Raw genomic sequence first — 72,089 nt, 5'->3', positions numbered from 1 at the left:
GCAAGATGTCTCCATTCTGACCAAGGGGCAGCAAGCTCCTCCCAGTCATGAAACAGAGTATCCCTGAAAGATAGCAACTGCGCATGCTTCCCACTGCCCAGTGCTCACAGTACATGTTTCAAATAATGAGGGGGGGAAATCTCCTAGAAAAAGCATAACAGGAAAGTTCCAAAAGGATTATAAACAGTTTACAGAGAGATATTCACAGGAAACTTGGGCAACAAGTTGGCAAATAGAGTATAACTTGGGATAAACTGTAGAAAGCTGCATCACAAAGGGACTGGGGGAAAATGAGCAGGAAACAGAAAGCGAGCACACAGTTACAACAGGGAATCAGGAAAGGGAATGGAATACTGTCCCTTATTTCAAAGAGTTTGCAATATAAGAGTTTGGAGTATATACCTTAGGGCAACTAAACAAATGACAAGTGAGACCACATCTGGAGTAACGTGAACAGATTTGGTCACTTTAGTTAACAAAATAGAGTAGTTTATTGGAGGCATTTCAGAGAAGATCCATTGGGATGATCCCTGTTTTGAAGGGATTATCCTGTAAGCAAAGGCTGAATAAGTTGGGAATCTACTCACTGGACTTTGGAAGAATGAGAGGTGATCTCTTTGAAACATACAGGATTCTGTCGAGGTTTGACAGGGTAAATATGGAGAGGATGTGTCCCATTACGGTGAGTCTTGAACCAGATTCTGGATCAGTCGCGGAATCAAGGGTTCTGTTTCAGATTTCTCAAGTTAAAGGCAACACCGACACAGGTTAGGGTTTCAGTAGCAATGGAGCTGGAGTGAGAAGGAGATAAGCAACATTTTAGAGATTGGAATTCCTGGTGTTTGTGATTGTGTAGATATCTGATCAGAAGGTCACCTTGGGGTCAGATATGACAGCAATATTGTGAAGAGTGTAGTTCTGCCTCAGACACTTCCCAGTGAGAGGGAGGGACACAGCAGTAAGGGAAATGAATTTGGAATAGCAACTGAAGGCAATGGGTTTAACAATGACAGTGTATCATTGGAGTGAATTGCAGCTAATCGAAGCGTGGTAAGCAGTTTGATAACTGAGTAATAGTGGAGTAATGGAGACGGATGAAGGGGAGGGAGAGCTGGGCATTGTCAGTGTACATGTGAAACCTAACACAGTGCTTTTGGGCGATGTTACCTCCTGGCAGTATGTAGGTGAGAAACAGGACTGGCCAAGGATAGATCCTGGAGGGACACCAAATACAAGGAATTCAGAAAGGAAAGGGAGAGTGGAGACGGAGCAGGATTTTCCAATAATGGTGAGGTCAAATATTAGGTTTTAGCCGAATGGGAGAGAAGGACATAACCAGAAAAGACAGACAGCCAGATCATGGAACAATATCTGTGAATTGCAAGGTGGAGGGAGGGGGGGCGGTGACAAGCAGGAGGATGAGACAGATTTGGAATGTCCATGATTTAGCTACACTAGGGTAAATGGTCAAGATGACCTCTAATAAGGCTTGACAAGGGACTCGAGGAAATGCAAGTTTAGGACTAAAATGAGGAGCACCCTTGTGAGGCAGTTTGGCTCGGTGGGCTAGTGGAGAGGGAGGAAAGAAGCAGGGGCAGCTGATCGGATTATCTCAATGTTATTGACAGAGAAACTCCATGTGCTCCTCACTCTTGTTGTTGGAGGGGAGCATGGAGGAGACAGGATAATGGACAGTGTTTTTATTTCTAAAACAATAAACAAAACCTGTGATAGTGATTCTAAAAATAAGTGAACAAACCTGTCGTATTTATCATTTATCAAGAATATTAAAATATACAACTGAAGTTCATGTTTGAATCCCAAATCGGTAGAGGGTGGCTCTGAAGTCAAGAAAAAAAATAACTGGAATGAAGAATCTACTGTTTGCCATGGAACCATTGGGGATGTTTTTCTGCCATTGACAATGTCCTTGAGGGAAAGAAACCCGACAGTGGCCCATCAAGTCACTCATTGTATTAATCACTGCACAGACTCAACAAAGGAATGAAACTGAATGGACCACATTACATCTACCAATGCACTGGAAAATACAACCACACAATCAGCCCTCTTGACCCTGCAACTTCTGTCTCACTGTGGGCCAACAGCAGCAGCAGAACTGTACTCCAGCTCAATCTGAAATCTCATGGCCTGATATCCCCCACTTAACCATTAACATAAAGCCAGGGGAATCAACCCTGGTTCAATGGTGAATGTAGGAGGGCATGCCAGGAGCAGTACAAGGCATACCTAAAAATGAGGTGCCAACCTGGTGCAGCTACCAAACCTGCATGGCAAACAGCACAAGCAACACCAAATAGAACTAAGTGATCCCATAGCCAATAGATTAGATGTGAGTTCTGCAGTTCTGCCACACCTAGTCAAGAAAAGTGATGGACAATTAAACAACTCACTGGAGGAAGCATCACAGATATCCCCACCCTTACCGATGGAGGGGTCTCACACATTCATGCAACAGATAAGAGGACAGCATTAGCAGCGATTTTCAGCCAGCAGTGCCAAGTGGATGAGCGTTCTCCATTGGTCCCTGACATCACAGATATGAATCGACTTGGTTGAAAACTCATTTCCAATCAGATCAAGAAATGGATAAGCAGTGTAAAGGTATGGGCCCTGCCAATATTCTGGCAATTGAACCTGCTGCCCAACAAGACAGGTACTGTTCCAGCACTGGCACCTACTGACTTTGTGGAACATTGCTCAGGGATGTTCCAACACAACAACACAGGGCAGATCCAACTCAGCCAATTCCCCTCCATTTAGTCCACACTCACTCAGCAGTGAGGTGATGGAAGGTGTCATCAACAGTGCTGTCACGCAGCTGCTCAGCAATAACCTGTTCTTCGATGCCCAGTTTGGGTTCTGCCAGGGCCACTCAGTTCCTGAGCTTGTTACAGACTTGATTGACAAACTGACAAACAGCTGAATGAGGTGAGGATGACAGGCCAGACTCCCTCCAAGACCACTATTTCGACTTCAGTGATATCACCTGACCTCACCACAGTCTCAGCTCATTTGCTGAAACTCTCATTCATTCCTTTTGTTAACTCTAGATTTCATTGTCTAAACCCACTCCTGGCCAGCATCCCACATTCACCCTCCCGATAATCTCAAGAATATTGAAAACTCTACTGCCGAACTGCTCACTTGTACCAAAACTTGCTGATCAATCAAAAGACTCCCATTTGTAAGCAACAATAAGTTACTTTCGCACCTTTGAATTAATTCCTGGCTGTAATCATTCCTATCTCCCTGCACCACACACCCTTTCATATCTCAATAACTCATTTTAGTTCAGACTCTCAATGATGTGTTTATTTTTGAGTTCTCCTGTGTGAATGTTTCTATAGACTCCAAGGGAATATGGTCTAGAATCCCCACTCTAAGCCTCTAAGATCTACTTTCTTCCTTTAAGGCATTCTTGAAAAACTGCTTATTTGGCAATGGTTTTGGTCACTGGATACAATATTCTCCATCTGTAGCCTTATGTCAAAACTTCTCAATAATATTTTTGTGAAATTAAAACCATGATGATTTGTACAGATATCTTCTACTCTTCAATATCGCTGAGTGAATAATCTGTAATGTCTCTTACCCAACCACGTTGTGGGAGCACCTTCACCATACAAACTGCAGCAGTACAAGGAAGTCAAACATCACCCTCTCCACAGGCAACAAGACTTTGGCATTGATCGCTGGTTTCTGTGGAAGGAGAAATACACAGTTGATGTTTCAGGGAGTGCAAAATGAATTACAGGGAATGAAAATGGTGCAGTATTTTACTGTCAGAAATTGAAGGAAAATGCACTCGCTTATTGGAAAAAAGAATTCTTGACTGTCAAAGATATTATGGAAAAAATAACCTGATAATGGAACATCATACGGTCAGGAGCCAGGCAGCAGTGGACAATTCATTTACATTCCTGAAGAAGGGCTTATGCCCAAAACGTCGATTCTCCTGTTCCTCGGATGCTGCCTGGCCTGCTGTGTTTTTCCAGCTCTACATTTTTCAATTAATTTACAAAACAGCTGTGAAAGTAATAGTAAAATACTATAAAGAGCAAAAATATACCCATGAGAGACTGAGGAAGCTAGATACTGAACAAGTGGACATCAGAGAACCCAGAGGTGAACCAGAGCAGAGTTCACTTTTATGATCCCACAGTCCAACCTATGCCAACCAGATATCCTAACCTAATCTACCTATATTAAATCCTTTTTGCCACTCCTCAGCCCATTGGCCCATCTGATCAATATCCCACTGTACTCTGAGATAACCTTCTTCATTGTCCACAATACCTCCAATTTTGGTGTCACCTGCAAACTTACTAACTATACGGCCTCTATTCACATCTAAATCATTTCAATGAATGACGAAACAAATCCAGAATAAAACTCCATTTCTCTGGGTTTGAATGTGCTCTGTGTAAATCCTGCCCTATGACTCTTTTTACCAGGGAAGGCTGTACATACATCCCTCTGAACTTTGCCCCCTACAAAGCTGGCGGCCGCGCACGTGTCCAGTGAATCATTGCCCCGAATAAAGATGGCGGCGCTCACTCGGGCCGATTACTCAACGAGGCATATTCCCGTTTGCTGCAAAAACGGAACTGTAAGTTTCAAATTTGTATTTTCCGATGTGCAGCAAATGATTGTAAAACCTCTCAGCCCATACCAACACTATTTCCCTCCCTCTTCCTGCTGTTTATTTCTTTCCTTACCGACAGATCTCCGCACACACACATTCCGAACATACGCGCCCACCGCGAAGATGACCACGTGGTATAGTCTCGTCCGCCCTCATTCACTGATTGGTCGGAGGACCAACTGCCCCGACAGGTCCTCCAGCTCCGCCCCTGCCTTTCCATTGGTCCGCCGCTGACATCAATCACATCTTCGGTCCAACCTGTCTATGATAACCAGCTATCCTAACCTAATCTTTCTAAATTAAATCCTATCTGCCTGTCCTCAGCCCACTGGCCCATCTGATCAATATCCCATTGTATTCTGAGATAACCTTCTTCATTGTCCACAATACCAACTGTTGGCTGGAGCATGCGCACTGCTTCGTGGCTTTTGTTGCTGTTTCTCAATTACAAGAGTGAGGGACAAAGTTAAAATCCCACAACCACCTGATGAAGGACCAGCAAAATAGTGCTTCCAAATAAACCTGTTGGACTATAACCTGGTGTTCTGTGAATTTTAATTTTATCCATCCTAATTCAACACCAGCACCTCCAAGTCACGAGTGAGGGAGGAATGCATAACATAAGAACAAGAGATCGAGGAAAAGGAGAAGGCCGTCCTGCCCTTCGAGCCTGCTCTACCACTCGATAAGATCATGGCTGATCATTTTATGGATGCAGAACCATTTACCCACGTTCTCACCGTATTCGTTAATTAGTTATTTCTTTTTTTTTAAAAAAACTAACTTAGTTTTAAAAACGTTCATTGAACTCGCATCAACTACTTCTCTGGGCAATGCACTCCATCAAGGTCAAGACGTTCCTTCTCAAATCACTCCTAAATTTGCTGCGTCTAACCTTGTGTTGATGCCCTCTTGTCCTGGCTTCATCTGCCAGTGGAAACATCCTCTCTACTTCTATTTTATTCATTCCATTCATTATTTTATATATTTCCCATTCTTCTGAATTCCAATGAATATAATCCCAATCTACTCAGTCTCTGTTCAGCCAAACCCCTCACCTCCGGAATCAACATAGTTAATCTCCTCTGCACCCCCTCTAGTGCCAGTACATCCTTGAGCACATAAGGAGGTAAAAACTGCATGCAGTACTCCAGGTGTGGCCTCACCAGCACCCACTATAGTGAGAACATAACCTTTGCTTTTAAACACAATCCGTTCAGCAATGAAGGACAAAATTCCATTCGCCTTCTGAATTGATTGTTGTACCTAGTGACCAACCCTCCTGCAGAAGGATATTCAGGTGCCTCTGCATAGCAAATAATGTAACTTTTTTAAAAATTCAAGTAATAATCTTTTTATTAATGTTACTCCAACCAAAGAGTATGACTTTACATTTATGAACATAATATTCCACTTGCCAGCCCATTGCCCACTCACTCTCTGTATCTCTGTTCCTCTGCAAAGTTTCCCAGTCCTCCGCACACTTTGTTCTGTTACTCATCTTAGTGTCATATGCAAACTTTGACACCCTACATGTGGTCCCCAACTCCAAATCATCTGTATCAATTCTAAATAATTGCAGTCCCAACACTGATCCTAGAGGCACACTACTAGTTACTGATTGCCAGCCAGAATAAGGCTTATTTATCCCCACTCTTTGCTTCCTGTGAGTCAACCAATCTTCTATCCATGCTAATACTGTATCCCATGCACCCTTATGTAATGCAACAGCCACTTGCGTGGCACCTTGTTGAAGGCCTTTAGGAAATCAAGGTACACCGCATCCATGGGTCCCTGTTGTCCACCTTGCTTGAAATGTCTTCTTAGAATTCCAAACGATATGTCAAGCATGACCTGCCCTTCATGAATCGATGCTCTGTCTGCCCAATGGGACAATTTCTATCGAGATTCCCTGCTATTTCTTCTCTGATAATAGACCCACGCATCTTTCCAACTACAGAGAATAAACTAACTGGTGTAGAATTCCCTCTTTTGTCCACCGCCTTTTCTTACAGTCCTTCCTTTGCACTGAAATATGCCTTTGCTGAGCACTTCCTAAAATGTCTTTTAAAATATTTCACTGCTCATCAACTGTCCCACCATGAAATCTTTGTTTTCAGTCTACTTTATCCAGGTTCTCCCTCATTCTATTTTAGTTCCCCGTGTTCAAGCACAGGACCAAGATATTAAATTTTATCTTCACACTTTCCATATGTACTCTAATTTCAACCATACAGTGATCACTTCTTGCAAGAGGATCCCTAACTCTGAGGTCATTAATTATTCCTGTATCATTGTACAGGGGCCAGATCTTGGACAGCTTGCACCTTGTCAGTTCCATTTCATACTGTTCAAAAAATCTATCATGGATACACTTAATGAACTCCTCACGGCTACCCTGACTGAGCTGGTTTGACCAATCTACATGTCGATTAAAATCACCCATGATAATAACCGTACCATTTTTACAGGCATTAGTTATTTCTTTGTTTATTGCCCATCCCAATGTGATGTTATTATTTGGTGTCCTGCACACTACACCTATCAGTGACTTTCTTCTTAGAATTTTGAAAGCATCATTCCTGTTTCTCCTAATGTACAGCAATAACAACAACTACTTGCTTTGTATGGAATCTTTCACAATGGCAAATCTCCTAAGGTGCTTCCTGGATGATCAAAAATTGATTAAGGAGAAGGATTTTAAAATACATCTTAACGGAGAAGAGAGAAGGTTAGGGAGGGTATTCCACAGACTTCTGCCCTTGACAGCTCCAATTGTGGAGTGATGCAGGTGGGGTGGGGTGAGTTGAAAAGGGAACGTGCAAAGGGGAAATGGAGGAGCGTAGGCAGTGCATAAGGTCTTAAGGATAGAGGAGGTTCCAGACTGAGTCTGTCTGTCATAGACAGTATGGCTGCCTCATGGAATTTGAAGCACCGCAATGGGCCCATGCATGTCATGTTAGTCAGGGATAGTATAACGGTGGCTGAGAGAACATTTGATGAGGACTTGTCTACTGAAGTAGTGTGGGCTGAGGTTAGAAACAAGAGAGGGGAGGTCACACTGCTTGGATTTTTTATAGGCCACCACAGAGTTCCAGGGAGGGGGAAGAGATGATTAACAAAATTACTCTGGGTAGGAGTGAAAGTAATATGGTGGTCATTATGGGGGACTTTAACTTCCCCAACATTGACTTGAAATGCTATAATTCTAGTACGTTGGATGGATCAGTTTTTGTCCAATGTGTACAGGAGGGTTTCCTGACATAGTATGTCAAAGGGCCGACAAGAGGGGAGGCCACATTGGATCTGGCGCTTGGTCATGAACCGTACTAGGTGTTTGATTTAGTTGTAGGTGAGCACTTTGGAGAGAGTGATCATAATTCAGTTATGTTTAGTTTGGTGATGAAAATGGATAGGTACATGTCACAGGTGAAGACTTATCAATGGGGCAGTGGCAATTATAATCCGATTCAGCAAGAATTAGGATGCATAGGATGGGGTACCGAAATGCAGGGGATTCAGACAATGGAAATGTGGAGCTGGTTTAAGGAACAGATATTGCGTGTCCTTGATAGGTATGTCCCTGTCAGGCAGGGAGGAAGTGATAAGGTAAGGGAACCGTGATTTACCACAGAATTTGCATCTCTTGTTAAGAAGAAGTAGGAGCCTTATGTTTTGATGAGGCAAATGGTACAGATGAGGTGATGGAGACTTACAGATCAGCTAGGAATGATTTAAAGAGAGTTAAGAAGAGCAAAGAGAGGACACAAGCAGTCTTTAGCGAATAGAATAAAGGAGAACCCTAAAGCTTTCTATAGGTATGTGAGGAATAAAGGATAGGGTAGGAATCGGGCCAATCAAAGACAGAAGTGGGAAGTGGAGTGTGGACACTGTGGAAATCGGAGAGGTGCTAAACGAATATTTCTCATTGGTTTTCACTCAGGAAAATTAGAATATTGTAGATAATAATGAGGGAGAAGATGTTAGACTAGAAAGGATCGAGGTTAGTTACGAACAGGTGTTATCAATTCTAGAAGGATTGAAAGTAGACAAGTCCCCTGGGCTAGATGGGATTTATCCGTAGATTGTCTGGGAAGTTAGGGAGAAGATAGCAAAGACTTTGGTTTTGATATTGAGCTGTCATTGCCTACAAGTTCAGTACCAGAGGACTGGATGATTGCAAATGTTATGCCCTTGATCAAGAAGGGCAGTAGAGATGACCCAGGTAATTATATACCGGTGACCCTTACTTCTATTGTAGGAAAGGTTTTGGAAAGGATTATAAGAGACACTATTTGTAATCATCTGGCAAACAACAATATGATTTCAGATCGTCAATATGGTTTCGTCAAGGGCAGTTCGTGTCTCACAAATCTCATTGAGTTTTTTGAGATGGTGACCAAGCATATAGATGAGGGTAGGGCAGTTGACGTGGTATACATGGACTTCAGTAAAGCCTTTGATAAGTTTCCACATGGGAGGCTCTAAGATAAAATGCAGCGACATGGAATTGAGTGTGATTTAGCAGTTTGGATTAGAAACTGGCTTTCTGAAAGAAGGCAGCGAGTGGTGGATGATGGAAAATAATCAGCCTCCAGTGCAGTTATTCGTGGTGTGCCACAAGGATCTGTTTTGGGATCACTGCTGTTTGTCATTTTTATAAAAGTCTTAGACGCAGGCAGAGATGGATGGATTAGTAAATTTGCAGACAACACGAAAGTCAGTGGAGTAGTGGACAGTGTGGAAGAATGTTACAGGTTGCAGGGGGACTTGGATAAACTGCAGAATTGGGCTGAATGGTGGCAAATGGAGTTCAATGCAGCTAAATGTAAGGTGATGCACTTTCTGAAAATAACAGGAAGGCAGAGTACTGGGTCAATGGAAAGATTCTTGGTAAAGTGTAGATGTGCAGAAGGATGTTGGAGGCCATGTACATAGATGCCTGAAAGTTGCCACCCAGCTGTACAGTACTGTTAAGGCGGCATACAGTGTGTTAGGTTTCAATCGTAGATGGAATGAGTTCTGGAGCCGCAATATCATGCTGCAACTATCCAAAACACTGGTGAGGCCATATCTGGAATATTGTGTGCAGTTCTGGTACCTATGTTTCTGGAAGGATGTGGAAGCATGGGAAAAGGCCCCGAGGATATTTACCAGGATGTTGTGTGGTCTGGAGGGAAGGTCTTATGAGGAAAGGTTGAGAGACTTGAACGTGTTCTCATTGGCAAGAAGGCTAAGAGAGGATTTGATAGAGACATACAAGATGATCAGTGGCTTAGATAGGGTAGACAGTGAAAGTCTTTTTCCTAGAATTGTGACATTAGTGTGTATGAGGGGGCATATCTACAAATTGAGAGGTGATAGATTTAAGACAGATGTCAGAGGCAGGTTCTTTACTCAGAGTGGTTAGGGCATGGAATCCACTACCTACTAATGTAGTTAACTCAGCCACATTAATGAGATTTAAACAATCCTTTAGATAAGCACATGGGTGATTTCAAGATAGTGTAGGGGGACGAGCTGAGAATAGTTCACAGGTTGGCACAACATCAAGGATCGAAGGGCCTGTTCTGCGCTGTATTGTTCTCTGACTATTGTGCTACAAGAGATTTTTACTGTCTTAAACAGAGTGATGGATCTTGTATTGTGGGCTTACGAAGTGTCACTGATCTCTACCAAACATGTACGAGGTAGAGAATGCTGCCTGACCTGCTGCGCTTTTCCAGCAACACATTTTTCAGCTCTGATCTCCAGCATCTGCAGTCCTTACTTTCTCCATATACGAGGTAGAGTCAGGGCAATAATAAGAGGCTGCAACAGGAGGGGGACAGGTAGCTCCATACAAAACCCGACTCCTTCTCAACTGTTTTCACCACAAAAACCGAGCGCCTTCCAGAAAAGTACCTCTATATCCTACAACTTTGCCCCACTATCGTGGTATCTGGCTGTGCACTAAGAGGAGTGCAACAGTCTGGACTGGGACCCTGAAACGCTTGGTAAAGAGTCAAATCATCTGAGCATTGAAAGCCCCATCACATTGCATGCATTTTCTCTTGTTTTCACTCTGTTCCTGACTTCCTTTGGTTTTCCGAATGAACCTGCTAAAAGTTGTTATTACACACATCTGCACAAGCTGTGAATTGAACCCAGGCCTCTCGTCCAAGATTCGGGATATTTTCACCGCGTCACAAAACATCGACTCGAACTTCCTTTGTCCCTTGCCTGCTAAGTCACGCCTGAATCAACTCTGCAATTGGGAGGAAGGGGCGGAACAGGAGGACCGAGTAGCGGCCGGTCCTCTAACCAGAGTGAGTGAGGAGAGGGGCCAAAGCATTCTCGGGAGTGAACGCTTCAAGATTGGTCAGACAGCAAACTATTTTGCAGGATTGATCATTCTCACGACATAGTGGAGCATTAAACGTCTCTCGTAAATCAATGTGAGATTTTAAAAAATACTGTAGTTGAAATGTAAATCTGATAACGTACATATTTCCAATCGATTTACACTACTCGAGAAACAAACTTATTTTCAAACTCCCAGTACGATTGGTAATTTACATACCTGGCCGGTATTGTTAATTTGGACCAGACAATTTGCATGTTATACATCTCCATGATTATAACTCGACAAAGCAATTATTAATGACTAATATTTTACCCATCAGTCTGTGCAGATATGAATATTCTCTATAAACTCACTATTAACCTGAGAACGCAAGCGCAGTTTGGTTTCAATGTAGAGCATGCGCAGTGTCACAATGGTAAGGGCACAGACAGAGAGACATGGAGCTGCTTTCTCCGGCAGCGGCTGCGATCGGCTTCAGAGAGCGGCGCTCAGAGCCGGTGTGTGGGAGCCCTCGCTGGGAGAAAGGAGCGGAGAGAATTCACAAGTGCCGGATAAAGGTTAAAAATAACTCGGAAAAGACCCTCAAGGCCCGGGTAAGTTGGTGGCGGTCTCTGATCAGGGAAGCGGCCCAGGGTCACGGCCGCCATTTGTTTGAGGGAAGTGGGAGCGCGGGCCTCAGGGCCGCCATCTTGAGAAGGTCAAGGTGCAGGAGGGCGGGGCTCTGGGGGTCGGTAGAACAATCAGAGGAAAGGGCAGACCCATTGTTATTGATTAATTCCACGAACACAGCTTCACTGGGCGATCCTGCAGGAATATCCTCTCTCAGTCCTGCTGGGATGTTTCACCCAATCAGAACCAGCAGCTCTCCTCCTCTCTCAGCTCCCCTTCTGTCCTTCCTGCAGCATCTGTCCCCTGGAACATTGAGCTGCCTGTCCTGTCCCTCCCTCAGCTGTTGTTTCTGTCATCCCTGTGATATCCCAGTCCCATCTTCGATGACTTCACTAAAGACATGAATGCACCTGATGGATTTTTCTTAACATCAGCAATTGTTTAATATTCACTTACAGGTTTTTAATTGCATCGTTTTTGAAGCATTTACTTCACATTCAATCATTTGCAATGGTGGGATATGAACCTATGTCCAGAGAACACTTGCTGAGTTTCTGCATAAATTGTCACACGATAATGCCACTCGGTATCACTTCGCCTGCTTACAGGTTGTATATCGCAGTGCAACATGAATCAAAACCCTTTCTTCCCGCACAATTATTTGATCCTGAACTTTGATGTTATCAGCCAGTATTTCTCCATGTGTGATCCCTCACTGTATGCGTCTAATTGCTGCCTCTGTCAGTGTCTCTCACTCCAGCTACTCCAGATCCTGAGCCAACAGAATTCTCCGCTCCAGAGAGATGAGGCAGCACAGGCGAGGAATGGTGACTGGAATTTTCCAGATCTCTGTGGGCTCACTGCCATTCTACATGTGTAACCCTCACAGCATCAGTCTAATTTCCCATTCTGCTTATTTATGTGTCTACTATAGGTACCCGGGGAGTTCCTGACTCAATAGGCTTGCCAACTGCTGGTTGGGAAGATGATCGGTCAGTCAGAGAGACGAAGGTCAGGGAGGTTGGGAGCCTTTAATAAATCCTGCTGCCAGGTAAGATCACTCAAATGCACAGAGCAGAGAGCAATGAGAGGGCTCCAAACATCAGCTAACAAGACATGACATAGACATAGTGCTGGAGGGGGAGCACAGTACAGGCACACCCCAGGCTCAATCACCACGCCTACTTTAAGTTTTGTTGCACTGAGACAGCATCGGGAGTTCCCAGTTTTCAATCCAGATGTGTGCTGTCTTGGTGAGCACTAGGACAACAGAAGGGAATGCAGGCCTCACATGAGAAAGTGGTAATGCTGCCTGGGATCTTTCTGTTCCCTATTCCCTCTCCAACATTGTATCTATGGGTCATCTTGTGGACCAGTGTCTTCAATCATTCTAACTCCTATAACAGTTCCTATCTCTGTCTTCTCCTCCCTCTCACCAATTATTTCATATATTTGAAACCTCCAGTCCAGATGACCATCCGTATCGCTGTAACTTGCTTCAGTCTCTACAACATGCCTTGTCTCGATAGTCTCCTCCTCCAATAACTGGAGACATTGGGTCTGTTTCTGTGCGGCATGACTCTTCGGCCGAGGTTTCCTAAACGGAATGAGTTGCATTTGCCTGTGTTTGGCCCATACCCCTTCCAATCTTCTCCTCTCCATGTACCTGCCCAAGTATCTTTTCCATGTTGTAATTGTACTTGTTTTTACCATTTCCTCTGGCTGTCCATTCTGTCTATGCACCATCCTCTGTGGAAAATGTTGTCCCTCAGCTCCCTCTTTAAATCCTTGCTCTCTCACCTCACGTTTATGCCTCTAGCTTTGGACTCACCTACCCTTGGCTTTTCACCTTACTGAGGCTCTACATGCTTTCATAAACCTTTATAAGGCCACCCCGTGGCCTCCTTTGCCCAGGAAAAATATTGACGACAATGTTACAAATATCTCCAACTCATGTACTCAGTGCTGTGACCAATGAAGACAAGTGTGCCAAATGCTGCTTTCCCCACCCTGTCCCCCTGTGATTCCATTCCTAAAACAGTGTAACTGCACCCCTTGGTCTCTCTCTGCTCGACAACACTGTCCAGGTCCCGAACATTACCTGTGTTAGTCCTCCCTGGTTTGTCTTAACTAAATCCAACACATGAATTAAATTTCATCTTTCGTTCCTTGTCCCACTGGCCCAGTTGATTACCATCCCCTTCGATAACTATATTCCCTGCCCACTCTTCCACTAATTTTGATATCCGCAAACATACAAACAGTGACTCCTATACTAATACCCAGATCCTCTATATAAATGATGCACATCAGTGGCCCCAGCACCAATCCTGCTGGTCACTGCTGGTCTAAGGCCTCCAGCATACTGCTGGTCTAAGGCCTCCAGTCTGAACATCAACCCTCTACCTCCTCCTATCAAACTCATTGTGTCTCCAGTTGGGTCGCTCTCCCTGAATGCATGTGACCGAATCTTACTAACCCATGAAGCCTGCTCAACCCTGTCAAAGGCCTTGCTGAACCCAGAAACAATGTCTGTTGCTCTGCTTCCATCTATTTTCTTGGTCACATCTTCAACAAACTCAGGCAAGTTTGTGAGACATGTTTTCCTGCGCACAAAGCCACTCTAACTGTCTGTAATCAGTCCTGTCTTTCCAAATGCATGTAACTCCTATGTCTCAGAATGATCTCCAACACCTTACCCATTCTTGATTTCTGTCTCCTCAGTCTGCAGTTCCTTGGCTTCCCCTTGCTGTCTTTCTTAAATAAGGGCACAAAATTATTTTCATAGTCAGACAGTCATACAGCACAGAAACTGACTGTTCGGTTGATACCGACCATAATCTTAAACTAACCTCGTCCCTCCTGCCTCTTCCTGGATCACATCCCTTCAAACCTTTCCTATTCCTGTACTAATATTTCAAGCTTTGTAATTGTACACACAGTCACCCTTTCCTTGGGAATTTCATTCCACACACAAAACACACTCTAACAGTTTGCTCCTTATGTTTTCTGATTTTAATCTCTCCCTTCTAACCTTAAGAAATGTAGCCCCTTGTTCTAAAATGACCTGCTGTTGGGAAAAGACAAGTCACGTTAACTCTATCTATACCCCTCATTATTTTATAGACTTCTATACGCTCACCTCTCAATCTCCAGGCTCAAGTGAAAAATGTCCCAGACTATACAACCTTCCTTTATAACTGAAACCTTCTATACCCATCACAATCCTGGTAAATGTGATCTGAACCCTCTCCAGCTTAATATCCTTCCTATAACTGGGCAGAGTATTCCAGAACAGGCCTTACCAATGTCCTGTACAATCTACACACGACTTCCCAAACTCCTAAACTCGAATGACTGAGCAATGAAGGCAAGTCCCATTTATAACCATCCTGTCTCTCCTTGTAGAAAACTTCAAAGAACTACGTACCTGAACCCCAAGGCGTACAACACTACTGAAGACCCTACCATTAATTGTGAAAGCTCGACCCTTGTTTGTTGTAACCTAAATGCATTACCTCACATTTACCCGAATTGAACTCTGTCTGCAGTTTTTCAGTCATTCACGCATTTCATCAAGATCCCTTTATAATCTCAGAAAACCTCCATCACTGCCCAGAATGCCACAAATATCACTGCTCAGGCCCCTACAATTTCTTCCCCAGCTTCCCACAATGTTCTGAGATACACTTGATCAGGTCTTGGGGATTTATCTACCTCTATGTTTTAAAACTTCCAACACCGCCTCTTCTCTAATGTGGACTCATTTCAAGACATGGAGTCATCGAGATGTATAGCATGGAAACTGACCCTTTGGTCCAACTCCTCCATGATGTTTTTCATCCCATTTGCCAGAACGTTGCCAATAACCCTCTAAAATCCTGCTATTTATATACATATCCAGATGCCTGCTAAATATATTTCTGTCAGCCTCCACCATTTCTTCTAGCAGTTATATCATATATATACACCAACCTCTGTAGGAAACAGCTGTCCCTTTGGTCCCTTCTAAATCTTTTCCTCTCACCTTAAAGCTATGCCTTGTAGGTTTGGACTCGCCCCCCACCCCCCACGACCGGAGAAAAGTCTTTATCTATTGACCCTTTTCCATGCTTATCATGATTTTAAGAAACCTTTATAAGATAACTCCTCAGCGACCCATGTTAAAGTATAAATAATCCCAGTCTCTTCAGCTTTTCTCTGTAGCGCAAACCCTCCAACCCTGGCAACATCCTTATTCATTTCTTCTGAACCTTTTCAAGTTCCACAACATCCTTCCGATGGCATTGAGGCCAGAATTGCACACAATATTCCAGTAGTGGTCAGGCCAAACAATGAGCGCCCCAGACCTTATCCACGGTAAGTTCCAAAGTGAAATATTTGTTTAGGATCTTGTAGTTTCACACACCGTTGGATTTGTTGATCATTAAGAATACTGGTTTTGTCCCTAGCTCTTCTTTTGCTCTTAATACACTTTGGATTCTCCTTACCTTTATGTGCCAAAGTTATTTCATGTCCTCTTTCTGCATTCCTGATTTCCATCCAAAGAGTATTCCTACAGCCCCTATGCTCCTCAGGGATTCCCTTGATCCAGCTGTCTATATCTGACATGTGCCCCCTTTTCCTTGAGCAGAGTCTCAGTCGACAGCCAGTGATTCTGAAAGCTGTCAGCATTGAGCTGCACACAAACAGGAACATGCTGGTGCTGAACGGTCCTTTTATCTCACATTTAAAATATTTCCAATTGTCAGAATTCCCTTTACCTGCAAATAGACTCTCTAATCAACTTTTTAAAAAGTTCATGTCTAATACTATCAAGATTTGTCTTTCCACATTTTATAACTTTAACTTTTGGATCAGGCCTGTCTTTCAGCAAAGCTATTTTCAAACTAATAGAATTGTGGTCACTTTGCCCAAGTGCTCCCTCACTAACACCTCAGTCCTATTCCCTACCTTGTTTCCCAAGGGGAGGTCAGGTTTCGCTACTTTCTCCAGTTGGGCCATTTACATATTGACTGAGACCTTGTCAAAGGCCTGACCGAACGCCAGGATAAGCACATCATCTGCACTGCTCTCATAAATATTTTTAGATAACTTTTCAAAAAAACTCAATTGAATTCATCAGACAGGATTCTCCTTTACAAAATCTGTCCTGAATCTATACCTTCATTTTCAATGTTGATACATCTTGTCCCTCAGAATTGTTCCCAATTTTTACCCAATATCCCTGTGGCCAGCAAAGTATTAAAGAGATCCAAAAGGGTCCCAGCAATCTCCTCCCTTACCTCCCACTGCAGCCTGCAATACATTTCAGTGGGCACTGGGGATGTCTCCCCCTTTATGCCTGTGAAAGCATTTAATACCTCCTTATTGATCTTAACATGTTCTCGAGTCTCACCATCCCGACTGAAATCCCCGGGTACAGTGTCTTTCTCCTGTGTGAATACAGATGGGAATCATACATTGAAGACCTCAGCTACTTCCTCTGGCTCCATGCGCAGATCGTCCCTTTGGTTTCCAACAGGCCGCACTCTTTAGCTGGGCATCTTCTTACTCTGACTCTCGTCATAAAATATCTTGTAGCTTTTCCAAACTAGTGTCTGCTAAGGAGGTTTCATGGCCATTGAGTGCCCCTCATTTTTAAGGACCCCCTTGCACTCTCTATAGTTGTTGAAGGGCTTCACCTGGTTTGATTGCACTGTATTTTCTTTACCAAACTCACAATATCACTTGGTCAGTATTCGCTGAACTTGGTGCCTTTGTCATTCACTGTTCATGGTACACGCTGGCCCTGAATTCTCACTGTATCACTTGAAAATACTCCCGCTTTCCAATTGTAGGCTCGACTCCTCTGAGTCTATATTTTTCAAATCCTGTCTAATGCTAGTAATAATGACCAGTGATAGTGATAATGAAATGATAAGTAGCCTTCCCCAAATTTGGACACACAACTTCTGCATGATCCTTAGCTCTTTCCATCATGACTTCAAAACGTACAGAATTATGGTCATTATCCCCAAACACTACCTTATCCTTATCTCTGTCAAAATGTTCAGTACCTACAGCCTCTTTAATATCCTCCAGCCGTTACCAAAAGCTTGTACCTTCCTCAAGCCTTTCCATCGTATGATATCACTGCAAACTTCTCCAGTCCCCACAGCACTCCTCCATCCTATCCTACAGCACCTCACTCCCATGAACCTTCTACCATCCCTATAAACCTCCTTATTTGTATAAATCCCTCCAGCTCCCATAGCCATTCCTGCCCATCCTCCCTTTGAAGCCACATGACCGTTCCCCAGATCTGTAACCTTGGCCAATCTCTGCAATCTTATCTATCTCTGTGACCTCCTCCCATCACTACTAGCCTTCTTAACTCTGTAACATCCTGCAGTCACTAAAATCCTCCGTGAATGTGTACCATCCTATTGAGGACTGTCACCTTTTCCAGTCCCAACAGCTCTCTCTACCAGTAACCTTGGCCAGTCTGAAGAGTCCTTACTAATTCTTCAACCCTCTGTATTGATAACTTCATCCAGTTTCGATAACTGAGAAGAGAGGAATGAGAAGGCTCCAAACCTCTGTTAACAAGACATGACGTCGATACAGATCTGGAGGGGGAATACAGTACAGGCCCACCCCACGCACAATCCCCATCCCAACTTTAAGTTCTGTTGTACTAAAACTTGCTACACTCCAACACAGCACCTATGGCATGTCTTGTGGACTGGTGTCTTCAATAATTTTTAACTCCAATAACAGTTCGTATCCCTGTAACCTCCTCCTATCCCAATAGTCACTCCACGTATTTGAAACTTACTGCATTCCGATTACTATCCCTATCACTGTAACTTGCTTCAGTGTCTACAACATGCCTTATCTCGGTTGTCTCCAGTTATTGGAGGAGGAGACTGAGTCATGCAGCACGAAAATAGTTCCTTCGATCCAACTCGTCCATGTTAACCAGAGTCCCTGACCGAGTCGTGTTTCCCTGCATTTGACCCAAATCCCTTCAAACCTTCTCCTCTCCATGTTTCTGCCCAAATGGTTTTTACGTGTTGTTATTGTACTTTTCTCTACCACCTGCACCATCCTCTGTGTGAAAAATGTTCTCCTCCAATCCCTTTTAAGTCTTTCCCCTGTCACCTGATATTTATTCCGTCTAGAACATAGAACATGGCGGCACAGTACAGGCCCTTCAGGTTGCGCCAACCTGTGAAACCAATGTGAAGCCCAAGTAGCCAACACTATTCCATTCTTGTCCATGTGACTATCCAATGACCGTTCAAATGCCCTTAAGGTTAGCAGATCTACTCCTGTTGCAGGCAGTTTGTTCCATGCCCCTACTACTCTGAGTAAAGAAACTATCTCTGACATCTGTCATATATCTTTCACCCCTCAATTTAAAGTTATCCCATCTCATGCTCTGTATTGCCATCTGAGGGAAAGGCTCTCACTGTCCAATCCATTTCACTTTCTGATTATCTTAATATCTCAATTAATTCATCTCAAAAGTCTTCACTCAAACAAAAACAGCTTCAAGTTCCTCTTATCACATTCCCTCCATACCAGGTAACATCCTAGTAAATCTCCACTGAACCCTTTCCAAATCTTACACATCGTTCCTCTAATGGGGTGACCTATCTGCTCTGTCATTTCCTGGCCTATCCCTGCTGCCCTTCTTGAACAAAGGAACCACATTTGCTATCCTCCAGTCATTCGGCATTTCATCCGTGGTCAGCAATGTATTAAATATATCCACCAGGGCCCCAGCAATCTCCTCCCTTACCTCCCAAAGCAGATTGGGATACATTTCATTCAGAGGGAAGGGAGACCTGGAGCCTTCAAGAAATCCTGCAGCGAGATAGGACCACTCACAGTGAACAGAGCAGAGAGCATTTCAGCGATCGATCTTTGGTATGGAGGCCATGACATAGGTACAGAGTTGAAGGGTGAACACAGAGTGTGATGGTCCCAGGCTCAATCCCCACTCTCTTGTTTACTTTCTTCTCTGCTGTATTGAGTCTTCCAATGTCTATATAGGAAGTTGACAGTTATCAATCCAGGCCTGTGCTGTCTTAGTGAGGATCAGTACAAAAGTGGGGAAAGCAGGCCTCCCCCAAGGAGATGGTTTTGAATCCTGGGATCTTTCTATTCCATACTTCCCCCGATCACATTGACTTTTGTCATGGGATGAAGTCATACATTAAGGAAACATACCTTTCGGTCCAACTTATCTGTGCCAGGGCCATGAATGTTTGTAATTCCCAGAAAAGTTCTTATTTCTGGAACCTTAACCCTGCCCACAATCCCACTATTAATTTGATCCCTACTCCAATACTGATGATTCTTCATATTTGTAAATTGCTCTAGTCTTGATAACATGCCGAATCTCAATAATCTCATCCTGCACTCAGTACAATAATCGCTATTTCTGTAGTTTTTCACAATAACTACAGTCCACCCTGTCACTGTAAAATCCTTTTCAGACCCTTTTCCAGTCACAACAACACTCCACATCTCTGTTTTATCCTCCGAGCACCTCTAACGCTCTCACTTTGTGTGGCCAGTACTCTGTGTGAATAACCCTTGGCATGTGGATGGACAATATGGTATGTGAATAATCCTGTCGCCAGAGGATGGTCAATATTGCGTTGGAATAATCCTGTGGCCACATGCTGGTCAATAAAGTGTGTGCATAATCGTGTGGGTCAGAATGTTGAATATTGTGTGTGAATACCCCTTTGGCTTGAGATTGGTCAATACAGTTTGTGAATGATCCTTTGGCCTGTGAATGGTCAATACTGTGTGTGAATAACCCTTGGCCTGAGGATGGTCCAAACTTTGTGTAATTAATCCTGTTGCCTGAGATTATTCAGTACTATGTGTGAATAATCCTGTGCACTGTGAATACTCAACACAGTGTGAGAAATCCTGTGGCCTGAGGGCAGTCAATACTGTGTGTAAATAACCCTATGGCCTGTGAATTGTAAATACTGTGTGTGAATAACCATTGGCCTAAGGATGGTTAATACTGTGTGTGAATAATCCTTTGGACTGTAAATGGTCAATGCACAGTATGAATAATCCTGCAGCCCGAGGATGGTCAATACTGTGTGTGACTAACTCTTTGCCGAACGATGGGTAATACTGTGTGTGAATAATCCTGTGGCCTGTGAATGGTCAATGCAGTGTGATAATAATCCTGTAGCCTGTGAATGGTCAATACTATGTGTGAGTAATCCTGTGGCCTGTGCATGGTTAATATTGTTTGTAAATAAGCCTTTGGTCTGAGGATGAACAATACTGTGTGTGAATAAGACAGTGGCCTGTGAATGGTCAACACTGTGTGTGAATAATCCTGTGGCCTGAGGATGATCAATACTGTGTAGGAATAACCCTTTGGCCTGTGAATGGTTAATACCGTGTGTGAGTAATCCTGTGGCCTGTGTACTGTCAATATTGTGTAAAAATAATCCTGTGGCCTGAGGATGATCAATAATGTGTGTGAAAGATCCTTTGGCCTGAGGATGGACAATACTGTGTAGGAATAATCCTGTGTTCTGTGGATACTGTGTACTGTGTACTGTGTGTGAATATTATTCTGGCCTGAGGTTGTTTAATACTGTGTGTGATTAATCTTGAGGCCTGAGGCCGGTCAATAATGTGTGCGTATACTCCTGTGGCCTGAGAATGTTCAATACTGTGTGTGTATAATCCTGTGGTCTGAGGTTTGTCAATACTGTGTGTAAACAATCCTGTGGATTGAGGATGGTCAATACTGTGTGTGAACAATCCTGTGACCTGTAAATGGTCAATACAGCGTGTTCATTAATGCTGTAGCCTATACTGTGTATAGCCTAGCCTATGCTGGTCAATACTGTGTGGGAATAATCCTGTTGGTTGAGAATGTTGAATACTGTGTGTGAATACTCCTGTAGCCTGAGGTTGGTCAGTACAGTGAATGAATGATCCTGTGGTATGAGGATGGTCAATTCTGTGTGTGAATAATCCTCTGCAGTGTGAATGGTAATACAGTGTGTAAAAAAAAATACTCTTGGCCTGAGGATAGTCAATACTATGTGTGAACAATCCTGTGGCCTGAGGATGGTCAGAACTGTATGTAATTAACCCTGTTACCTGAGGTTGTTCAATACTGGGTGTGAATAATCCTGTGCCCCATGAATGGTCAATGGTGTGTGTGCATATTGCTGTGGACGGTGAATGGTCAGTACTCTGTGTGAATAATCCTATGGTTTTAGGATGGTATATACTGTGTATGAGCAATCCTGTGTATGGAGGATGATTGATACTGTGTGGGAATAATCCTTTGGACTGTGCATGGTCAATGCATTGTGTGAATAATCCTGTGCGCTGTGAATGTTCAGTACCGTGTGTATGCTCAATACCATGTGTGAGTAATCCTGTGGACTGAGGCCAGTCAATACTGTGTGTCACTAATCCTGTGGCCTGTGAATCGTAAATACTGTAAATAAGTCTTTGCATAAGGATAGGCAATACTGTGTGTGAATAATAATGTGGACTGTGGATTGTCAATGCTGTGTGATAATCATCCTGTGAACCGTGGATGGTCAATATTGTGTGTTAATAATCCAGTGGCCTGAGGGTAGTCAATGCTGTGTGCGAATAATCATGTGGATTGAGAATGGCCAATACTGTGTTGGAATAACCTTTTGGCCTAATAGTCACTACTGTGTGAGAATAATCCAGTGGATTGAAGATTGTGAATACTGTATGAGTAATCCTGTGACCTGTGTACTGCCAACACTGTGTAAATAGTTCTGTGGCCAGAGGATGATCAATACTGTGTTGAATAATCCTCCGGCCTGATGCTGGTCAATACTGTGCGGGAATAATCCAGTGGCCTGAGGATGGTGAATACAGTGTGTGAAAAATATTGTTGCCTGAGAATGGTCAATAAAGTGTGCGAATAATCCTGTGTCCTAAGGTTGGACAATACTGTGTGGGAACAATCCTGTGGCCGGAAGATGGTCTTCACTGTGTGTGAATAATCCTATGGCCTGATGATGGTCAATACTGTGTGTGAACAATCCCGTGGCTTGAGGATAGTCAATACTGTGTGGGAATAATCATGTGCCCTGTGAATGGTCAAGACAGTGTGTTCGTTAATCCTGTGTCCATATGCTGGTCAATACTCTGTGTGAATAATCCTGCTGGCTGAGAATATTGAATATTTTGTGTATGTACTCCTGTGGCCTGAGGTTTGTCAATACAGTGTGTGAATGATACTGTGGCCTGATCATGATCCATACTGTGTGTGGTAATCCTCTGGCCTGTGAATGGTCAATACTGTGTGTGACTAATCCTTGGCATGAGCGTGATCAATACTATGTGTGAACAATCATGTGGCTGTGAATGGTCAATACTGTGTCAGAATAATCTTGTGGCTTGAGGATGTTCAATACTGTGTGGGAATAGTCCTGTGACCTGTTAATTGGTAAAGAGAATATGTTCATCAATCCTGTGGCCTCAGGTTGGTCAATACAGTGTGTGAATGATCTAATGTCCTTAGGATGGTCGATACTGTGTGTGAATAATCCTGTGGTCTGTGAATGGTCAATACTGTGTGTGAATAACCCTTGACCTGAGGAAGATCAATACTGTGTGTGAGTAATCCTGTGGACGGAGGATGGTCAATACTGTGTGGGAATAATCCTGTGGCCTGATGATGTTCAATACTTTGTGAATAACCCTTGGCCTGAGGATGGATAAAACTGCGTGGTAATAAGCCTGTGACCTGTAAATGATCAAGACAGTGTGTGCATTAATCCTGTGTCCGTAGGCTGGTCTATACTTTGTGAATAATCCTGGGCTGAGAATATTGAATAATGTGTGTGAATACTCCTGTGGCCTGAGGTTGGTCAATACTGTGTGTGAATAATACTCTGGCATGTGAATGGTCATTACTGTATGTGACTATACCTTGGCCTGAGTATGATCAATACTATGTGTGAATGATCCTGTGGCCTGAGCATGGTCAATAGAGTGTCAGAATAATCCTGTGGCTTGAGGATGTTCAATACTGTGTGTGAAAAGTCCTGTTGCAAGAGGATGGTCAAAACAGGGTGGGAATATTCCAGTGGCCTGAGAATGGAAAATACTGTGTGGGAATAATCCTGTGCTCCGTGGATGTTTAATACTGTATGTGAATAATCCTATGGCCTGAGAATGGTCAGGACTGCGTGGGAATAATCCTCTGACCTGTAAATGGTCATGACAGTGTGTTCATTCATCCTGTGGCCATAAGCTAGTCAATGCTGTGTGTGAATAATCCTGTTGGCTGAGAATGTTGAATATTGTGTGTGAATAATTCTGTGGCCTGTGGTTGGGCAATACAGTGTGCGAATGATCCTGTGGCCTAAGGATTATCAATACTGTGTGTGAACACTCCTCTGGCCTGAGGATCGTCAATACTGTGTGGGAGTAATCCTGTGGGCTGAGGTTGGTCAATACTATGTGTGAATAATTCTGGGGCCTGAGTGTGGCCATACTCTTTTTGTGAAAAATCCTGTGGACAGAGGACGGTCAATATTGTGTGTGAATAATCCTTTGGACAGTGAATGGTCAATACCATGTGTGCATAATGCTCTGGCCTCTGAATCATCAGTACTGTGCGTGAGTAATCCTGTCGACTGACCATCCTCAGTACTGTGTTTGAATAATCCTGAGGCCTCAGGATGTAGAATACTGTGTGTTAATAATCCTCTAGCCTGTGAATGGTCAATGCTGTGTATGAATAATGCTGTGGACTGTAAATGGTCAATACCGTGTGTGAAGAATCCTATGGTTTTAGGATGATCCATACTGCGTGTTTATTAATCCTGTGGATTGAGGATGGTCTATACAGTGTGTGAATACTCCTGTGCACTGTGAATGCTGAATACTGTGTGTGATTAACCATTTGCCTAATGATTGTCAATACTGTGTGTGAATGATAATGTGGCCTGTGGATGGTCAATACTGTGTGTTAATAATCCAGTGGCCTGTGGATGGTCAATTCTGTGTGGGAGTAATCCTGTGGCCTGAAGATAATCAATGATGTGTATGAAAACTCGTGTGGTCTGAGGATGGTCAATACTGTGTTGAAAAATGCTGTTAACTGTGAACGGTCAATACTGTGTCAGAGTAATCCTGTGGACGGAGGATTGTCAATACTGTGTGTGAATAACACTTGGCCAAAGAATGGTCAATACTGTGTGTGAATAATCCTTTGAACTGTGAATGGCAAATACACTGTATGAATAATCCTGTGGCCTGAGCTTGGTAAATACACTGTGTGAATAATCCTGTGGCCTGTGAATTGTCAAGACTTTGTCTGAATAGTCCTTTGGCGAAGGATGGACAATACTGTGTGTGAATAATAATATGGCCAGTGGATGTTCAATGCTGTGTGATCATAAACCTGTGGGCTGTGGATGGTCAATACTATGTGTTAATAATCTCTGGCCTGTGCATGGTCAATAGTGATTGCAAATAATACTGTGGCCTGTGGATGGACTATATTATGTGTGAATAATCCTGTGGTTTGAGAATGGTCAATACTGGGTGTGAATAATTCTATGATCTGTCCATCATCAATACTGTGTGTGAATAATCTTTGCTGAGAATGGTCAATACTGTGTGTGAATAATTCTGTGGCCTGAGGATGGTCAATGCTGAGTGTGAATAATCCTGTGGCCTGAGAATGGTAAATACTGTGTGGGAATAATCCTGTGACCTGCAAATGGTCAAGACATTTTGTTCATTAATCCTGTGTCTGTATGCGAGTCAATACTATGTGGGAATAATCCTGTCCGCTGAGAATGTTGAATATTGTGTGTGAGTACTTGTGTGGCCTGAGGATGTTCAATACTGTGTAGGAATAATCCTGTGACTTGAGGGTTGTCAATACTGTGTGGGAATAATCCATGGCCTGAGGATGGTCAATACTGTGTGGGAATAATCCTGTGACCTGTAAATGGTCAAGACAGTATGTTCATTAATCCTGTGGCCGTAGGCTGGTCAATACTGTGTGGGAATAATCCTGTTGGCTGAGAATATTGAATATTGTGTGTGTATATTCCTGTGGCCTGAGGTTGGTCAATACAGTGTGTGAATGATCTTATGGCCTTAGGGTGGTCAATACTGTGTGAATAATCCTCTGGCCTGTGAATGGTCAATACTGTGTGTGAATAACTCTTGATCTGAGGATGATCAATACTGTGTGTGAGTAATCCTGTGGACGGAGGATGGTCAATACTATGTGTGAATAATAATGTGGCCTGAGGGCAGTCAGTGCTGTGTGTGAATAATGCTACGGGCTGTGAAACGTCAGTACTGTGTGTGTATAACCCTTTGTCTAAGGATGGTCAATGCTGTGAGTGAATATTAATGTGGGCTGTGGATGGCCAATACTGTGTGATAATAATCCTGTGGCATGTGGATGGTCAATACTGTGAATCAATAATCTGTGGCCTGTGCATGTTCAATACTGTTTGTTAATAAAACTGTGGCCTGTGGATGGTCAATGCTAGGTGTTAATGAACTGTGGCCTGTGCATGTTCAGTACTGTTTGTACTGAATGGTAAAGGCCATGTGTTTATTAATCCTGTGGCCGTGTGTTTGTCAATACTGTGTGGGAATAATCCTGTGGCCTGAGAATGTTCAATACTATGTGTGAATAATCCTGTGGCCTGACAATTGTCAATACTGTGTGGGAATAATCCTGTGGCCTGACAATTGTCAATACTGTGTGGGAATAATCCTGTGGCCTGACAATTGTCAATACTGTGTGGGAATAATCCTGTGGCCTGAGAATTGTGAATACAGTGTGGGAATACTCCTGTGCACTGTGAACGCTCAATACTGTGTGTGAATAATCCTGTGCACTCTGAACGCTCAATACTGTGTGTGAATAATCATGTGTACTGAGGGCAGTCAATACCGTGTCAGAATAATCCAATGGCCCATGAATCGTAAATACTGTGTGAATAACCCTTGCTCTAAGGATGGTCAATACAGTGTGTGAATAATCCTGTGGCCTGAGAATGGTCAATACAGTGTCTCAATAGCCCTTTGCCTAAGGATGGTCAATACTGTGTGTGAATAATAATGTGGCCTGTGGATGGTCAATATTATGTGTTAATAATCTGTGACCTGTGCAATGTCAGTATTGTTTGCAAATAATACTGTGGCCTGTGCATGGTCAAGACTGTGTGTGAACAATCTTGTGATTTGAGAATGGTCAATACTGTGTGTGAATAATCCTGCGGCCTGTGAATCATCAGTACTGTGTGTGAATAACCTTTGGCCTGAGGTTGGTCAATACAGTGTGTGAAAAATCGTGTTACCTTAGGTTGTTCAATTCTGTGTGTGAATAATCCTGTGGCCTGAGAATGGTCAATACTGTGTGAAAATAATCCTGTTGCTTGAGGATGATCCGTACTGTGTAGGAATAATCCTGTGGCTTTAGGGTTATCAATACTGTGTATGAATAATCCATGGCCTGAGGATGGTCAATCCTGTGTTGGAATAATCCTGTGACCTGTAAATGGTCAAGACAAAGTGTTCATTAATCCTGTGCCGTGTGCTAGTCAATACTGTATGTGAATAATCCTGTGCCCTGTGAATGGTCAATACTGTGTGTGAATATTCCTGTGGTCTGAGACTTGTCAATACTGCGTGGAAATAATCCTGTGACGTGTAAATGATCAAGACAGTGTGTTCATTAATGATGTAGCCGAATGGTGGTCAATACTGTGTGTGAATAATCCTGTGCCCTGTGGATTGTCAGTACTGTGTGGGAATATTCCTGTGACCTGTTAATTGGTAAAGAGAATGTGTTAATTTATCCTGTGGCCTCAGGTTGGTCAATAGAGTGTGTGAATGATCTAATGGCCTTAGGATGGTCAATATTGTGTTTGAATAACCGTTGATCTGAGGATGGTCAATACTGTGCGTGAATAATAATGTGGCCTGAGGGCAGTCAATAATGCTATGGGCTGTGAATTATCAGTACTGTGTGTGTATAACCCTTGGCCTGCAGATGGTCAATACTATAAGTGAACAATCGTGTTGCCTGAGGTCGATCAGTACCGTGTGTGAATAATCCTGTGGCCTGAGAATGGTCAATACAGTGTGAGAATAATCCTGTTGCCTGTGGATGGTCAATACCGTGTAGGAAAAATCCTGTGGCTTCAGGATTGTCAATACTGTGTGTGAATGATCCATGGCCTGAGGATGGAGATACTTTGTGTAAATATTCCTGTTCCTTGAGGATAGTCAATACTGTGTGGGAATAATCCTGTGACCTGAAAATGATCAAAACAGTGTGTTCATTAATCCTGTGGCCGTCGGCTGGTCAATACTGTGTGTGAATAATCATGTAGCCTGAGGATTGTCAATTCTATGTTGGAACAATCCTGTGACCTGCAAAAGTTGAAGACCGAGTGTTCATTAATCCTGTGGCCGTGTGCTAGTCAATACTGTATGTGAATAATCCTGTGCCCAGTGAATGGTCAATACTATGTGTGAATATTCCTGTGGCCTGAGAATCGTCAATACTGCGTGAAAATAATCCTGTGACGTGCAAATCATCAAGACAATGCGTTCATTAATCCTGTGGCCGTATAGTGGTCAATACTGTGTGTGAATAATCCTGTGGACTGAGAATATTCAATACTGTGTGGGAATAACCGTTGGGCCGAAGGATAGTCAATACTGTGTGTGTGTGTTAAATATCCTGCTGCCCGTGGATGTTCAATACAGTGAGTGAATAATCTTGTGGCCTGTGAATCGTCAGTACTGTGTGTGAATAACCTTTGGCCTGAGAATGGTCAATACTGTGTGTGAATAATCCTTTGGACAGTGAATGGTCAATACCATGTATGCATAATGCTCTGGCCTGTGAATCATCAATACTGTGTGTGAACAATCCTGTAATTTGAGAATTGTCAATATTGTGAGTGAATATTCCTGTAGCCTGATGATGGTCAATACCATGTAAATATAATCATGTGCCCTGAGGATGGTCAATACTGTGTGTGACTACTCCTGTGGCCTGAGAGTGGGCAATACTGTGTGTGAACAATCCAGTGGCCTGAAGATGGTCAATACTGTGTGAATACTCCTTTGGTCTGAGGACAGTTAATACTGAGTGTGGACAATCCTGTGGCTTGAGGATGGTCAATACTGGGTGCGAATATTTCTGTGACCTGTAAATGATCAAGACAGTGTGTTCATTAATCCTGTCGTCGTATGATGCTCAATACTATGTGTGAATAATCCTGTGGCCTGAGGATGTTCAATAGAGTGTGTGAATAATCCTGCAGTGTGAAGATGGTCAATATTGTGTGTAAATAATCCTGTGGCCTGAGAATGGTCAATATAGTGTGTGAATGCTCCTGTGGTCTCAGAATGTTCAATACTGTGTGTGAACAATCCTGTGGCTTGAAGATAGTCAATATTGTGTGAAAGTAATTCTGTGACCATGTAAATGGTTAAAACAGTGTGTTCATTAATCCTGTGGCCGTGTTCCAATCAAGACTGTGAGTGAATCATGCTGTGGGCTGGGAATATTGAGTCTTGTGTGTGAATACTTGTGTGTCCTGCGGATGGTCAGTACTGTGTGTGGATAATCCAGTGACCTGAGGATGTTCAATACAGTCTGCAAATAATCCTGTGGCCTGAGGATTGTGAATACAGCGTGTGAATAATCCTGTGGCCTGGGTACTGTCAATATTGTGTGTAAATAATCCTGTGGTTTGAGGATGATCAATACAGTGTGTGAATAATCCTGTGGCTTGATGATGGTCAATACTATGTGGGAATAATCTTGTGACCTGTAAATGGTCAAGACAGTGTGTTCATTAATCCTGTGGCCGTGTGCTAGTCAATGCTGTGTGTGAATAATCCTGTGCCCTGTGAATGGTCAATCCTGTGTGTGAATATTGCTGTGTCCTGAGAATAGTCAATACTGCATGGTAATAATCCTGTGACGTGTAAATGACCAAGACAGTGTGTTCATTAATACTCTGGCCGTATGGTGGTCAATACTGTGTGCGAATAATCCTGTGAACTGAGAACGTTCAATACACTGTGTGAATAATCCAGTGGCCTGAGGATTGTCAATACTGTGTGTGAATAATCCTGTTGCCTGAGGACGGTCCGTACTGTGTGTGAATAATCCTGTGGCTTTAGAATGGTCAATAATGTATAGGAATAATCCTGTTGTCCTGAGAATGGTCAATTCTTTGTGGGAATAATCCCGTGGCCAGACGATGGTCAATACTGTGATTTAATAATCATGTGGACAGAGAATGGTCAGTACTGTGTGTGAATAATCCTGTGGCTTGAGGATGGTCAGTACTGTGTGTGAATAATCCTGTGGCCTGAGAATGGTCACTACTATGGGAGAATAATCTTGTGACCTGAGAATGGTCAGTACAGTGTGTGAACTATCCTGTGCACTGAATACTGTGTGTGAACAATCCTTGGACTAAGGATGGTCACTACTGTGTGTGAACAATCCTATGGCCTGAGGGTAGTGAGTACTATCTGTTGTCAAAAGCTGCCGATGGGTAACTTTCATTGGAACAGGAGGAGGCCATTCAGCCCCTCAACTCTGCTTTGCCATTCGTGATGATCATAGCTGATGTGTGACCGAACGTAAAACTTTCAAAACCGTCTAATTTCATCAATAAACTCCTCTGAAACACACAAGATGAGTCTTGGAAAACTAAACATCTGCAAACTCTGGGACATCAGAAACAAAATCAGAAATTGCTGGAAAAATTCAGTAGGTCTGGCAGCATCTGTGGAGAGTGAACCGTTCGTGTCCAGTGATCAGTCAGGTGACCAGCTGTAGCTGACCATTCTGTTGTTTCTGTAACACTGGAACAGGTTCTGGTGCGAGGGGAAATGCGATTGTCAATAACAAACGAGAAAACAGGAGGACGTACTCAATCAGAATTAGGAATTCACTTACCCCTCCCAGTGGGACACTCACCAACACAGTCACACTGCGGAGAGGCCGTTCACCTGCCCCACGTATGGGAAGGGATTTACACGATCTTACAATCTGCTGAGGCACCGGAGATGACACAGTGGATTTAGACCTTTCACCTGCTCCATGTGTGAGAAAGGATTCATTCAAATCTCTCACCTGTGGAGACATTAGTGCATTCCCACTGGGGAGAGGCCATTCACCTGCTCAGTGTGGGGGCAAGGATTCACTCAGTCCTCTGACCTGCTGAAACACCAGCGAGCTCACTCTGGGGAAAGATCATTCACTTGTTCCCAGGGGGGGGGAGATTCACTCAAATACAGGACCTGCGGAGTCCCCAGTGAGCCCACACAGGGGGAGAGAGGGGCCATTCAGATGGTCAGGGTGGGAGAGGGGATTCAGTGATTCATCCTGACCCCCTGAGTCCCCAGTGAGCCCACACAGGGGGGAGGGGTCATTCAGATGGTCAGGGTGGGAGAGAGGATTCAGTGATTCATCCTGACTCCCTGAGACCCCAGTGAGCCTACATAGGGGGGGGAGAGGACATTCAGGTGGTCAGTGTGTGAGAGAGGATTCAGTGATTCATCCCTCCTGCTGAGACCCCAGTGAGCCCACACAGGGGGAGAGGCCATTCAGATGCTCAGTGTGGGAGAGGGGATTCAGTGATTCATCCTGCCCCCCCGAGACTCCAGCGGGTTCATTCTGGGTAGGAGCTGTTCACCCCTCTGTGAGACAAGGTATTTGCTGCATCTTCAACCCGATTGAGAGCCCAGTGAGTGCTCACAGGGAAGTGGTCATCCCCCTGCTCCATGTGGACTGCAGGACTCTGATTCTGATGTTACTGTCCATCAGAGTCAGGAGGGGACCTTGTACATGATGACACTGTTGGAGTATTGATGTTGTTGTTAATCACATTAACTGGGCTGGAGGTGACTGAACTTACATTGCCACTTTCTGAACCTCAGGATGTCTCTCTGGGCAGTAAGTCTCCACAAACAGCAATGTGACAATGAGCAGGGATCATCTGTTTTAATTTAAATTGTGATTATAGCACGGCTGCTTCACAGCATCAGGTACAAGGTTGGAGTCCAGCCTTGTCCAACGGCCTGTGTGGAGTTCCCACATTCTCCCCATGATAGTGTGGGTCCCCTCCAGGTGCTCTGGTTTCCTCCCACAGTCCAAAGATGTGCAGACTAGGTGGATCAGCCATGGGAAATGCAGTGTTACAGTGATAGAGTGCTCTGGGAGTGATGTTCTTCGGATGGTCGGTGGGGTTTGATGGGCCCATTGCTCTCCTTCAACACTGTACGGATTTTATTCTATGATTGAGGATAAAGGCTACACAGCAGGGTGTCCTTGGAGAAGGAGCATGTAGTGTGGATCAATGCTCTCGATGCCTTTAGATAGAGGTGGGCACCGCAGGGGATACAGTACTTTATCTCCACCACTGCCCTCCTCCCCACAACTCTACTTTGATTTAGTCCCTTCTCACTCTGTCACTTGTAATGGTTTGCTTGGCCCGTAATGGGCTTTGTTTGGAAATATTCAATTGGTTACACAAATGGTTTACTGCTGGTGATTATATGTCGAAATTAGAGTGGTGCTGGAAAAGCACAGCAGGTCAGGCAGGATCCGAGGAGCTGGAAAATCAACGTTTTGGCAAAAGGCCTTTTCCAGCACCACCCTAATGTAGGCTCTGGTTTCCAGCATCTGCAGTCCTCACTTTTGCACTGCTGGAGATTATAGGTTAACCAAAAGCAAATTGGCGTAATGATAATTTTGATGGTGGGAAGGTTGCTGTGCTCACATTTCTGGGTCAGAGAAATGGGGAAAAAGAACGCTTCACAGCTCACAGAATGAGAACTGAAAAGCAGTTAAATCAAACCAAAGGTTCATACAGGGAGGGAATATTTCCCTGGAATTTGAGGAGCTGGAAAGTGATGGCGTCTGGGAATAGACAGGATTTTGTTTTACAGAGGATGAAAGCTTTAAAACTGTTATATTCAGACAGTTCAATTTATTTTCTTTAATTTTATTTGCTGTGCAAAAAGCTTTTACATTTTAAAGCCAAAATTTACAAACCTTGTGTTAAAGATAAATGTTAAATAAAATCCATCAAACCATCCCTCACTGAAAACTGTTGTGGAAGTGCAATCTCCTGGAGAATCCCTGCCCCCTTCTTCCTATCCGGGCTCCATGACTATATACATACCTGGGAGATAGCAGCAGGAGGAGACCATTCAGCCTTTCAATCCTGCTCCACCATTCAATGGGAAACAGCTGACCATCCAGCTCAGTCTCCTGTTCCTGCTCTGTTCCAATCCCCTTTCATGACTTTACCTTGAAGAACTGTATCTAAGTCCTCCTTTGGCTTCACTGCCTTTTGTTCCAGTGACGTTGCGGTGTTACTGTGTGGGTGTAGGCAGGGGTAATGTGATGGTGCTGCCTCCTGGAGGATGCACTCAGCGTCCCTCATCATCCTGCAGTAACATCAATTGGGTTTCAGCAACGAGAGATAGAAACCGTTTCCAGGATATGGGCATCACTGGCTCAGCCAGCATTTATTCCCCATCTCTCGTTACCCTTGAGAAGATGGTCGTGAGCTGCTGTCTTGAACCATTCACAGTCCATTTGGCGCAGATAGACCGACAATGCTGGGAGGGAGAGTGTTACAGGATTTTGGCAGAGTGATTCTCCATCTTTGGTTCTTCAAATGCTGGTTCACTTAATCACAATCTGCACATGAGTTTGAGATTTCAGTCTGCAAATCTTCACCATCTAGCACCCTGTATAAAGGAATATGTAAAGGTTAGAAATTCAGAGCAGACAATTCTAGTTTCTCTGGAATATCTTTTTCCCCTTTCTTCCCCCAAAGCTGTAACCCTCCAGCCCACTTAGTCTCTCCCACCATTCTGACTCTACTACCCCCTAATGTACACCCTCCCCATTCTCATGAAGTTACTGATAAACAGATCCATGCCATCACTTCCCGTCCCTGGTTAGACTCTGCACCCTTTCTGGGTTCACTTGCTTTCCCTCCAGTTGCTGCAAGTCAATAATGTAACAGCAGAATGAAACAAAAGGAAACAGAAAGGGAGGTGGCAGATCCTGGACAGAAGAGGAACCTTCAGTCTGGGAGAATGGGTCAGATTCTTCCTTGTTTCCCGTTGGTCAATTCCCAGTGTTATGACAAGTTGCGAATGGAACTTGGTCCCATCTGGGCATAGTGACACGTTGACACCCCCCCCCCCCCCATCCACCAACCACCAACTGATTAATAGCGGGGAGTTACCTGATGCTGCCTGAAGGCGTCTTGTATGTACACTATCCAGGGAGCTGCCGTGTCTCATCAATAAAGACTCAAAGAAGACCTCTCAGAGTTCTGTGCCGAGTTCTTCCTATCCAGCAGGGTTCAGGAATATGAGTACACAGCAGTCAGTCTTCACAGTGGAGGATACGAAGAACATGCCAGTAATTGAGAAGGAGACTGAGGAAGGTGAAGACCAAGAAACAACCATTATCACAAAAGAGTTAGAGCTGGGGAAGCTAATGGAGCTAAAGGTAAACAAGTCTCCTTGCCCTGATGGAATACATCCCAGGATACCAACAGAGTTAGGGGGAGAAATAACAAATGCACTTAGAGTTATAGAATCCTACAGCAGAGACAGGCCCTTTGGCCCAAGCCAATCAGAATGTCCATCCACGCGAACCCCATTTCCCTGCACTTGGCCCATCTGCTTCTGAAACTTTCCTATCCATGTATTTGTCCAAATGTCTTTTACTTGTTGTTAATATACCCACCTCAACCACTTCCACTGCAGCTCATTCCATATACATACCACCTTTGTGTAGAACAGTTGCCCCTCAGTTTCCCATGTATTCTTTCTCCTCTAACTTAAACCGGATGCCCTCCAATCCTTGAGTCCCTGTGAAAAAGACCGAGTGCATTCACCTTACCCATGCCTCTCATGGTCTTATACACTTCTATAAAATATTCCCCCTCGGTTTCCTCTGCTCTAAACAAAAAAGTCCTCACTTGTCCAACCTCTCCCTGTACCTCAGACCCCTGAGACCTGGCATCGTCCTTGTAAATGTCTTCTTCACCTTTCCAGTTGAATAACAAACCTACACTGCACTCATCACATGGAACCGATGTGACAACGCCAATGGATTACAATCAATGATCGATAACTCACTCCATTACAACAATCCCATTTTCATAGCTTTTTCCATGATGCAGGAATCCTTTTGTCTTTCTGGTTTCATGGTTAATTGTCCTCATACAAAACCAATCTGTGCCTTACCTGTTCTAGGGAGATGTGCCATGATTGTTTAGACTTTCAAAAACCAATGAAATCTCTCTCCACAGTCCCCACGCTAACATGGACTTCGCTGTCTCAGTACTTTTTTCCCCAATCACACTGACATTTGAAATATTCGCCCACGGACAGAATGCACACCTTTCCATCCAGATGAAAAGGTCAATGATATTCACATCGGCACGGATCCAGTAACATGAAGTTCAAATTGAATTTCTCAACTGCAAATCCCCCCTTTCAATACTCTATAACAGAGAAAACAGAAAGTGCTGGAGATCCTCAGCAGGTCTGGCAGCATCTGAAATGGTGACAGATGCAGGAAACATTGCAGCCTTGAAGAAGTGTTGAGATGATCACACCAGGCATGTGCGCTTGATGACCATTATGGAGAAGATGGGGACAGGGATCCCTTTCTGGAAGGGCCTTGGTGAGACCACACCTGGAGTACTTTATATATACCTTTGTTCCCCTTTTCCAAGGAAGGCTCTCCTGGTTATTGACAGAGTGTAAAGGAGGATCACCAGATGAGTCCTGGGATGTGAAGATAGTTAAGGACTGCAGATGCTGGAAGTCAGAGTCTGTACAATGTGGACCTGGGGAGGTGCAGCAGGTCAGGCAGCATCAGAGGAGCAGGAAGGTTGATGTTTTGGGTCGGGACCCTTTGTCAGTCTTGATAAATAGCCCTGACCCACAACGTCAACTTTCCAGCCCCATCGTATTCATGCTGATCATCAAGCACCTATTTATGCTAGTCCCACGTTCTGGCACTCAGCGTGTAATCGATATTGTAGTGCCTGGTGTGATCATCTGAACACTTCTTCAAGGCTGCAATGTTTCCTGCATCTGTCACTATTTCAGATACTGACAGACTTGCTGAGGATCTCCAGCACTTTTTGTTTTTATTGCAGATTTCCACCATTTTGCTGAAGCACAGAGTCATAGACATGTACACAGCTCCGTATTTTGTTGACTCTCATTCCTGGGCTGTCAGGACTGATGGCTGAAGAGGGACTCAATCTTCGTTTAATCCTCCTTTCCTTTGGCTTTCTGAGCCACTAACTACATCACTAATATTCTACATCCCATTCCCTGTCCTGAATCTGACCCTCTAAGCCTACACTTTCGTTCCCATACCCCTGCCAGACTAGTTACAAACTCACCAACAGAACTGGCAAAAGACCCCACCAGATTTGTATCAGCTCTGCCCGGGGTAACCGGTCAGGCTGGTATAGGTCCCACCCAGAAACAGTCCCAGTGCCTGAAGAATCATAACCCTTCTCTGGTACACCATTTCCCCAGCCACACATCCAGCTGATCTACCTTCTCATTCCTGCTCTCATTAGCACATGGCACTGGGAGTAAGTCTGACATTATTACATTTCAGGAGCTACATTTTAATGCATCTCTGCTCTCCCTATATCCAGCTTTCAGGCCCTCATCCCTCTGTTTAGCGATGTCCTTGGTATCTGTGTGTTGCACCACCACGGGCTGTTTACCCTCCAGCTCCAGAATGTCCTGCAGCCACTCCATGATATCATGGATCTTGGCACCAGGGAGATTACATCCCATCCTGGATTCATGTCTGTGGGCACAGAAGTGCCTGGCTGTACCCCTGATTATTGAATCCCCTGTCACTATAGCACTGCCACTCTCATTCCTCTTGTTCTGATCAGCAGAGCTCTCTGTGGTGTCATGAACCTGGCTGATGCTGATTTTCCGAGAAGCTACCCCACCCATTCCCGCCCTTACAGAATCCCAAGTGGTAGACAGTATCTGTATGAGAAGGGGATAACAACGGGGAACTCCAGTACTCACTTCCTGAGCCTTTTACTAGATCTGATGTTCACCCATTCCCTTTCTGCCTGTGTAACCCTCACCTGCAGTGTGACTAACTCACTAAACGTGCTGTCCATAACATTCTCAGTATCGTAGATGCTCCACAGTGAGTCCACTCTCAGCTCCAGCTCTGAAAAGCAGTTTCCCAGTAGCTGCAGATGGGAACCCTTGCTGCACAAATAGCCGTCAGGGACACTGGAAGCGGCCCTTATTTCCCACATTGTGCAAGAGGAGCACACCACGGGTCTGAGGGCTCCTGTCACAACGTCTCTCTACATTCATCTAGTTACTCCCATGAAGAGAATTTAAATGAGTGAGTAACCTTCCTTCACTTCAAACATGTCCATTATAATAACAAAAAAAATCTTTACTTAAGCTGATATGTCATACTTTAAAAACTTAAATACTCTGCAGGTATCACTGACAAATTGGCTATTCCCATTGCGACTGAATTTCTGAAAGGCCTGAACTAAAACTGAGTTTCAGCTTCACCTTCTCCCTGTCTCACCTCACTCTGTTTACACCCAACTCCAGAACACACTCATTGAGCCAAGCAGCCCTCACAGGGCAGCCCTGTCATTTTCATTGTGTGCTCACACCTACACGGCCCTCAGCCTCCTGTACTGTTCCAATGCATCTCAATGGGAGCTCAGGACCAGCATTGCATCTTTCAATTCAGCCCTTTGTAACTCCAGAGTCAACATGGACTTCAGCAGTTTCTGAATGAACAGACAGTTGTCAAAAATCTGGAACGTCCCACCTGAAATGGTGCTGGAATTCGAGTCCACGAGAAATTTGCAGAGAATTGGAAGTAGGGAGTTTACAGATTAACATTATAAAGTGGTTGATTGAGACTAAATCTGACAGTTCCTGCAAGAAGACGAGGTGTAATTTGGATAAATCTGTGCTCTCTCAGGCCAATACCTCCTTCCACAGCTACAGGGCCAAGGATTGAACACATACCCCAAGGGTGATTCAACTATGAACTTGAACATCTTTCTGCTTTAGGCTTGACAAAAATATTGAAGATATTTTCCCACAGACAGAACAGACAAACCTTTCTCGTTCCACAGTTAAATGCCAATGATATTCAGATCCTGATGACTCTGCTGACTGTAGGAACGTATTTATTGAGATTCTTGTCTCAATTATTCTCAATTAATATCCTATAAAATGAATTCACAAAACAAAGCTCACAGTCAGTGCAAGTGAAGGTAAACACTTCTCTTGGTTTGTGTTTGATGTGTAAATGCTCCTCTTCAAATCACCCCGCCCCCACCCAGGAAGAGGACACGTGCATGCTCCTTGCTGTACCTTGCCCCAAATAACGATGGTGGCTATAACCCAGGACCTCTCACTGCCTGAGGCCCAAGCCATCTTCCCCTTTGCTGCAAACGTGGGACCAAGAGTTTCTAATTCAGACTAACGACCTGCCCAGAGTGTAACTAAACCCTCCCAGTCTACACTGATACATTCCATCCGGTTTCTGCTGCCACTCTCCCCTTTCCCCTTTCCGCCCCCTGCACACACCATGGGTCATCATGGGTCCAGTGACCCTTCCTCAGAACCGATGACCGCTGGGAAAATTAGAATCCCTTCAGGAAACAGGCCCTTTGGCCCAACAATTCCACACCCACCCTCCGAAGTTTATCCCACCCAGACCCATTCTCCTACTCTATTACTCTCTATTTCCCCGGACTAATGCACATCCCTGAACACTACGGGAAACTTAGCTGGGCCAATTCACCTAACCTACAGATCTTTGGGCTACAGGAGATAAGGGTTAAAGAGTAAATAATAGGTGGGGACAGAGCCCAAAGAGACACAGGAACATTTGGAAAGACAAAGGAGTCGGAAGGTGGAAAGCTGTTAATGGAGGAGACAGGAACCTTCCAGCATCTCAGTGACGGTGGTGGAAATGGCGGCTGATGATCTACATTGTGCCTGCAAAAAAGACCCTGAGCTTCCAGTTGCCTGCTCTTTAACACACAAGACTGTTCCCTGTCCAACATCTCTGTCTCATGCTTACTGCAGTGCTCCAGTGAAGTTTGATGCAAACTGGAAGAACACTTCAGAACATACCAAATGGCTTCCTATTTCAAAGACTGCAATTTCCCCTCACATGTGGTCAACAATGCCCTCCAGTGTATCTCCTCCACTTCCCACACCACTGCCCTTGAACCCCACCCCTCCAAATGCAACAAAGATGGAATCCCACCATCCTCACCTTCCACCCAGATACAACGCGTCATCCTCTGCTCTTTCCACCATCAGATCCAACCACCTGAGATATATTTCCCTCCCCACCCCTTTCAGCATTCCACAGAGACCATACCTTCAGTGACTTCCACGTTAGATCCACAGTCCCCACCAACCCACCCTCCACTCCAGGCACCTTCGCTTGCCACTGCAAGAGGTGGAAAACCTGTGCCCACACCTTCCCCTCACCTCCATCCAAGGCACCACTGGATCCTCCTACATCCAGCAGAGATTTCCCTGCCCAACTAAACACCTCACCTATTGTGTCCCTTGTTCTCAGGACACCAAATTGTGGAATATTTCAGGGAACATTTCTGGGACACATGCAACAACCAACCCCACCACCCTGTGGCCAACCACTTCAGCTACCCCCCACCCCATCCGCCACCACGCTGCAAAGGACATACAACCCCCCATCCCAAATCCGAGCCACCCAACACCTGGAGGAAGAACACCTCATCTTCCACCTTGGGAACTTTGAACCACACGGCATCAAGGTTTCCTCATTTCCCACCCCCCAACTTATCTCAGAATCAACCCTCCAACTCGGCACTGGCCTCTTGAACAGTCCCACCTGCCCATCTTCCTTCCCAATTATCCATTCCACCCTCTCACCACTACCCTCCATCTACAACCACCTATTGCCAACCTAGCTCCCTTCCCCCAACCCCAAACACCCCTCCCTATTTATCTCTCAGCCGTATTCCAGCACCCACATTTCTGATGAAGTGCTGACATTCCCAATACGTCAATTCTCCTGCTCCTTGAATGCTGCCTGACCTGCTGTGCCTTTCCAGCACCACACTTTAACACAAACCGGAAGAACAACACCTCATCTCCCACTCTGGAACCCTGCAACCCTCTGGCTTCAACATCAAATTCAATAATTTTAGGTCCTGAACTTTCCCACGTCCTCGTGTCTTTCCCCCCTACCCCACATACCAGGCCTTGTTATTACGTAGCCTGCCATTACACATTACCTATGGTTAGTCACTAACAGTCCCCATAAACAGCTATTCACCCTCCCCGTGTCCGATCGTTATTCACTCCTTTGTCCAACTGCTCCTATCTCTCTCTTTGGACTCTATCCCCCCCCCCTATCATTTACTCCTTAACCCCTACCTTCTGCATAAAAACGAGACTTTTTTTTAGTAACATCAGTTCCTGAGGAAGTGTCACTGGATTGAAAATGCGAACTGATTTCTTTTCACAGATGCTGCCAGATCTGCTGAGCTTTTCCAGTACCTTCTGGTTGTTGTGTGTGATTTACAGCATCCGAAGTTCTTCTGGTTCTAATTTACCCGGAGTATCTAATTCAGGTCCAGCAGACTGAAACAGTGTTTATCAACCTTCCCAGTCCACACTAACTCCATCTCTCTCCCAGTATCTGCTGTGTCTCCCACTCCTTCACATTCAGTCCCCCCTCACAGTGACACTGCGCCTGCAAAGCTGATGGTCATGTGTTGGCCTGCTGGACCCACCCCTCATTCACTCCCATTGGCTGGAGGATCATGCCAACTCTCCTACTGGTCTGAAGCTGTGTCAATCAGCCAAGCCCCATTGTGACCTGAGTGGTGGGATCCTCCCAGGTGCATCAGAGGCTGAGGGGTGACCTCATAGAGGTTTATAAAACCATGAGGGGCCTGGGTAGGATAAATAGACAAGGTCATTTCCCTGGGGTCGGGGAGTCCAGAATGAGAGGGCATAGGTTTAAGATGAGAGGGGAATAATTTAAAATGGATCTGAGGGACAATATTTTTCCCCACTGAGGTTGGTGCGTGTATGGAATCTTCTGTCAGGAAGTGGAGGATGTTAGTACAATTAAACCATTTGGCATCTGGATGGTTATATGAATAGGAAGGGTGTAGAGTGATATGTGCCAAGTGTTGGCAAATGGGACTAGATTAGGTTGGGATATCTGGTCAGCATGGACCAGTTTAACCAAAGGGTTTATTTTCATGCTGTATATCTCTAGGGCTCTGCCCTGTGATGAGCTTCATCATTCACAGTGAGTGGGTCAGTATCACAGAGGACAGGGGCTGGAGGCTATTCAGCCCATTGGGACTGTACTCTCTCCCTCTGGAGATGGTGCCAGTCTATCACAACTCACCTCCCATTTGGACATAGCCCTCCAAATCCTTCCTCAAAAATGTTAAATATCAAATTTGTTTTGACAATAACTACTGAATCTGCATCCAGCTGTCGGTCAAACTGTTCCAGATGCTCAGAACTTATTGAGTAAAATAATCTTCACATTTTTCTTTGTATTATTTGCCAGTTACCTGAAAATAGTTACTAAAAATTGTGACGTTAAAAATTTCTCACTGTCCCTCTGTAAATGAAATACCCTGGAAACAAAACAACTCCTGTTCGAAATCACTGCTTAACCTTCTCAGCTCCAAGGAGAATTGTCTGACCTTCTGCTAACTCTCCATAAAAGAGAAACCTATCTTAATTTTAATTTATTAGTGCCATAGAGATGTACAGCACAGAAACAGACCCTTCAGTCCAACTTGTCCATGCCGACCAGATATCCTGAATTAATCTCGTCCCATATGCCAGCCCTTGGCCCATAACCTTCTAAACCTTTCCCAATCACATATCCAATGAGATGGCTTTTAAATGTTGTAACTGTACCAGCCTCCACACTTTCTCTGGCAGCTCATTCCATACACGTGCTACGTTCAGCTTGAAACTTTGCCCCTAATATCCCTTTTCAATCTTTTCCCTCATGCCTGTGCTTTCTAGTTTTGGACTCAGCTAAACAGGAATAAGACCCTGGCTGTTGATCCTATCCATGTCCCTCACGATTTTATCAACCTCTATGGTCACCTCTCAGCATCCGATTCTCCAGTGAGAACAGCCTCAGTCTATTCAGCCTCTCCCTATAGCTCAATCCCTCAACCCTGGCAACATCTTTGCATCTTTTCGGAATCCTTTGAAGTTTCACAATATCATTCCAATAGCGGGGAGACCAGGACTGAAAGCAGAATTCCAGAAGTGGCTGCATGAATGTCCCGTACAGCCGCAGAATGACGTCACAACTCCTGTACTCAATGCACAGGCCAATAAAGGCAAGTACACCAAACACTTTCTTCACTACCCTGCCTATCTATGATTCCACTTTCAAGGAATTATGAACCTGCACTCCAAGATCTCTTTGTTCAGCAACACTCCCCAGGGCCTTCCCATTAAGTGTAGAAGTCCTGCCCTGATTTGCTTTTCCAAAATGCAGAACCTCACATTTATCTAAATTAAACTGCATCTGCCACTCCTCAGCCCATTTGATCGGAGTCTCATTGTACTCTCAGGTAACTTTGCTATCCATCACACCTCCAATTTTGGTGTCTATTGTAAACCTACTAACCATAGCTCCTATATTCACATAGAAATCATTTATATCAATGGCAAAAAGCAGTGGACCCAGCACCCAGCCTGACAGCATATTGCTCATCACAGGCTTCCAGTTCCAAAAGTACCCTCCGCTATGACACTGACTGCTCAGCAAGGTTAGAGCTCATGGAATACAGGGAGAACTAACCATTTGGATACAGAACTGGCTCAAAGGCAGAAGACAGAGGGTGGTGTTGGAGGGTCGCTTTTCAAACTGGAGGCCTGTGACTAGTGGAGTGTTACAAGGTTCAGTGCTGGATCCACTACCTTTCGTCATTTATATCAATGACTTGGATGTGAACATAGGAGATTTAGTTAGTGAGATGACACCAAAACTGGAGGTGTCGTGGACAGTGAAAAAGGTTACCTCAGAGTACAATGGGATCTTGATCAGATGGGTGAATGGGCTGAGGAGTGGCATTTTGGGAAAGCACTTAGCAAGACGTATACACTTAATGGTAAGGTCCTGAGGAGTGTTACTGAATAAAGAGACCTTCGAGTGCAGGTAGATAGGATAGTGAAGGCGGCATTTGGTATGCTTTCCTTTATCAGACAAAGTATTGAGTACAGGAGTTGTGAGGTCATGTTGTGGCTGTACAGGATATTGGTTCGGCCACTTTTGGAACATTGCGTACAAATATGGTCTCCCTCCTATTGGAAGGATTTTGTGAAACTTGAAAGGATTCAGGAAAGATTTACAAGAATGTTGCCAGGGTTGGAGGATTTGAGCTAGGCTGGGGGTTAAATAGAGGTTGAATAGATTGGGGCAGTTTTCCCTGCAGCGGAGGCCGAGAGGTGATCTTATTGATGTATATAAAAACATGAGGTGCATGGATAGGATAAATAGACAAAGTCTTTTCCCTGGCGTGGGGGATCCCAGCACGAGAGGGCATAGGTTTATGGTACGAGGGGAAAGACTTTAGAGAGACTGGAGAGGCAACGTTTTCACACAGAGGGTGGTACGTGCATGGAATGAGCTGTCAGAGGAAGTGGTGGAGGCCATTACGATTGCAACATTTAAAAGGCATTTTCATGTGTATATGAATCGGAAGGATATGGGCCGGGTGCTGACAGGGGGGACTAGATTGCATTGGGATATCTGATCAGCATGTACTGGTTGGACTGACGGGTCTCTGTTTCTGTGCTGTCCATCTATGACTGTTTGACCTTCCAGCCAATTCCGTATTCAAACAGCTAGTTCCGCCAGAATTCTATGGTTTTGAACCCGCTAACCAGTGTGTTATGTGAAACCTTGTGTCTTTCTCAAGTCCAAGTTACTGATTTCAATGCACAAAGCCATGCTGACTCTCCCTAATCATTTTTTGCTTTTCCAATGACATGTAAATCCTGTCCCTGAGAATCCCTTCCAACAACTTCTCTGCCACTGACTTCAGGCTCACCGGTCTATAGTTCCCTGGCTTTTCCTTACCACCTTTCTCAAATAATGGCACCCATCTTCCAGCACCTCACCTGTGGCGATCGATGATACAAATATTGCAGCGAGGGCCCAGCAAAAGCTTCCTTAGTTAACCACAAAGTTCTGGGATACACCTGATTAAATTCCAGGGATTTATCCACCTTTATGCATTTTAAGACATCCAGCACCTCCTCCACTGTAATATATACACTTGCCAAGTTATCACTATTTATTTCTCCAACATCTCTAACTTTTATATCCCCTTTCAGTAAAAACTGGCATGAAATAATTACAGAATCTTTCCCTCCTCCTGCTGTTCCATAGACAGTCTTGTTGATCTTTGAGGCTCGCTATTCTCTGCCTCGTTATTCTTTTCTCTTTAGTCTATTTGTAGATTCTCTTTGGTTTTTCCTTAAACCTATTTCCCAAAGCTATCTCATGTCCTCTTTTCTGCCTCCTGGTTTCCCGCGAGTATACTCCTACTGCCCTTATAGTCCTCTAGGGACTCACTCAAACCCCATGGTCTGTACCTGCCATATCCTTTCTTCATTTTCTTGATCAGAGCTTCAATTTCTCAGCTCATGCAGCATTCTCGACACCTCCCAGCCTTGGCCTTAACAGGAACATACAATCTGTGTTCTCTCATTGCTGCAGGCCTATGGAGGCAATGGCAGATGAGGACAGAGAAACAATCATTATCAGTAAAGGGGTCGGGTTGGGAAAGCGAACAACCCATCCTTATCTCTATGATTCCTCTCTAGCCTCAGAACTATCACTATCTCTGGTATCAAAAACATCTCAATCTCTGCAACATCTTCCAATCTCTAATCTCCTGCAGTCTCAACACCCTCCCTATCTCTAATCTTGTCCACCCTCACAAATCTCTGTGTTGTGCCTTTCTTTAATTCCAACCTTCAGGATAACCCACTTTTATTTCAGATTCCTGAACCCTGAGCTCCACAATGTCCCGCTTAACCTCTGCCACATTTTCCTGCAAAAAATATTAATCAATTCCGTATCATCTATTCTAATATCACCTTCTCTGACCTGGTTTCTATTGTGGCTTGTCATATTCGTATATTATGCATCTGTGGTCGACATGACAGAAAAAGGTGTTGTGGTCCATCAGGTTTTTGCTGTAAAGAAATCTCCCAGCTAACTATTTTAATCCCATTTTCCAGCACTGAGCCCATAGACCTGTCAGCCTTGGCATTGCAAGTGTGTTCCTAAATATATCTGAAATGCCATTGGGATTTCTGTCTCTCACTCACTTCCAGACAGTGAGGTTTAGTGCAACTGTTGCTCTATGATGACATCACCCACAGGAACACAGAGCAGCTGGGTCTGTGCAAACCAGAGATCGCCCACACATTGGGAAGGATGGCAGGGTCCCTGAGAGGGGGCACAGGAGATTTACCAGGATGGTTCAAGGAATGGGGGATTTTAGTTGCAGAATTTGTCTGGCTTTTTTAACATTAATTACTCATGTGACATGTGTGTTGCTAATACACATCAAGAATAACCATCCACAATTAATAGACTGTCCTTTTCAACCTCTCCCCTTGCCTGCACTGTGGTAACCTTCAGGTTAACCACCACCAGACATCTCTCTCTAATAGAGAGCAGTCCTATGGTCTGGGAGGACAATGCTAACTTGATCTTTCACACAGTGATGCCACTGTCCCTCGGGGGTGGGGAGAGGGAATGCTGAAGGTGGTGGATGGGAAACCACTCAGGTACAGTGCTTTACCCTGGAGGATGTTCACTTTCTTTCATATTGTTGGGTGAGGGGGGGTGCACTGATGCAGGCAAGTGGAGAATGTTCCAACACAATCCTGATGTGTACCTTATAGAGAGCAAACAGACATTGGGGAATCAGGGGTTTGGAAAAACTGAGAGTATTCTCCTTGTAGCAAAGGAAATTGTGGGGAGCTGTGACAGAGCAGTTAACAAAAGTTACATATTATAATAATAAACCTTACACCCGTCAGCTCATTATACAAGGATTACAGGACACATGTTGAAGATTTGGGAAGATCTCTTGATAGGATGGTTTGATTCAAAGGAGAACTTTTATGCAGCAAATGGTATTGATCTGGAACACAATACTCTCACACAATATGAATATCCAGGGCCTGATGTATTGAGTAATTCTGTCAGAGTTTGGTGTTACAATTACTGAGATTTCCATCTGAATATCTGCCTGTAATACAAGTTTATAAAATCCGTCACTCTCAGTTCAAGTTTGAAACTCATACAATCCCCTCCTCCCGGCCCAGGAGGACTGTACACATTACCCCTGGTGGAGGTCAGCAGGCACTTCAAGGGCAAATCTGTGTGGGTTTCTATGAGTTTCCACCTTGGGACTTCATGTGACTGAACATGGGACAGAATATCCCAAGATTCAATGAGATGTGGAGAGCAGGATTTGCTTCCTTTTCTTTCCTTCCGTGCTGCCGCTGTGCCTCCACAATAAGACATGGGGTGTGAAAGGCTCATGCACCTTGATGGGCAAGATGTCTCCATTCTGACCAAGGGGCAGCAAGCTCCTCCCAGTCATGAAACAGAGTATCCCTGAAAGATAGCAACTGTGCATGCTTCCCACTGCCCAGTGCTCACACTTCATGTTTCGAATAATGAGGGGGGAAATCTCCTAGAAAAGGCATAACAGGAAAGTTCCAAAAGGTTATAAACAGTTTACAGAGAGATATTCACAGGAAACGTGGGCAACAAGTTGGCAAATAGAGTATAACTTGGGATAAACTGTAGAAAGCTGCACCACAAAGGGACTGGGGGAAAATGAGCAGGAAACACAGAAAGCGAGCACACAGTTACAACATGGAATCAGGAAGGGGAATGGAATGCTGTCCCTTATTTCAAAGAGTTTGCAATATAAGAGTTTGGAATATATACCTTAGGGCAACTAAACAAATGGCGAGTGAGACCACATCTGGAGTAACGTGAACAGACTTGGTCACTTTAGTTCATGAAATAGAGCAGTTTATTGGAGGCATTTCAGAGAAGATCCATTGAGATGATCCCTGTTTTGAAGGGATTATCGTGTAAGCAAAGGCTGAATAAGTTGGTAATCTACTCACTGGAATTTGGAAGAATGAGAGATGATCTCTTTGAAACATACAGGATTCTGTCGAGGTTTGACAGGGTAAATATGGAGAGGATGTGTCCCATTACGGGAGAGTCTTGAACCAGATTCTGGGTCAGTCGCGGAATCAAGGGTTCTGTTTCAGATTTGTCAAGTTAAAGGCAACACCGACACAGGTTAGGGTTTCAGTAGCAATGGAGATGGAGTGAGAAGGAGATAAGCAACGTTTTAGAGATTGGAATTCGTGGTGTTTGTGATTGTGATTGTGTAGATGTCTGATCAGAAGGTCACCTTGGGGTCAGATATGAAAGCAATATTGTGAAGAGTGTAGACAAGTCCCAGTGAGAGGGAGGGGCACAGCAGTAAGGGAAATGAATTTGGAATAGCAACTGAAGGCAATGGGTTTAACAATTGCGGTGTTTCATTGGAGTGAATTGCAGCTAATCGAAGCGTGGTAAGCAGTTTGATAACTGAGTAATAGTGGAGTAATGGAGAGGGATGATGGGGAGGGAGAGCTGGACATTGTCAGTGTACATGTGAAACCTAACACGGTGCTTTTGGGCGATGTTACCTCCTGGCAGTGTGTAGGTGAGAAACTGGACGGACCAAGGATAGATCCTGGAGGGACACCAAATACAATGAATTCAGAAAGGAAAGGGAGAGTGGAGACGGAGCAGGATTTTCCAATGATGGTGAGGTCAAATATTAGGTTTTAGCAGAATGGGAGAGAAGGACATAACCAGAAAAGACAGACAGACAGATCATGGAACAATATCTGTGAATTGCAGGGGTGGGGGGGGGGGGGGTCTGCGGGCGGAAATGACGGTGAAAGCAGGAGGATGAGACAGAGATTTGGAATGTCCATGATTTAGCTACACTAGGGTAAATGGTCAAGATGACCTCTAATAAGGCTTGACAAGGGACTCGAGGAAATGCAAGTTTAGGACTAACATGAGGAGCACCCTTGTGAGGCAGAATGGCTCGGTGAGCGAGTGGAGAGGGAGGAAAGAAGCAGAGGCAGCTGATCGGATTGTCTCAATGTTATTGACAAAGAAACTCCATGTGCTCCTCACTCTTGTTGTTGGAGGGGAGGATGGAGGAGGCAGGATAATGGACATTGTTTTTATTTGCAAAACAATAAACAAAACCTGTGATAGTGATTCTAAAAATAAGTGAACAAACCTGTTGTATTTATCAAGAATATTAAAATATACAACTGAAGTTCAGGTTTGAATCCCAAATCGGTAGAGGGTGGCTCTGAAGTCAAGAAAAAATTAACTGGAATGAAGAATCTACTGTTTGCCATGGAACCATTGGGGATGTTTTTCTGCCATTGACAATGTCCTTGAGGGAAAGAAACCCGACAGTGGGCCATCAAATCACTCATTGTATTAATCACTGCACAGTCTCAACAAAGGAATGAAACTGGATGGACCACATTACATCTACCAATGCACTGGAAAATACAACAACACAATCAGCCCTCTTGACCCTGCAACCTCTGTCTCACTGTGGGCCAACAGCAACAGAACTGTACTCCAGCCCAATCTGAAATCTCATGGCCTGATATCCCCCACTCAACCATTAACATCAAGCCAGGGGAATCAACCCTGGTTCAATGGTGAATGTAGGAGGGCATGCTAGGAGCAGTACAAGGCAAACCTAAAAATGAGGTGCCAACCTGGTGCACCTACCAAACCTGCATGCCAAACAGCACAAGCAACACCAAATAGAACTGAGTGATCCCACAACCAACAGATTAGATCGGAGTTCTGCAGTTCTGCCACACCTAGTCAAGAATAGTGATGGACAATTAAACAACTCACTGGAGGAAGCATCACAGATATCCCCACCCTTACCGATGGAGGGGTCTCACACATTCATGCAACAGATAAGAGGACAGCATTAGCAGCGATTTTCAGCCAGCAGTACCAAGTGGATGAGCCTTCTCCATTGGTCCCTCACATCACAGATATGAATCGACTTGGTTGAAAACTCATTTCAAATCAGATCAAGAAATGGATAAGCAGTGTAAAGGTATGGGCCCTGCCAATATTTTGGCAATAATACTGTTGGCTGTGCTCCAGAACCTGCTGCCCACCAAGGCAAGTACTGCTCCAGCACTGGCACCTACTGACTTTGTGGAACATTGCTCAGGGATATTCCAACAAAAAAACACAGGGCAGATCCAACTCAGCCAATTCCCCTCCATCAGTCCACACTCGCTCAGCAGTGAAGTGATGGAAGGTGTCATCAACAGTGCTGTCAAGCAACTGCTCAGTGATGTCCAGTTTGGGTTCTGCCTGGGCCACTCAGTTCCTCAGCTTGTTACAGACTTGATTCACAAACTGACAAACAGCTGAATGAGGTGAGGGTGATAGCCCAGCCCCCCTCCAAGACCACTATTTCGACTTCAGTGATATCACCTGACCTCACCACAGTCTCAGCTCATTTGCTGAAACTCTCATTCGTTCCTTTTGTTAACTCTAGATTTCATTATCTAAATCCGCTCCTGGCCAGCATCCCACATTCACCCTCCCGATAATCTCAAGAATATTGAAAACTCTACTGCCGAAGTGCTCATTTGTACCAAAACTTGCTGATCAATCAAAAGACTCCCATTGAAAAGCGACAATAATTTACTTTCGCACCTTTGAATTAATTCCTGGCTGTAATCATTCCTATCTCCCTGCACCACACACCCTTTCATATCTCAATAACTCATTTTAGTTCAGACTCTCAATGATGTGTTTATTTTTGAGTTCACCTGTGTGAATGTTTCTATAGACTCCAAGGGAACATGGTCTGGAATCCCCACTCTAACCCTCTAAGATCTACTTTCTTCCTTTAAGGCATTCTTGAAAAACTGCTTATTTGGCAATGGTTTTGGTCACTGGACACAATATTCTCCATCTGTAGCCTTATGTCAAAAGTTCTCAATAATATTTTTGTGAAATTAAAACCATGATGATTTGTACAGATATCTTCTACTCTTCAATATCGCTGAGTGAATAATCTGTAATGTCTGTTACCCAACCACGCTGTGGGAGCACCTTCACCACACAAACTGCAGCAGTACAAGGAAGTCAAACATCACCCTCTCCACAGGCAACAAGGCTTTGGCATTGATCACTGGTTTCTGTGGAAGGAGAAATACACAGTTGATGTTTCAGGGAGTGCAATATGAATTACAGGGAATGAAAATGGTGCAGAATTTGACTGTCAGAAAATTGAAGGAAAATGCACTCACTTATTGGAAAAAAGAATTCTTGACCGTCAAAGATATTGTGGAAAAGATAAACTGATAATGGAACATCATACGGTCAGGAGCCGGGCAGCAGTGGACAATTCATTTGCATTCCTGAAGAAGGGCTTATGCCGAAACGTTGATACTCCTGCTCCTCGGATGCTGCCTGGTCTGCCGTTTTTTCCAGCTCTACATTTTTCAATTCATTTACAAAGCAGCTGTGAAAGTAATAGTAAAATACCATACAGAGCAAAAATATACCCATGAGAGACTGAGGAAGCTAGATAATGAACAAGTGGACATCAGAGAACCCAGAGGTGAACCAGAGCAGAGTTCACTTTTATGATCCCACAGTCAAAGTTGTCTAACACAGAAACAGACTTCTTCGGTCCAACCTATGTCAACCAGATATCCTAACCTAATCAACCTAAATTAAATCCTTTTTGCCACTCCTCAGCCCATTGGCCCATCTGATCAATATCCCACTGTACTCTGAGATAACCTCCTTCATTGTCCACAATACCTCCAATTTTGGGGTCACCTGCAAACTTACTAACTATACGGCCTCTATTCACATCTAAATCATTTAAATGAATGACGAAACAAATCCAGAAAAAAAACTCCATTTCTCTGTGTTTGAATGTGCTCTGTGTAAATCCTGCCCTATGACTCTTTTTCCCAGGGAAGGCTGTACATACATCCCTCTGAACTTTGCCCCCTACAAAGCTGGCGGCCGCGCACGTGTCCAGTGACTCATTGCCCCGAATAAAGATGGCGGCGCTCACTCGGGCCGATTATTCAACGAGGAATTTTCCCGTTTGCTGCAAAAACGGGACTATAAGTTTCAAATTTGTATTTTCCGATGTGCAGCAAATGATTGTAAAACCTCTCAGACCATACGAACACCATTTCCGTCCCGCTTCCTGCTGTTTATTTCTTTCCTTACCGACAGCTCTCCGCACACACACATTCCGAACATCCGAACCCACCGCGAGGATGATCACGTGGTATAGTCTAGTCCCGCCCTCATTCACTGATTGGCTGGAGCACCAACTGCCCCGCCAGGTCCTCCAGCTCCGCCCCTGCCTTTCCATTGGTCCGTCGCTGACATCAATCACTTCTTCGGTCCAACCTGTCGATGTTAACCGGATATCCTAACCTAATCTTTCTAAATTAAATCCTATCTGCCTGTCCTCAGCCCATCGGCCCATCTGATCAATATCCCATTATATTCTGAGATAACCTTCTTCGTTGTCCACAATACCAACTGTTGGCTGGAGCTTGCGCACTGCTTCGTGGCTTTTGTTGCTATTTCTCAGTTACAAGAGTGAGGGACAAAGTTAAAAATCACACAATCACCTGATGAAGGACCAGCAAAGTAGTGCTTCCAAATAAACCTGTTGGACTATAACCTGGTGTTCTGTGAATTTTAATTTTGTCCATCCTAATCCAACACCAGCACCTCCAAGTCACGAGTGAGGGAGGAATGCATAACATAAGAACAAAAGATCTTGGAAAAGGAGAAGGCCGTCCGGTAAGACCATGGCTGATCATTTTGTGGATGCAGAACCATTTACCCACGTTCTCACCGTATTCCTTAATTAATTATTTCTTTTTTTAAAAAAAACTAACTTAGCTTTAAAAACGTTCATTTAACTAGCATCAACTACTTCCCTGGGCAATGCACTCCAATCTATATCAAGACGTTCCTTCTCAATTCACTCCTAAATTTGCTGCCTCTAATCTTGTGTTGATGCCCTCTTGTCCTGGCTTCATCCGCCAGTGGAAACATCCTCTCTACTTTTATTTTATCCATTCCATTCATTATTTTATATATTTCCCATTCTTCTGAATTCCAATGAATATAATCCCAATCTACTCAGTCTCTGTTAAACCAAACCCCTCACCTCCGGAATCAACATAGTTAATCTCCTCTGCACCCCCTCTAGTTCCAGTACATCCTTGAGCACGTAAGGAGATAAAAACTGCATGCAGTACTCCAGATGTGGTCTCACCAGCACTCACTATAGCGAGAACATAACCTCTGCTTTTAAACACAATCCCTTCAGAAATGAAGGACAAAATTCCATTTGCCTTCTGAATTGATTGTTGTACCTGGTGACCAACCCTCCTGCAGATGGATGTTCAGGTGCCTCTGCATAGCAAATAATGTAACTTTTTTAAAAATTCAAGTAATAATCTTTTTATTAATGTTACTCCAACCAAAGAGTATGACTTTACATTTATGAACATAATATTCCACTTGCCAAACCATTGCCCACTAACTCAATGTATCTATGTTCCTCTGCAAAGTTTCCCAGTCCTCCGCACACTTTGTCCTGCTACTCATCTTAGTGTCATATGCAAACTTTGACACCCTACATGTGGTCCCCAACTCCAAATCATCTGTATCAATTCTAAATAATTGCAGTCCCAACACTGATCCTAGAGGCACACTACTAGTTACTGATTGCCAGCCAGAATAAGGCTTATTTATCCCCACTCTTTGCTTCCTGTTAGTCAACCAATCTTCTCTCCATGCTAATACTGTATCCCATGCACCCTTATATAATGCAACAGCCACTTGCGTGGCACCTTGTTGAATGCCTTTTGGAAATCAAGGTAAACCGCATCCACTGGGTCCCCGTTGTCCACCTTGCTTGAAATGTCTTCATAGAATTCCAAACGATTTGTCAAGCATGGCCTGCCCTTCATGAATCCATGCTCTGTCTGCCCAATGTGACAATTTCTATCGAGATTCCCTGCTATTTCTTCCCTGATAATAGACCCAAGCATCTTTCTAACTACAGAGAAAAAACTAACTGGTGTAGAATTCCCTATCTTTTGTCCACCGCCTTTTCTTACAGTCCTTCCTTTTCACTGGAATATGCCTTTGCTGAGCACTTCCTAAAATGTCTTTGAAAATCTTTCACTGCTTATCAACAGTCCCACCATAAAATCTTTGTTTTCAGTCTACTTTATCCACGTTCTCCCTCATTCTATTTTAGTTCCCCCTGTTCAAGCACAGGACCAAGATATTAAATTTTATCTTCACACTCTCCATATGTATTCTAACTTCAACCATACAGTGATCACTTCTTCCAAGAGGATCCCTAACTCTGAGGTCATTAATTATTCCTGTCTCATTGCACAGGGGCCAGATCTTGGATAGCTTGCTCCTTGTCGATTACATTTCATACTGTTCAAAAAAATTATCATGGATACACTTCATGAACTCCTCAAGGCTACCCCTGACTGAGCTGGTTTGACCAATCTACATGTAGATTAAAATCACCCATGGTAATAGACATGCCATTTTTACAGGCATTAGTTATCTCTTTGTTTATTGCCCATCCCAATGTGATGTTATTATTTGGCCTACACGCTGCGCCTATCAGTGACTTTCTTGTTAGAATTTTGAATGCATCATTCCTGTTTCTCCTAATGTACAGCAATAACAACAACTATTTGCATTGTGTGGAATCTTTCACAATGGCAAATCTCCTATGGTGCTTCATGGATGATCAAAACATTGATTAAGGAGAATGATTTTAAAATACATCTTAACAGAGGATAGAGAAGTTCGGGAGGGTATTCCACAGACTTCTGCCCTTGACAGCTCCAATTGTGGAGTGATGCAGGTGGGGTGGGGTGAGTTGAAAAGGGAACGTGCAAAGGGGAAATGGAGGAGCGTCGGCAGTGCATAAGATCTTAAGGATAGAGGAGGTTCCAGACTGAGTCTGTCTGTCATAGACAGTATGGCTGCCTCATGGAATTTGAAGCACCGCAATGGGCCCATGCATGTCATGTTAGTCAAGGATAGTATAACGGTGGCTGAGAGAACATTTGATGAGGACTTGTCTACTGAAGTAGTGTGGGCTTAGGATAGAAACAGGAGAGGGGAGGTCACACTGCTTGGATTTTTTTATAGGCCACCACAGAGTTCCAGGGAGGGGGAAGAGATGATTCGCAAAATTACTCTGGGTAGGAGTGAAAGTAACATGGTGGTCATTATGGGGGACTTTAACTTCCCAAACATTGACTTGAAATGCTACAATTCTAGTGCGTCGGATGGATCAGTTTTTGTCCAATGTGTACAGGAGGGTTTCCTGACACAGTATGTCAAAGGGCCGACAAGAGGGGAGGCCACATTGGATCTGGTGCTCGTCATGAACCGGACTAGGTGTTTGATTTAGTTGTAGGTGAGCACTTTGGAGAGAGTGATCATAATTCAGTTATGTTTAGTTTGGCGATGAAAAGGGATAGGTATATGTCAAGGTGAAGACTTATCGATGGGGCAGTGGCAATTATAACGCGATTCAGCAAGAATTAGGATGCATAGGATGGGGTACCGAAATGCAGTGGATGCAGACAATGGAAATGTGGAGCTGGTTTAAGGAACAGATATTGCGTGTCCTTGATTGGTATGTCCCTGTCAGGCAGGGAGGAAGTGATAAGGTAAGGGAACCGTGGTTTAGCACAGAAATTGCATCTCTTATTAAGAAGAAGTAGGAGGCTTATGTTTTGATGAGGCAAATGGTACAGATGAGGCGATGGAGACTTACAGATCAGCTAGGAAGGATTTAAAGAGAGTTAAGAAGAACAAAGGGAGGACACGAGCAGTCTTTAGTGAATAGAATAAAGGAGAACCCTAAAGCTTTCTATAGGTATTTGAGAAATAAAGGATAGGATAGGAATCGGGCCAATCAAAGACAGAAGTGGGAAGTTGAGTGTGGACACTGTGGAAATTGGAGAGGTGCTAAACGAATATTTCTCATCGGTTTTCACTCAGGAAAATTAGAATATTGTAGATAATAATGAGATAGAAGATGTTAGACTAGAAAGGATAGAGGTTAGTTACGAACAGGTGTTATCAATTCTAGAAGGATTGATAGTAGACAAGTCCCCTGGGCTAGATGGGATTTATCCATAGATTGTCTGGGAAGCTAGGGAGAAGATAGCAAAGACTTTGGCTTTGATATTGAGCTGTCATTGCCTACAAGTTCAGTACCAGAGGACTGGATGATTGCAAATGTTATGCCCTTGATCAAGAAGGCCAGTAGAGATGACCCAGGTAATTATATACCAGTGAGCCTTACTTCTGTTGTAGGAAAGGTTTTGGAAAGGATTATAAGAGACACTATTTGTAATCATCTGGCAAACAACAATATGATTTCAGATCGTCAATATGGTTTCGTCAAGGGCAGGTCGTGTCTCACACATCTCATTGTGTTTTCTGAGATGGTGACCAAGCATATAGATGAGGGTAGGGCAGTTGACGTGGTATACGTGGACTTCAGTAAAGCCTTTGATCAGTTTCCACATGGTAGGCTGTTAGAGAAAATGCAGCAACATGGAATTGAGTGTGATTTAGCAGTTTGGATTAGAAACTGGCTTTCTGAAAGAAGGCAGCGAGTGGTGGATGATAGAAAATAATCAGCCTCCAGTGCGGTTATTAGTGGTGTGCCACAAGGATCTGTTTTGGGATTACTGCTGTTTGTCATTTTTATAAAAGTCTTAGACGCAGGCATAGGTGGATGGATTGGTAAATTTGCAGACCACAGCAAAGTCAGTGGAGTAGTGGACAGTGTGGAAGAATGTTACAGGTTGCGGGGGGACTTGGATAAACTGTAGAATTGGGCTGAATGTGGCAAATGGAGTTCAATGCAGCTAAATGTAAGGTGATGCACTTTGTAAAGAATAACAGGAAGGCAGAGTACTGGGTAAATGGAAGGATTCTTGGTAGTGTAGATGTGCAGAAGGATGTTGGAGGCCATGTACATAGATGCCTGAAAGTTGCCACCAGGTGTACCGTACTGTTAAAGCGGCATACAGTGTGACAGATTTCATTCGTAGATGGATTGAATTCTGGAGCCGCAATATCATGCTGCAACTATCCAAAACACTGGTGCGGCCATATTTGGAATATTGTGTGCAGTTCTAGTGCCCATATTTCTGGAAGGATGTGGAAGCATGGGAAAGGGCGCAGAGGATATTTACCAGCATGTTGTGTGGTCTGGAGGGAAGGTCGAGAGACTTGAACGTGTTCTCATTGGCAAGAAGAAGGCGAAGAGAGGATTTGATAGAGACAAACAAGATGATCAGTGGCTTAGATAGTGTAAATATATGGCTTACTTATAAGTATATGGCTGGCTGCCACCTTTGGGGATGCTCCGTTACATGCACGTGCAGGATAAGGTCACGTGGTGCATCGCACCGTTCCAAAACAAGGTCACGTGATGCACTGTTTCACGTGCCGGAGGTGTGCAGGGAGGTCACGTGGTCCTCCGTTTCGCGGGCAAAATTGGGTCACGTGGTACTCCGTTTCACGCGCAAAACACGGTCACGTGGGGTCGAACATCCGGGAATGGAAGGAGGCAGAGAATGGAGTCAGACTAACAACCAATCAGAAGATAATCCCACCTCAGTGACTGCTTAATTTTTTTTACTATATAAAAAGACTGGGTCAGGGACAAGGGTGTGGTATTTTTCTGAACTGACACACTGTATAGTTTGTCAGGGACGGAAAGGTCTAGACCCAGAGCTCTGTATGCTTTATCCACTTACTGTAAAATAAACTCAAAAAGTGTGACACCGAACACCTTCTCCTATTGCTTCATTTTAAAGAACACGCAGGACTTCGCTCACACATAGAAGAAAGTAAATTAGTAGATTGAGCCAGAGTCTGACAATAGGGTAGACAGTGAAAGTCTTTTTCCTAGGATGATGACATTAGTGTGTATGAGGGGGCATATCTACAAATTGAGGGGTGATAGATTTAAGACAGATGTCAGAGGCAGGTTCTTTACTCAGAGTGGTTCGGGCATGGAATCCACTACCTACTGATGTAGTTATCTCAGCCACATTAATGAGATTTAAACAATCCTTTAGATAAGCACATGGGTGATTTCAGGATAGTGTAGGGGGATGAGCTGAGAATAGTTCATAGGTTGGCACAACATCAAGGACCGAAGGGCCTGTTCCGCGCTGTATTGTTCTCTGACTATTGTGCTACAAGAGATTTTCACTGACTGAAACAGAGTGATGGATCTTGTATTGTGGGCTTACGAAATGTCACTGATCTCTCCCAAACATGTACGAGGTACAGAATGCTGCCTGACCTGCTGCGCTTTTCCAGCAACACATTTTTCAGCTCTGATCTCCAGCATCTGCAGTCCTCACTTTCTCCATGTACGAGGTGGAGTCAGGGCAATAATAAGAGGCTGCAACAGGAGGGGGACAGGTAGCTCCATACAAAACCCGACTCCTTCTCAACTGTTTTCACCACAAAAACCAAGCGCCTTCCAGAAAAGCACCTCTATATCCCACCACTTTGCCCTACAATCGTGTTATCTGGCTGTGAAGAGCAGTGCAACAGTCTGTACTGGGACGCTGAAACGCTTGGTAAAGAGTCAAATCATCTGAGCATTGAAAGCCCCATCACATTGCATGCATTTTCTATTGTTTTCTCTCTGTTCCTGACTTCCTTTGGTTTTCCTAATGAACCTGCTAAAGTTGTTATTACACACATCTGCACAAGCTGTGAATTGAACCCAGGCCTCTCGTTCAAGATTCGGGATATTTTCACCGCATCACAAAACATCGACTCGAACTTCCTTTGTCCCTTGCCTGCGAAGTCACGCCCGAATCAACTCTGCAATTGGGAGGAAGGGGCGGAACAGGAGGACCGAGTAGCGGCCGGTTCTCTAACCAGAGTGAATAAGGAGCGGGGCCAAAGCATTCTCGGGAGTGAGCGCTTCAAGATTGGTCAGAGAGCAAACTATTTTGCAGGATTGATCATTCTCACGACATAGTGGAGCATTAAACGTCTCTCATAAATCAATGTGAGATTTTTTAAAAAATACTGTAGTTGAAATGTAAATCTGATAACGTACATATTTCCAGTCGATTTACACTACTCGAGAAAGAAACTTCTTTTCAAACTCCCAGAACAGTTGGTAATTTACATACCTGGCAGGTATGGTTGATTTGGACCAGACAATTTAAATGTTAGACATCTCTGTGATTATAAATCGACAAAGCAATTGTTAATGACTAATATTTTACCCATCAGTCTGTGCAGTTATGAATATTCTCTATAAATCCACTGATAACCTCAGACGCATGCGCAGTTTGGTTTCTATGTGGAGCATGCGCAGTGTCACATTGCTCAGGACGCAGAGAGAGACATGGAGCTACTTTCTCCGGCAGCGGCTGCGATCGGCTTCAGAGAGCGGCGCTCAGAGCCGGTGTGTGGGAGCCTCGCTGGGACAAAGGAGTGGAGAGAATTCACAAGTCCCGGGTAAAGGTTAAAAAAAAACTCGGAAAAGACCCTCCAATCCTGGGTAAGGAGGTGGCAGTCTTTGATCAGGGAAGGGGCCCAGGGTCACGGCCGCCATTGTTTTGAGGGAAGTGGGAGCGCGGGCCTCAGGGCCGCCATCTTGAGAAGGTCAAGGTGCAGGAGGGCGGGGCTCTCGGGGTCTGTAGAACAATCAGAGGAAAGGGCAGACCCATTGTTATTGATTAATTCCACGAACACAGCTTCACTGGGCGATCCTGCAGGAATATCCTCTCTCAGTCCTGCTGGGATGTTTCACCCAATCAGAACCAGCAGCTCTCCTCCTCTCTCAGCTCCCCTTCTGTCCTTCCTGCAGCATCTGTCCCCTGGAACATTGAGCTGCCTGTCCTGTCCCTCCCTCAGCTGTTGTTCTGTAATACCTGTGATATACCAGTCCCATCTTCGATTACTTCACTGATGGATTTTTCTTAACATCAGCAATTGTTTAATACTCACTTACAGGTTTTTAATTACATCGTTTTTGAAGCATTTACTTCACATTCAATCATTTGCAATGGTGGGATTTGAACCTGTGTCCAGAGAACACTTGCTGAGTTTCTGCATAAATTGTCACACAATAATGCCACTCGGCCATCATTTCGCCTGCTTACAGGTTGTATATCCCAGTGCAACATGAATCAAAACCCTTTCTTCCCGCACAATTATTTGATCCTGAACTCTGGTGATATCAATCAGTATTTCTCCATGTGTGATCCCTCACTGTATGCGTCTAATTGCTGCCTCTGTCAGTGTCTCTCACTCTTGCAGCTACTCCGGATCCTGAGCCAACAGAACTATCCGCTCCAGAGAGATGAGGCAGCACAGGCGAGGAATGGAGACTGGGAGTTTCCAGATCTCTGTGGGCTCACTGCCATTCTACATGTGTAACCCTCACAGCATCAGTCTAATTTCCCATTCTGCTTATTTATATGTCTACTATAGGTACTCGGGGAGTTCCTGACTCAATAGACTTGCCAACTGCTGGTTGGGAAGATGATTGGTCAGCCAGAGAGGTCGGGAGCCTTTAATAAATCCTGCTGCCAGGTAAGATCACTCAAATGCACAGAGCAGAGAGCAATGAGAGGGCTCCAAACATCAGCTAACAAGACATGACATAGACACAGTACAGGCACACCCCAGGCTCAATCACCACCCCTACTTTAAGTTTTGTTGCACTGAGACAGCATCGGGAGTTCCCAGTTTTCAATCCAGATGTGTGCTGTCTTGGTGAGCATTAGGACAACAGAAGGGAATGCAGGCCTCACATGAGTAAGTGGTAATGCTGCCTAGGATCTTTCTGTGCCCTATGCCCTCTCCAACATTGTATCTATGGCTTGTATTGAGGCCCAGTGTCTTCAATCATTCTAACTCCTATAACCATTCCTATCTCTGTCATCTCCTCCCCTCTCACCAATTATTTCACATATTTGAAACCTCCAGTCCAGACGACCATCCATATTGCTGTAACTTGCTTCAGTCTCTACAACATGCCTTGTCTCGATAGTCTCCTCCTCCAACAATTGGAGACATCGGGTCTGTTTCTGTGCGGCATGATTCTTCGGCCGAGGTTTCCTAAACGGAATGAGTTGCATTTGCCTGTGTTTGGCCCATACCCCTTCCAATCTTCTCCTCTCCATGTACCTGCCCACGTATCTTTTCCATATTGTAATTGTACTTGTTTTTACCATTTCCATTCCGTCCATGCACCATCCTCTGTGGAAAATGTTGCCCCTCAGCTCTCTCTTTAAATCCTTGCTCTCTTACCTCACGTTTATGCCTCTAGCTTTGGACTCACCTACCCTTGGCTTTTCACCTTACTTAGGCTCTACATGGTTTCATAAACCTTTATAAGGCCACCCCGTGGCCTCCTTTTCCCAGGAGAAATATTGACGACAATGTTACAAATATCTCCAACTCATGTACTCAGTGCTCTGACCAATGAAGACAAGTGTGCCAAATGCTGCTTTCCCCACCCTATCCCCCTGTGATTCCATTCCAAAACAGTGTAACTGCGCTCCTTGGTCTCTCTCTGTTCAACAATACTGTCCAGGGCCCGACCATTACCTGTGTTAGTCCTCCCTGGTTTGTCTTAACTAAATCCAACACATGAATTAAATTCCATCTTTCGTTCCTTGTCCCACTGGCCCAGTTGATTACCATCCCCTTGATAACTATATTCCCTGCCCGGTCTTCCACTAATTTTGATATCCGCAAACATACAAACAGTGACTCCTATACTAATACCCAGATCCTCTATATAAATGATGCACATCAGTGGCCCCAGCACCAATCCTGCTGGTCACTGCTGGTCTAAGGCCTCCAGCATACTGCTGGTCTAAGGCCTCCAGCATACTGCTGGTCTAAGGCCTCCAGTCTGAACAACAACCCTCTACCTCCTCCTGTCAAACCCATTGTGTATCCAGTTGGGTCGCTCTCCCTGAACCCATGTGACCGAATCTTACTAACCCATGAAGCCTGCTCAACCCTGTCAAAGGCCTTGCTGAACCCAGAAACGATGTCTATTGCTCTGCTTCCATCTATTTTCTTGGTCACATCTTCAAGAAACTCAGGCAAGTTTGTGAGACATGTTTTCCTGCGCACAAAGCCACTCTAACTGTCTGTAATCAGTCCTGTCTTTCCAAATGCATATTTGCAATTCCTTGGCTTCCCCTTGCAGTCTTTCTTAAATAGGGCACAAAATTATTTTCATAGTCAGACAGTCATACAGCACAGAAACTGACTGTTCTGTTGATACCGACCATAATCATAAACTAACCTCGTCCCTCCTGCCTCTTCCTGGATCACATCCCTTCAAACCTTTCCTATTCCTGTACTAATATTTCAAGCATTGTAATTGTACACACAGTCACCCTTTCCTTGGGAATTTCATTCCACACACAAAACACACTCTAACAGTTTGCTCCTTATGTTTTCTGAATTTAAATCTCTCCCTTCTAACCTTAAGAAATGTAGCCCCTAGTTCTAAAATGACATTCTGTTGGGAAAAGACAAGTCACGTTAACTCTATCTATACCCCTCATTATTTTATAGACTTCTATATGCTCAGCTCTCAATCTCCAGGCTCAAGTGAAAAATGTCCCAGACTTTCCAACCTTCCTTTATAACTGAAACCTTCTATACCCATCACCATCCTGGTAAATGTAATCTGAACCCTCTCCAGCTTAATATCCTTCCTATAACTGGGCAGAGTATTCCAGAACAGGCCTTACCAATGTCCTTTACAATCTACACACGACTTCCCAAACTCCTAAACTCGAATGACTGAACAATGAAAGCAAGGACCATTTATAACCATCCTGTCTCTCCTTGTGGCAAACTTCAAAGAACGACGTACCTGAACCCCAAGGCGTACAACACTACTGAAGACCCTACCATTAATTGTGAAAGCTCAACCCTTGTTTGTTGTAACCTAGATGCATTACCTCGCATTTACCCGAATTGAACTCCATCTGCAGTTTTTCAGCCATTCACGCATTTCATCAAGATCCCTTTGTAATCTCAGAAAACCTCCATCACTGCCCAGAATGCCACAAATATCACTGCTCAGGCCCCTACAATTTCTTCCCCAGCTTCCCACAATGTTCTGAGATACACTTGATCAGATCCTGGGGATTTATCTACCTCTATGTTTGAAAACTTCCAACAGCGCCTCTTCTATAATGTGGACTCATTTCAAGACATGGAGTCATCGAGATGTACAGCATGGAAACTGACCCTTTGGTCCAACTCCTCCATGATGGTTTTTATCCCATTTGCCAGAACTTTGCCAATATCCCTCTAAAATCCTGCTATTTATATTCACATCCAGATGCCTGCTAAATATATTTCTGTCAGCCTCCACCATTGCTTCTGGCAGTTTATATCATATATATATATATATATACCAACCTCTGCAGGAAACAGCTGTCCCCTTGGTCCCTTCTAAATCTTTTCCTCTCACCTTAAAGCTATGCCTTGTAGGTTTGGACTCACCCCCCCACCCCCACCCCACCCCCACCCCACCCCACCCCACCCCACCCCCACTCAACCCCACCCCATGACCGGAGAAAGGTCTTTATCTATTGACCCTATCCATGCTCACCATGATTTTAAGAAACCCTTATAAGATAACTCCTCAGCGTCCCATGTTAAAGTATAAATAATCCCAGTCTCTTCAGCTTTTCTCTGTAGCGCAAACCCTCCAACCCTGGCAACATCCTTATTCATTTCTTCTGAACCTTTTCAAGTTCCACAACATCCTTCCGATGGCATTGAGGCCAGAATTGCACACAATATTCCAGTAGTGGTCAGGGCAAACACTGAGCGCCCAAGACCTTATCCACAGTAAGTTCCAAAGTGAAATATTTGTTTAGGATCTTGTAGTTTCACACATCGTTGGATTTGTTGATCATTAAGAATACCGGTTTTGTCCCTAGCTCTTCTTTGGCTCTTAATACACTTTGGATTCTCCTTAACTTTATGAGCCAAAGTTATTGCATGTCCTCTTTCTGCATTCCTGATTTCCATCCAAAGAGTATTCCTCCAGCCCCTATGCTCCTCAGGGAGTATTCCCTTGATCCAGCTGGCTATACCTGACATATGCCCCCTTTTCCTTGAGCAGAGTCTCAGTCGACAGCCAGTGATTCTGAAAGCTGTCAGCATTGAGCTGCACACAAACAGGAACATGCTGGTGCTGAACGGTCCTTTTATCTCACATTTAAAATATTTCCAATTGTCAGAATTCCCTTCACCTGCAAATAGACTCTCTAATCAACTTTTAAAAAGGTTCATGTCTAATACTATCAAGATTTGTCTTTCCACATTTTATAACTTTAACTTTTGGATCAGGTCTGTCTTTCAGCAAAGCTATTTTCAAACTAATAGAATTGCAGTCACTTTGCCCAAGTGCTCCCTCACTAACACCTCAGTCCTATTCCCTACCTTGTTTCCCAAGGGGAGGTCAGGTTTCGCTCCTTTCTCCAGTTGGGCCATTTACATATTGACTGAGACCTTGTCAAAGGCCTGACCGAACGCCAGGATAACCACATCATCTGCACTGCTCTCATAAATATTTTTAGATAACTTTTCAAAAAAACTCAATTGAATTCATCAGACAGGATTTTCCTTTACAAAATCTGTCCTGAATCTATTCCTTCCTTTTCAATGTTGATACATCTTGTCCCTCAGAATTGTTCCCAATTTTTACCCAATATCCCTGTGGCCAGCAAAGTATTAAAGAGATCCAAAAGGACCCCAGCAATCTCCTCCCTTACCTCCCACTGCAGCTTGCAATACATTTCAGTGGGCTCTGGGGATGTCTCCCCCTTTATGCCTGTGAAAGCATTTAATACCTCCTTATTGATCTTAACATGTTCTCGAGTCTCACCATCCCGACTGAAATCCCCGGGTACAGTGTCTTTCTCCTGTGTGAATACAGATGGGAAGCATACTTTGAAGACCTCAGCTACTTCCTCTGGCTCCATGCGCAGATCGTCCCTTTGGTTTCCAACAGGCCGCACTCTTTAGCTGGGCATCTTCTTACTCTGACTCTCATCATAAAATATCTTGTAGCTTTTCCAAACTAGTGTCTGCCAAGGAGGTTTCATGGCCATTGAGTGCCCCTCATTTTTAAGGACCCCCTTGCACTCTCTATAGTTGTTGAAGGGCTTCACCTGGTTTGATTGCACTGTATTTTCTTTACCAAACTCACAATATCACTTGGTCAGTATTCGCTGAACTTGGTGCCTTTTGTCATTCACTTTTCATGGTACACGCTGGCCCTGAATTCTCACGGTATCACTTGAAAATACTCCCGCTTTCCAATTGTAGGCTCCTCTGAGTCTATATTTTTCAAATCCTGTCTAATGCTAGTAATAATGACCAGTGATCGTGATAATGAAATGATAAGTAGCCTTCCCCAAATTTGGACACACAACATCTGCATGATCCTTAGCTCTTTCCATCAAGACTTCAAAACGTACAGAATTATGGTCGTTATCCCCAAACACGACCTTATCCTTCTCTCTGTCAAAATGTTCAGTATCTACAGCCCAACCTGTCTCTTTAATATCCTCCAGCCGTTACCAAAGGCTTGTACCTTCCTCAAGCCTTTCCATCGTATGATATCACTGCAAACTTCTCCAGTCCCCACAGCACTCCTCCATCCTATCCTACAGCACCTCACTCCCATGAACCTTCTACCATCCCTATAAACCTCCTTATCTGTGTAAACCCCTCCAGCTCCCACAGCCATTCCTGCCCATCCTCCCTTTGTGTAACATTATGAAGCCACATGTCCGTTCCCCAGACTGCAACCTTGGCCAATCTCTGCAATCTTATCTATCTCTGTGACCTCCTCCCATCACTACTAGCCTTCTTAACTCTGTAACCTCCTGCAGTCACTAAAATCATCCGTGAATGTGTACCATCCTGTTGAGGACTGTCACCTCTTCCAGTCCCAACAGCTCTCTCTACCTGTAACCTTGGCCAGTCTGAAGAGTCCTTGTTAACTCTGCAACCCTCAGTATTGATAACTTCATCCAGTTTCGATAACTGAGAAGAGAGGAATGAGAAGGCTCCAAACCTCTGTTAACAAGACATGACGTCGATACAGATCTGGAGGGGGAATACAGTACAGGCCCACCCCATGCACAATACCCACCCCTACTTTAAGTTCTGTTGTACTAAAACTTGCTACACTCCAACACTGCACCTTTGGCATGTCTTGTGGACTGGTGTCTTCAATAATTTTTAACTCCAATAACAGTTCGTATCCCTGTAACCTCCTCCTATCCCAATAGTCACTCCACGTATTTGAAACGTACTGCATTCCAGATTACTATCCCTATCGCTGTAACTTGCTTCAGTGTCTACAACATGCCTTATCTCGGTTGTCTCCAGGTACTGGAGGAGGAGACTGAGTCATGCAGCACGAAAATAGTTCCTTCGATCCAACTCGTCCATGTTGACCAGAGTCCCTGACCGAGTCGCGTTTCCCTGAATTTGACCCAAATCCCTTCAAACCTTCTCCTCTCCATGTTTCTGCCCAAATCTTTTTTACATGTTGTTATTGTACTTTTCTCGACCACCTGCACCATCCTCTGTGTGAAAAATGTTCTCCTCCAATCCCTTTTAAGTCTTTCCCCTCTCACCTTATATTTATTCCCTCTAGAACATAGAACATGGCGGCACAGTACAGGCCCTTCAGGTTGCGCCAACCTGTGAAACCAATGTGAAGCCCAAGTAGCCAACACTATTCCATTCTCGTCCATGTGACTATCCAATGACCGTTTAAATGCCGTTAAGGTTAGCAGATCGACTCCTGTTGCAGGCAGTTTGTTCCATGCCCCTACTACTCTGAGTAAAGAAACTATCTCTGACATCTGTCATATATCTTTCACCCCTCAATTTAAAGCTATCCCATCTCATGCTCGGTATTGCCATCTGAGGGAAAAGGCTCTCATTGTCCAATCCATTTCACTTTCTGATTATCTTAATATCTCAATTAATTCATCTCAAATGTCTTCACTCAAACAAAAACAGCTTCAAGTTCCTCATATCACGTTCCCTCCATACCAGGTAACATCCTAGTAAATCTCCACTGAACCCTTTCCAAATCTTACACATCGTTCCTCTAATGGGGTGACCTATCTGCTCTGTCATTTCCTGGCCTATCCCTGCTGCCCTTCTTGAACAAAGGAACCACATTTGCTATCCTCTAGTCATTTGGCATTTCATCCGTGGTCAGCAATGTATTAAATATATCCACCAGGGCCCCAGTAATCTCCTTCCTTACCGCCCAAAGCAGATTGGGATACATTTCATTCAGAGGGAAGAGAGACCTGGAGCCTTCAAGAAATCCTGCAGCGAGATAGGACCACTCACAGTGAACAGAGCAGAGAGCATTTCAGCGATCGATCTTTGGTATGGAGGACATGATATAGGTACAGAGTTGAAGGGTGAACACAGAGTGTGATGGTCCCAGGCTCAATCCCCACTCTCTTGTTTACTTTCTTCTCTGCTGTATTGAGTCTTCCTATGTCAATATAGGAAGTTGACAGTTATCAATCCAGGCCTGTGCTGTCTTAGTGAGGATCAGTACAAAAGCGGGGAAAGCAGGCCTCCCCCAAGGAGATGGTTTTGAATTCTGGGATATTTCTATTCCACACTTCCCCCTATCACGTTGACTTTTGTCATGGGATGGAGTCATTCATTAAGGAAACATACCTTTCGGTCCAACTCATCTGTGCCAGGGACTTGAATGCTTGTAATTCCCAGAAAAGTTTTTATTTCTGTAACCTTAACCCTGCCCACAATCCCACTATTAATTTGATCCCTACTCCAATACTGATGATTCTTCATATTTGTAAATTGCTGTAGTCTTGATAACATGCCGAATCTCAATAATCTCATCCTGCACTCAGTACAATAATCGCTATTTCTGTAGTTTTTCACAATAACTACGGTCCACCCTGTCACTGTAAAATCCTTTTCAGACCCTTTTCCAGTCACAACAACACTCCACATCTCTGTTTGCTCCTCCGAGCACCTCTAACGCTCTCACTTTGTGTGGCCAGTACTCTGTGTGAATAACCCTTGGCATGTGGATGGACAATATGGTATGTGAATAATCCTGTCGCCAGAGGATGATCAATATTACGTTGGAATAATCCTGTGGCCACATGCTGGTCAATAAAGTGTGTGCATAATCGTGTGGGCTCAGAATGTTGAATATTGTGTGTTCATACCCCTTTGGCTTGAGATTGGTCAATACAGTTTGTGAATGATCCTTTGGCCTGTGAATGGTCAATACTGTGTGTGAATAACCCTTGGCCTGAGGATTGTCCAAACTTTGTGTAATTAATCCTGTTGCCTGAGGTTATTCAGTACTATGTGTGAATAATCCTGTGCACTGTGAATACTCAACACAGAGTGTGAGAAATCCTGTGGCCTGAGGGCAGTCAATACTGTGTGTAAATAACCCTATGGCCTGTGAATTGTAAATACTGTGTGTGAATAACCATTGGCCTAAGGATGGTTAATACTGTGTGTGAATAATCCTTTGGACTGTAAATGGTCAATGCACAGTGTGAATAATCCTGCGGCCCGAGGATGGTCAATACTGTGTGTGACTAACTCTTTGCCGAAGGATGGGTAATACTGTGTGTGAATAATCCTTTGGACTGTAAATGGTCAATGCAGTGTGATAATAATCCTGTAGCCTGTGAATGGTCAATGGAGTGTGATAATAATCCTGTAGCCTGTGAATGGTCAATACTATGTGTGAGTAATCCTGTGGCCTGTGCATGGTTAATATTGTTTGTAAATAAGCCTTTGGTCTGAGGATGACCAATACTGTGTGTGAATAAGACAGTGGCCTGTGAATTGTCAACACTGTGTGTGAATAATCCTGTGGCCTGAGGATGATCAATACTGTGTAGGAATAACACTTTGGCCTGTGAATGGTTAAGACTGTGTGTGAGTAATCCTGTGGCCTGTGTACTGTCAATATTGTTTAAAAATAATCCTGTGGCCTGAGGATGATCAATAATGTGTGTGAAAAATCCTTTGGCCTGAGATGGGCAATACTGTGTAGGAATAATCCTGTGTTCTGTGGATAGTCAGTACTGTGTGTGAATAATATTCTGGCCTGGGATTGTTTAATACTGTGTGTGATTAATCTTGAGGCCTGAGGCTGGTCAATAATGTGTGCGTATACTCCTGTGGCCTGAGGATGTTTAATACTGTGTGTGTATAATCCTGTGGTCTGAGGTTTGTCAATACAGTGTGTGAACAATCCTGTGGATTGAGGATGGTCAATACTGTGTGTGTAAAATCCTGTGACCTGTAAATGGTCAATACAGCGTGTTCATTAATGCTGTAGCCATAGGCTGGTCAATACTGTGTGGGAATAATCCTGTTGGTTGAGAATGTTGAATACTGTGTGTGAAGACTCCTGTAGCCTGAGGTTGGTCAGTATAGTGAATGAATGATCCTGTGGTATGAGGATGGTCAATTCTGTGTGTGAACAATCCTCTGCAGTGTGAATGGTAATACAGTGTGTAAAAAAAAAACAATACTCTTGGCCTGAGGATAGTCAATACTATGTGTGAACAATCCTGTGGCCTGAGGATGGTCAGAACTGTATGTAATTAATCCTGTTGCCTGAGGTTGTTCAATACTGGGTGTGAATAATCCTGTGCCCCATGAATGGTCAATGGTGTGTGTGCATATTGCTGTGGACTGTGAATGGTCATTACTCTGTGTGAATAATCCTATGGTTTTAGGATGGTATATACTGTGTATGAGCAATCTTGTGGACGGAGGATGGTTGATACTGTGTGGGAATAATCCTTTGGACTGTGCATGGTCAGTGCATTGTGTGAATAATCCTGTGCGCTGTGAATGTTCAGTACTGTGTGTATGCTCAATACCATGTGTGAATAATCCTGTGGACTGAGGCCAGTCAATACTGTGTATCACTAATCCTGTGGCCTGTGAATCGTAAATACTGTGTAAATAAGTCTTTGCATAAGGATGGGCAATACTGTGTGTGAATAATAATGTGGACTGTGGATTGTCAATACTGTGTGATAATCATCCTGTGAGCCGTGGATGGTCAATATTGTGTGTTAATAATCCAGTGGCCTGAGGGTAGTCAATGCTGTGTGCGAATAATCATGTGGATTGAGAATGGCCAATACTGTGTTGGAATAACCTTTTGGCCTAAGAAGTCAATACTGTGTGAGAATAATCCAGTGGATTGAGGATTGTGAATACTGTATGAGTAATCCTGTGATCTGTGTACTGCCAACACTGTGTAAATAGTTCTGTGGCCAGAGGATGATCAATACTGTGTTGAATAATCCTCCGGCCTGAGGATGGTGAATACAGAGTGTGAAAAATATTGTTGCCTGAGAATGGTCAATAAAGTGTGCGAATAATCCTGTGTCCTAAGGTTGGACAATACTGTGTGGGAACAATCCTGTGGCCGGAAGATGGTCTTCACAGGTATGAATAATCCTATGGCCTGACAATGGTCAATACTGTGTGTGAACAATCCCGTGGCTTGAGGATAGTCAATACTGTGTGGGAATAATCATGTGCCCTGTGAATGGTCAAGACAGTGTGTTCGTTAATCCTGTGTCCATATGCTAGTCAATACTCTGTGTGAATAATCCTGCTGGCTGAGAATATTGAATATTTTGTGTATATACTCCTGTGGCCTGAGGTTTGTCAATAAAGTGTGTGAATGATACTGTGGCCTGATCATGATCAATATAGTGTATGGTAATCCTGTGGCCTTTGAATGGTCAATACTGTGTGTGAATAACCCTTGACCTGAGGATGATCAATACTGTGTTTGAGTAATCCTGTGGACGGAGGATGGTCAATACTGTGTGGGAATAATCCTGTGGCCTGATGATGTTCAATACTTTGTGAATACCCCTGTGGCCTGAGGATGGATAAAACTGCGTGGTAATAATCCTGTGACCTGTTAATGATCAAGACAGTGTGTGCATTAATCCTGTGGCCGTAGGCTGGTCTATACTTTGTGAATAATCCTGGGCTGAGAATATTGAATATTGTGTGTGAATACTCCTGTGGCCTGAGGTTGGTCAATACTGTGTGTGAATAATACTCTGGCATGTGAATGGTCATTACTGTGTGTGACTATACCTTGGCCTGAGTATGATCAATACTATGTGTGAATGATCCTGTGGCCTGAGCATGGACAATAGTGTGTCAGAATAATCCTGTGGCTTGAGGATGTTCAATACAGTGTGTGCATAATCCTCTGGGCTGAGAAAGGTCAATAATGTGTGTGAATAATCCTGTGGCCTGAGGATGTTCAATACTGTGTGTGAAAAGTCCTGTTGCAAGAGGATGGTCAAAACAGGGTGGGAATAATCCAGTGGCCTGAGAATGGAAAATACTGTGTGGGAATAATCCTGTGCTCCGTGGATGTTTAATACTGTTTGCGAATAATCCTATGGCCTGAGAATGGTCAATACTGCGTGGGAATAATCCTCTGACCTGTAAATGGTCAAGACAGTGTGTTCATTCATCCTGTGGCCATAAGCTAGTCAATGCTGTGTGTGAATAATCCTGTTGCCTGAGAATGTTGAATATTGTGTGTGAATAATTCTGTGGCCTGTGGTTGGGCAAGACAGTGTGCGAATGATCCTGTGGCCTAAGGATTATCAATACTTTGTGTGAATAGTTCTGTGGCCTGAGTGTGGTCATAATCTGTGTGTGAAAAATCCTGTGGACAGAGGACGGTCAATATTGTGTGTGAATAATCCTTTGGACAGTGAATGGTCAATACCATGTGTGCATAATGCTCTGGCCTCTGAATCATCAGTACTGTGCGTGAGTAATCCTGTCGACTGACCATCCTCAGTACTGTGTTTGAATAATCCTGAGGCCTCAGGATGTAGAATACTGTGTGTTAATAATCCTCTAGCCTGTGAATGGTCAATGCTGTGTATGAGTAATGTTGTGGACTGTCAATGGTCAATACCGTGTGTGAAGAATCCTATGGTTTTAGGATGATCCATACTGCGTGTGAGTAATCCTGTGGACTGAGGATGGTCTATATAGTGTGTGAATATCCCTGTGCACTGTGAATGCTCAATACTGTGTGTGATTAACCATTTGCCTAATGATTGTCAATACTGTGTGTGAATGATAATGTGGCCTGTGGATGGTCAATACTGTTTGTTAATAATCCAGAGGCCTGTGGATGGTCAATTCTGTGTGGGAGTAATCCTGTGGCCTGAAGATAATCAATGATGTGTGTGAAAACTCGTGTGGTCTGAGGATGGTCAATACTGTGTTGAAAAATGCTGTGAACTGTGAATGGTCAATACTGTGTGAGAGTAATCCTGTGGACGGAGGATTGTCAATACAGTGTGTGAATAACCCTTGGCCAAAGAATGGTCAATACTGTATATGAATAATCCTTTGAACTGTGAATGGCAAATACACTGTATGAATAATCCTGCGGCCTGAGGATGGTAAATACACTGTGTGAATAATCCTGTGGCCTGTGAATTGTCAAGACTGTGTCTGAATAGTCCTTTGGCGAAGGATGGACAATACTGTGTGTGAATAATAATATGGCCAGTGAATGTTCAATGCTGTGTGATCATAAACCTGTGGGCTATGGATGGTCAATACTATGTGTTAATAATCTCTGGCCTGTGCATGGTCAATACTGATTGCAAATAATACTGTGTCCTGTGGATGGGCAATACTGTGTGTGAATAATCCTGTGGTTTGAGAATGGTCAATACTGGGTGTGAATAATTCTGTGATCTGTGAATCATCAATACTGTGTGTGAATAATCTTTGCCTGAGAATGGTCAATACTGTGTGTGAATAATCCTGTGGCCTGAGAATGGTAAATACTGTGTGGGAATAATCCTGTGACCTGCAAATGGTCAAGACATTTTGTTCATTAATCCTGTGTCTGTATGCAAGTCAATGCTATGTGGGAATAATCCTGTCCGCTGAGAATGTTGAAT

General features: G+C 44.0%; 1 long non-coding RNA gene across 1 annotated transcript; it reads right to left on the bottom strand.

Moving 5' to 3' along the window:
- Positions 1–32,736: 32,736 nt before the first annotated feature.
- Positions 32,737–51,210, bottom strand: LOC140475961 (uncharacterized). Its single transcript, XR_011960377.1, has 3 exons — positions 51,169–51,210; positions 33,941–34,135; positions 32,737–33,434 (listed from the first exon to the last, which is right to left on the bottom strand). It is a non-coding gene; the product is annotated as an uncharacterized lncRNA (long non-coding RNA).
- Positions 51,211–72,089: the final 20,879 nt, after the last annotated feature.

The sequence above is a fragment of the Chiloscyllium punctatum genome, chromosome 4, assembly GCF_047496795.1.
Source record: "Chiloscyllium punctatum isolate Juve2018m chromosome 4, sChiPun1.3, whole genome shotgun sequence".
NCBI classification, from domain to species: domain Eukaryota; kingdom Metazoa; phylum Chordata; class Chondrichthyes; order Orectolobiformes; family Hemiscylliidae; genus Chiloscyllium; species Chiloscyllium punctatum.
Note: the sequence above shows the minus strand (reverse complement) of the source record. Positions and strands in the feature narration are given on the sequence as shown.